General features: G+C 36.9%; 4 protein-coding genes across 6 annotated transcripts; 2 read left to right on the plus strand and 2 right to left on the minus strand.

The window, feature by feature from the left end:
- Nucleotides 1-21,962: 21,962 nt before the first annotated feature.
- On the plus strand, nucleotides 21,963-23,005 carry LOC148564591 (serine/threonine-protein phosphatase 7 long form homolog). Its single transcript, XM_088487059.1, has 4 exons — nucleotides 21,963-22,396; nucleotides 22,548-22,635; nucleotides 22,717-22,913; nucleotides 23,002-23,005. The coding sequence occupies exons 1-4, from the start codon at nucleotides 21,963-21,965 to the stop codon at nucleotides 23,003-23,005; spliced, it is 723 nt and encodes a 240-aa protein (XP_088343185.1).
- A 6,084-nt stretch (nucleotides 23,006-29,089) lies between these two features.
- LOC148564592 (uncharacterized) lies at nucleotides 29,090-29,548 on the minus strand. Its single transcript, XM_088487060.1, has one exon. It carries the CDS (start codon nucleotides 29,546-29,548, stop codon nucleotides 29,090-29,092), a length of 459 nt encoding a protein of 152 aa, XP_088343186.1.
- A 2,858-nt stretch (nucleotides 29,549-32,406) lies between these two features.
- On the plus strand, nucleotides 32,407-41,693 carry LOC148564593 (coiled-coil domain-containing protein SCD2-like). 3 transcript variants are annotated; one of them, XM_088488749.1, is made up of 9 exons: nucleotides 32,407-32,638; nucleotides 33,296-33,606; nucleotides 33,705-33,800; nucleotides 34,231-34,408; nucleotides 35,363-35,470; nucleotides 35,553-35,613; nucleotides 35,874-35,991; nucleotides 39,752-39,894; nucleotides 41,367-41,693. In XM_088488749.1, the coding sequence occupies exons 4-9, from the start codon at nucleotides 34,331-34,333 to the stop codon at nucleotides 41,402-41,404; spliced, it is 546 nt and encodes a 181-aa protein (XP_088344875.1). In that variant the 5' UTR covers nucleotides 32,407-32,638; nucleotides 33,296-33,606; nucleotides 33,705-33,800; nucleotides 34,231-34,330; the 3' UTR covers nucleotides 41,405-41,693. The 3 variants fall into 3 exon arrangements, with proteins under 3 accessions (XP_088344875.1, XP_088344874.1, XP_088344876.1); XM_088488748.1 differs by lacking the exon at nucleotides 32,407-32,638 and adding an exon at nucleotides 32,662-32,912; XM_088488750.1 differs by lacking the exons at nucleotides 32,407-32,638; nucleotides 39,752-39,894; nucleotides 41,367-41,693 and adding exons at nucleotides 32,921-33,182; nucleotides 37,555-37,975.
- Nucleotides 41,694-42,879: 1,186 nt separating this feature from the next.
- On the minus strand, nucleotides 42,880-57,391 carry LOC148564594 (uncharacterized). Its single transcript, XM_088487061.1, has 4 exons — nucleotides 57,233-57,391; nucleotides 43,674-43,835; nucleotides 43,053-43,238; nucleotides 42,880-42,909 (listed from the first exon to the last, which is right to left on the minus strand). Exons 1-4 carry the CDS (start codon nucleotides 57,389-57,391, stop codon nucleotides 42,880-42,882), a joined length of 537 nt encoding a protein of 178 aa, XP_088343187.1.
- Between the last annotated feature and the right edge of the window lie 14,698 nt (nucleotides 57,392-72,089).

Genomic DNA, 72,089 nt, shown 5'->3' on the forward strand with positions numbered 1-72,089 from the left:
GTGAATGTTCAATGTTGCAGAAGTTAGGATGAAAGTTAGTGGTGGTATTTGTTTGATCCAATTGTTAGCTCATAAACTAAATGCTGTATAATGACATGTTCCTTAAAGTGTGAGCTAGTTTGCTGCTATAAAGTCTGCTATAAATGAAAGTCCCTTGAGAATGAATCAAAATAAAAAGAAAAATAAAGAGAAAAGCCAAGAATTGGCAAAGAAACAAACAATAAGTCTAGATACCAATAGCTTGGACCCTAGGACATATGCCTGTGGTGTTTTTGTACTAGGATATGCTTGGATAAGTAGGTTCTGAGGAGTGTTTTGAAACTTGGCCACTTAGATCAACTGATTTGGGATTACCAACCAAAAGTCCACTATCAAGAGCAACCTAGCTACAAAACATTTAGTGATCCAAAGAGATGCTGGGCATCAATGATCCTAGGATGAAAATGTGATCCATGTGTCTGCGGTGAAGAAATATTGAGCAAAATTAAGCCAAAAGGCTGCTGCAACATTTGCCACCAAGCCTTCAATGAGTACTAAGCTCTCTAAGCAAAATAAAGAGGGAAAAGCTAGCAAGGGAGTAAGCAAAAAGTAAAACATTGTAGCAGCAACCTTAGTGAACCTTTGAGGAAACATTTTTTATATAGCAGCAAGTAATAAATGAGCTACCATTGTCTGCATAAAATCCCATGAACCAAGTTCAACTATCTGCTAAATAAGGATATGCGTACTTCTCTATTTCATTTCATTTTCTCTTATGATTAATGCTTGCTTGGGGACAAGCAAGGTTTAAGTTTGGTGTTGTGATGACAAGTCATCTCATGCTAACTTTTCAAGCATTTTTCACTTGTTTCATTAGGTTTTATGTACTTTCTTTCATTGTAAGTAAGTGGTTTGGAGTGGAATTGCATGGTTTTGTTGAATCAATCAACCATCCTTTAATTGACACTAAATCATGAGGTTTAAGCTAAAATTAATTGGTTTTAAATGATTTATAAACCTTGTGAATTTGGTGATACTTTGATTGGTTGTTTTGATTACTTGTAGGTGAAGAAAAAAAGAAAACAAGAAGCGTGGCATAAGAAGCGTGGCCCAAGGAAGAGAAAAGTGTGGCGCAACAAAGGAAAGCAAGCATAGCGCTCTCTCAAAGAGCTCAGTGCTCTCCATGAGAGTGCTACTCAAGACCAAGAAAGCAAAGCATGAATGTTGTGCTCTCCCACTTAACCGAGCACAAAAATGAACCAAGGAAGCAAAGGAAAAGCATAGTGCTCGGTTAATGACACTCACTTTATCGGGCTCCATCCAAAATAATTGCAAGGGGGCAATGTTTGCTAATGAAAGCCCCAAGGATCGAACACATGAGCCAAGGGACTAAGGAAAGCACTCCTTGCAAGGAAAATAAACCAAAATTGGCTAAAATGCAGTCATGAAGGTTCGAACTCAAAGCATTCCACTCAAAGCATGCTCTGCCTTTGTTTATTCCACAAGGAGATTGCCCAAATTTCCTCTACCAAGGCTCGAAGCAGGGACTCCATGCCAAGACAAGGCAATGTAGCGCTCTTGCCACTCACCTAGCGCTACCCTCCTTGATTGCTAGCAACATTGACACGGACCAAGGCTTGGTGCGCGATGCTTGACACGGCCAAGGAAGCTTGGAGCGCCCAAATTGACAAGGCCAAGGCAGCATGGATGCTGCACTCTTGGGAAGGCCAAAGCAAGGCTTGGATGCTATGCTCTTGGTGACAACCGAGCACTCTACTGGGAGTGTCACCCATGGGCCAAAAATCCAACCAAAATTCCATTTAAATTCAATTCTTCACCAAATTAAAAAGCCCACTCCAAATTCTAAAATCCAAAAATAGGAAGTGTATAAATAGAAGCTAGTTTGATTTAGAGAGGACTTTTGACCTTCTTTTAGAATTTTCACTTTTAATTTCTTTTGAACTTTTAGAGCTTTACTTTCATTTTTGGGATCTCTGAGTTTATTTTGGGGAATTGGGAAGGAGAATTGATTTCTTTTCTTCCTTGTTCTTGCTTCAGCACTCTCTACTCTTTGCTTTGAATCTTGGATTGAGAATTGAAGGAATTCTGTTTCATTCTTGATCTGAGATATCTCTTTGTTCTTCTTCTGCATAATTCTGAGAATCAAGGAATTGGATCTAATTTCATTTGCTATTTTCATTTTCTTTTTCTGCAATATTTACTTCTCTGTTTTGGAAATTGGAGAACTGGATTTAACTTTCATTTACTGCTTTCATCTTCTACTTCTTCTGCAACTGTTTTCTACTTCTTTTGCAATTGTTCTTTGTTGGATTAAGGAAGGAATTGAGATCTAGACTTGTTCTCTAGTCTCATTCAACCCCTGAGATCTTTAACTTCCCTTTAGCTATTGCAATTGAGCTCCATTTTACTTTCTGTTTGGTTTCTCAAGTCATTCTTCTTTTCTATTTAGATCTGCTACATCTTAATTCATCTTCTACTTCTCTGTTGATTGTCATTTACTTTTTCTTGCTAAATTTTTGAAATCCCAGCTCCCAAATCCTTTTATGATTCAAGCAATTTACATTTCTTGCACTCTAAGCTTCAGCTATTTACATTTCTTGCAATCTAAGTTTCTTTATTTCCTTTGCCCTTTAATTTTACTGTCCATTGCCCCTTCCCCTTTAAATTTCATGCAATTTAGCTTATGTTGGATGCAAATCACTCAAATCAACACTTGTTCGCTTGACTAAATCAACCGCCTAACTAAAATTGCTCAATCCTTCAATCCCTGTGGGATCGACCTCACTCATGTGAGTTATTATTACTTGATGTGACCCGGTCCACTTGCCGGTGAGTTTAGTGTTGGATCATTTTCCACACATCAGTGCCCACGTGGAAAGGAATTTCGGCCAGCAACTCGTACGGGTGACATGCGCGATCTGCAGAAAATTCAGAAAATGCTGGGGGCGATTTCGGGCCGCATTTTGACCCAGTTTTCGGCCCAAAAACACAGATTAGAGCCAGGGAACATTCAGAGACACATACACATTGACACATACATATTACGCATAGTTTGAATTTGAGATCTGAATCTAGAGAGAAACTACTCCTTCCTCTAAGTTCCTTTACATTCATAGTTTAGAGTTTTCATGTTTTTGCTTTTGGATACCGAGAAGACTCATTACCTCCATGGAAGTTTCATTATTCTAGTTTGTTTTCTTACTCTTTTACTTTTCTTGCCATTAACCCTATTTGGATAAGTATGTTGCATTTTAGAATTTATTAATGCATGAACCTATTTTATTTTTAATTACTTTTTAATTATTGTTTATCATGTCTTCCTTATATTCCCTTTTTAATTCTGTGAAGTTTACAATCATAATAATGGAGTAGTTCCCCAACTTGATTGGGAGTTGATAAAAAGGAGAACCTTGAGTTGGAATACTCAAGTGTTAATCCTCACGCATAGTTGATGACTGACAACTCTAATCCCTAACTTTAATCTTAAGGAGAGGATTAGGACCTGAGCATATAGTTTTTTAGTTAGTTATTTGACTTTCCCTTATTAATTGAGGGATGACCAAGTAGATCAACAATGTTCTAGGATTGCACTTGAGGAAATCCAACAAGGATAAAAATTTCAATTAATCATCTCCCAGTCCAGGCTTTTAATTGAATTAAATAAATTCTCTAGTTAATTTCCACTACTTAATTTTATAATCATTTATTTTCCTACTTCTTATACTAAAAAATTTCTGGGAAACCCTCCAACCAATAAGCTGCACTCTTTTGTCAACTCGTTAGGAGACGACCTGGGATTCATACTCCCAGTATTTTTAATTCTAATAATTGTGACAACCCTTTTAAATTGATAAGCAGATTTTAGCTGGTTAAGAACTGTACTTGCAACGCTACTTTTTACTATTAATTTCTTAATCGGTCAATTTCTACCCGCATCACGTGGCACGCCAGAGCTAGGCGTGGCATGCCAACTATACTTCCTAGAAGAGAATCCATGAAGAGCTATCAGGCGTGGCACGCCAGTTATATTTTTCAGAAGACGGATGGCTAAGCTTACTATGGGCGTGGCACGCCAATGCTGGGCATGGCACGCCAACTACACTTTCCAGAAAGGGGTCTTTGAAGAATTGCGAGGGGCGTGGAACGCCAGTTCTATCCTCCATGATGGGCGTGGCACGCCAGGTTAAAGGCGTGGCATGCCAGTTCAACTGAGTAGAGAACGAGGGAAGAAGCAGTACCAAAGGGCGTGCCACTTGGTACTTTGGGCGTGGCACGCCAAGCTTGTGAGTTCAACCATCATCATGGGCGTGCCACTTGAGCCCTGGCCGTGGCAGGCCAGTTCACTTGACTAGAAAGAGAGAATGAAGCCCCCAACAAGGACATGACACGCCAGGTCGAAGGCGTGGCACACCAATGCAAAGTCCCAGAAAAGAAGGACCAAGACCTCATCGAAGGTGTGCCACTTGAGACTTTGGACGTGGCACGCCAAGCCAAATTGTCAATGGGCGTGCCACTTAGTGCTTTGGGCGTGGCACGCCAACCTTGCTCGCGCCATGGGTGTGGCACGCCAGCTTATTGGACCAGAGAAGAAAGTGTATGTGCCAACAAAGAGCGTAGCACGCCAGACCTATGCGTGGCACGCCAGTTCAACCTTCCAGAGAAGAGATTGAAGACCCTAATGAGGGCGTGGCACGCCAGGACTAAGGCGTGGCATGCCAGTACAAGTGACCAGAGAAGAAGATTGAAGAGCTTAACAAGGGCGTGGCACACCAGTTCAAAATTTCAGAAGAGGAGCTTGAAGATCTCAACATGGGCATGCCACTTTGGACCCTTGGCGTGACACGCCAGTGCAACTTTCATTATGGGTGTGCCACTTGAGAGATGGGCATGGCACGCCAAGCCAGCTTCACTATGGGGCGTGTCACTTGAGTTTGGGGCGTGGCATGCCCAGCCAATTCACATCATGGGCATGCCACTTGGGAGCTAGGCGTGGCACGCCAATCCAAGCCAATGAGCTGGGCATGGCATGCCACTCACACGCCACTCACATGCCTATAATGAAGGGTTTTTCTCTTTAGTTTTTAATTGTAATTTTCTTTTCATTTTGGTAATTTTTCATTTCTAGAACAGGAGTAGTATAAATACCCCTTGAAGAGTACTGAATAGGGGGCTTGGAACTTTGACTTCACTTACTTCATCTCTTCCATCTCTTGTACTTTTCTCTAAGCTATGAGTAGCTAAACTCCTTCTCATTCGAGGAGGGAGCTTGGTGCACGAATTGTGAATCACACTTTTCACAACTCGTACCACTAACCAGCAAGTGCACTGGGTCGTCCAAGTAATACCTTACGTGAGTAAGGGTCGATCCCATGGAGATTGTTGGTTTGAAGCAATCTATGGTTATCTTGTAACTCTTAGTCAGGATATCAATTATATTTATCAGTTTGAATTGCGAAAAATAAGAGAGCATGAAATAGATACTTGTTATGCAGTAATAGAGAATATGTTGGAGTTTTGGAGATGCTTTGTCTTCTGAATCTCTGTTTTCTCCGTGTCTTCTTCTTCACGCACGCAAGGTTCCTCCTATGGCAAGCTGTGTGTTGGTGGATCACCGTTGTCAATGGCTACCATCCGTCCTCTCAGTGAAAAAGGTCCAGGTGCGCTGTCACCGCACGGCTAATCATCTGTCGGTTCCCACTCATGCTGGAATAGGATCCATTGATCCTTTTGCGTCTGTCACTACGCCTAGCCCTTGTGAGTTTGAAGATCATCACAGTCATTCAATCCCTGAATCCTACTAAAAATACCACAGACAAGGTTTAGACTTTCCGGATTCTCAAGAATGCTGCCAATGGATTCTAGCTTATGCCACGAAGATTCTGATTAAGGAATCCAAGAGATATTCATTCAATCGAAGGTAGAACGGAGGTGGTTGTCAAGCACGCGTTCATAGGTTGAGGATGATGATGAGTGTCACGGATCATCACATCCATCATATTGAAGTGCGAATAAACATCTTAGATAGAAACAAGCGTGTTTGAATAGAAAACAGAAATAGTTGCGTTAATTCATCGAAACACAGCAGAGCTCCTCACCCCCAACAATGGATTTTAGAGACTCATGCCGTTAAAGAGTACAGAGTTCAGATCTAAAAATGTCATGAGGTGCAAAATAAATCTCTAAAAGTTGTTTAAATACTAAACTAGTAACCTAGGTTTACAGAAAATGAGTAAACTATGATAGATAGTGTAGAAATCCACTTCTGGGGCCCACTTGGTGTGTGCTGGGGCTGAGACTTAAGCTTCTCACGTGCCTGGGCTGTTTTGGGTGTTCAACGCCAGGTTGTAACCTGTTTCTGGCGTTGAACTCCAACTTGTAACTTGTTTCTGGTGCTGGACGCCAGACTGCAACATGGAACTGGCGTTGAATGCCAGTTTACATCATCTATCCTTAAGAAAAGTATGAACTATTATATATTTCTGGAAAGCCCTGGATGTCTACTTTCCAATGCAATTGGAAGCGCGCCAATTGGACTCCTGTAGCTCCAGAAAATTCATTCCGAGAGCTGAGAGGTCAGAATCCAACAGCATCAGCAGTCCTTTTTCAGCCTGAATCAGATTTTTGCTCAGCTCCCTCAATTTCAGCCAGAAAATACCTAAAATTACAGAAAAATACACAAACTCATAGTAAATTCCAAAAATATGAATTTTGCCTAAAAACTAATTAAAATATACTAAAAACTAACCAAATCATACTAAAAACTATATGAAATTAACCCCAAAAAGCGTATAAAATATCCGCTCATCACAACACCAAACTTAAACTGTTGCTTGTCCTCAAGCAACTAGACAAATAAAATAGAATACAAATAAGTCACGAAGCAGTAATATCTCAGAGTTCTTGAGTGAAGCTCAGATTCTAATTAGATGAGCGGGACTAGTAGCTTTTTGCTTCCGAACAGTTTTGGCATCTCACTTTATCCATTGAAGCTCAGAATGATTAGCATCTATAGGAACTTAAAATTCAGATAATGTTATTGATTCTCCTAGTTTAGTATGTTAATTCTTGAACACAGCTACTTTATGAGTCTTGGTCGTGGCCCTAAGCACTTTGTTTTCCAGTATTACCACTGGATACATAAATGCCACAGACACATAATTGGGTGAACCTTTTCGGATTGTGACTCAGCTTTGCTAAAGTCCCCAATTAGAGGTGTCCAGGGTTCTTAAGCACACTCTTCTTTTTGCTTTGGACTTTGACTTTAACCACTCAATCTCAAGTTTTCACTTGACACCTTCACGCTACAAGCACATGGTTAGGGACAGCTTGGTTTAGCCGCTTAGACCAGGATTTGATTCCCTTAGGCCCTCCTATCCACTGATGCTCAAAGCCTTGGATCCTTTTTATTACCCTTGCCTTTTGGTTTTAAGGGCTATTGACTTTTTTTGCTTGCTTTTTCTCTCTCTTTTTTTTCCTGCAAGCTTTGTATTCACTGCTTTTTCTTGCTTCAAGAATCATTTTTATGATTTTTCAGATTATCAATAACATGTCTCATGTTCATCATTCTTTCAAGAGCCAACATATTTAACATTCAAGAACATCAAATTCCAAAGGCATATGCTCTGTTCAAGCATTCATTCAGAAGGCAGAAAGCATTGCCACCACATGTAAATAATTAGAATTTCTTTTATTAAAAATTCAAAAAATATTGCCTCCTTATTCTAAAGAAAATCTTCTATTTTATTCATGTTTAATGATGATGAGAAAAATAAATTATAGCTTAATTGGAGATAAAATAACTACTAATTACTACTATAACTTCTAAGGTAAAACTCAAATAAGAACAATTATCACAGAGTTGAGACTAAGATTAGAACTCAACAACCTTGAGTTTGGGATGTGGATGTTCCTCTAGTCTATGGGGTGCTTGGTCCTTCAAGAGATAACTTCTGACGCTTCAGTTCCTTTAAGTCACGCCCTTCCTCTTTTTGTTCCCTGAGCAGTTTGCAGAGCATACTGTTTTGATTTTGCTGTTCTTCTTTTATTTGGTCCATAGATTCTTGCAACTTGGTAACAGATGCTTCAAGCTGTTCCCAATATTCAAATTGAGGGACTTCCGGGAGAAATTCTTGCGCCCTCCTCTTGATGGGGTCATCCTGCACTTGTTGTTTTTCCATTGTGGTTTTAGTGATTGGTTGCTGCACTGAGATGTACTCCGTCATTCCCATCCTTACTCCAGCATCTTTGCAGAGCATAGAGATTAGGCTTGGATAAGCCAACCTGGCATCTTTGGAGTTCTTGTTTGCAAGTATGTAAAATTTAGATGGAATCAGTTGATGAACTTCCACTTCTTTTCCCAACATAATGCAATGGATCATCACTGCTCTTTTAACGGTAACTTCAGAACGGTTGCTAGTGGGCAATATAGAACACCCAATGAAGTCCAGCCATCCTCTGGCGACTGGTTTGAGATCTTCTCTCTTGAGTTGATTTTGGACACCCTTGCTACTGGTGGTCCACCTGGCTCCAGGGATGCATATATCCTCTAGAATCTTATCTAGGCCCTTGTTTGTTCTCATCATTCTCCTATTGAAGGAGTCTGGGTCATCTTTCAGCTGAGGTAGCTTAAAGATCTCCCTGATTTTGTCAGGGTGGATTGAACAATCTTTCCTCTGACCACAGTCCGATAGTCATAGAGGGCAGTTCCAGATATTCTCTTCCTGTCTGTTTGCTACAGATTAGCGTAGAACTCCTGAACTATATTCCTTCCCACTTTTGTTTCAGGATTAGCTAGGACTTCCCAGTTCCTGTTTCAAATCTGCTCTTGGATCTCCAGATATTCATCTTCTTTCAGATCAAACTTGACTTCCAGGATCACTGATCTTAGACCCATTATTTTGTAGTAATGGTCTGAATGTTCTTTGGTTAAGAACTTCCCTTGATTCCAAAGTGGTTTTGGAATACTCTCTTTCTTGCCTCTTGGAGTGGGTTATTTTCCTTTAGGAGCCATGATCTTAGTGGGTATAGTTTAGTGATCACGGATAAACACACCAAACTTAGAGGTTTTCTTGTCCTCAAGCAAAAGAAAAGAAAGAAGAGGGATAGGAGGAGAGCTAGTGTCGAATGGTGGATGAGAGGAGGGAGGCCGAATGTGGATTTAAAAGGAAGGGGGGTCGGTTTTCGAAAATTTTAAAAAGATAAGATAGAAGATATGATTTATAAAAAATAAGTATGATATGAAAAGATGTGATTTAAAATTGAAAAGATATAAAAGATATTTGAAAAAGATAAATTTGGATTTTGAAAAAGATAATGTGGAGATTTGAAAAAGGTATTGATGAGTTGAAAAGATTTTAGAAGGAAAAGAGATAGATTTGTTTTGGAAAATTTGAAAAAGAGTTGGATTGGATTGAAAAAGAATTTGTGTTTATGGATTAAGATACATTTGATATTTTTAAAGTAGGGTTTTTAGAAATTAGGGTTTTTAGAAATTAGGGTTTGTAACATGTTTATGCAAGAAATCATGAATTGAAACATGAAAATTAAAATTAAAATAAAAAATGTGAAATAAAAACGAATTTACCTCCTCCCCACCATCCTGGCATTAAACGCCCAAATGCTGCATGTTTTGGGCGTTTAACGCCCAAATGCTGCTTCTCCTGGGCGTTCAACGCCCAGCTGTTGCTTCTTTCTGGCGTTGAACGCCAGGAACTCCTTTGTCACTGGGCGTTCAGCTGTAAATCCGGCGTTAAACGCCCAGAAGGTGCTTCTTTCTGGCGTTCAACGCCCAGAAGATGCTTCTTTCTGGCGTTTAACGCCCAGATGGCTATCCTTACTGGCGTTCAACGCCCAGTGGATGCTTCTTTTGGGCGTTGAACGCCCAATTGTGCCTCTTACTGGCGTTTTCTTGCCAGTGAGCCTTTTTTTTTCTCTGTTTTATGTGCTGAATCCTTCTGTAACCCTGTGAACCTATACAATTGACTCTTTACCTTATTAACATTGAACTTATATGCTTTAAAAATAAATAAATAAAATCAAGAATAGGGCAAAATAACAGAAAAAGTGTTGCCAATGGCTGGGTTGCCTCCCAGCAAGCGCTTCTTTATTGTCTTTAGCTGGACCTTGCTGAGCTTTTAATTTAGCTTCAGCCTTGAGCACTCTTGCTTAACATTGCCTTCAAGATAGTGCTTGATTCTCTGTCCATTAACAATGAACTTCTTATCAGAATCAATGTCTTGAAGCTCCACATAACCATATAGTGATAGACTTGTAATCATATATGGTCCCCTCCACCGGGATTTCAGTTTCCCGGGAAATAGCCTGAGCCTAGAGTTAAACAGCAGAACCTTTTGTCCTGGTTCAAAGATTCTAGATGACAGCTTTCTGTCATGCCACCTTTTTGATTTCTCTTTATAAAGCTTGGCATTTTCGAAAGCAGTGAATCTGAATTCCTCTAGCTCATTCAGCTGGAGCAATCTTTTTTCTCCAGCTAATTTGGCATCAAAGTTTAGGAATCTGGTTTTCCAGTAGGCCTTATGCTCCAGTTCCACGGGCAGGTGACAAGCCTTACCATACACTAGTTGGTACGGAGAGGTCCCTATAGGAGTCTTGAATGCTGCTCTGTAAGCCCATAGAGCATCATCAAAGCTCCGTGTCCAATCCTTTCTACGGGTACTTACAGTCCGTTCCAGAATCCTTTTTAGTTCTCTGTTAAAAACTTCAGCTTGCCCATTTGTCTGTGGATGATATGGAGTCGCCACCTTGTGGCGAATCCCATACCGGACCATGGCAGAGTAAAGCTGTTTGTTGCAGAAGTGAGTGCCCCCATCACTGATTAGTACCCTAGGGACACCAAACCTGCTGAAGATATATTTCTGGAGGAACTTCAGCACTGTTTTAGTATCATTGGTGGGTGTGGCAATGGCCTCTACCCATTTTGATACATAGTCAACTGCCACCAGAATATAAGTGTTTGAGTATGATGGTGGGAAAGGCCCCATGAAATCAATACCCCATACATCAAACAACTCAATCTCCAAGATTCCTTGTTGAGGCATGGCGTAACTATGAGGCAAATTACTAGCTCTCTGGCAACTGTCACAGTTACGTACAAACTCTCGGGAATCTCTGTAGAGTGTAGGCCAGGAGAAGCCACATTGGAGGACCTTGGTGGCTGTTCGCTCACCTCCAAAATGGCCTCCATATTGTGATCCATAGCAATGCCATAAGATCCTCTGTGCTTCTTCTCTAGGCACACACCTACGGATTATTCCGTCTGTACATCTCTTAAAGAGATAGGGTTCATCCCACAAGTAGTACTTTGCATCAGTAATTAATTTTTTCTTTTGTTGCCTGCTGTACTCCTTGGGTATGAACCTTGCAGCTTTATAGTTTGCAATGTCTGTAAACCATGGTGTTTCTTGAATGGCAAACAAATGCTCATCCGGAAAAGTTTCAGAGATCTCAATAGAGGGAGAGGATGCCCCTTCTACTGGCTCTATCCGGGACAGATGGTCAGCCACTTGGTTTTCTGTCCTTTTTCTGTCTCTTATTTCTATGTCAAACTCCTGCAGAAGCAACACCCATCTTATGAGCCTGGGTTTTGAATCCTGCTTTGTGAGTAGATATTTAAGAGCAGCATGGTCAGTGTACACAATCACTTTGGATCCTACTAAGTATGATCTAAACTTGTCAATGGCATAAACCACTGCAAGCAATTCTTTTTCTGTGGTTGTGTAGTTTTTCTGGGCATCATTTAAAACGCGACTAGCATAATAAATGACATGCAGAAGTTTGTCATGCCTCTGTCCCAGTACTGCACCAATGGCATGGTCACTGGCATCACACATTAGTTCAAATGGTAATGTCCAGTCTGGTGCAGAAATAACTGGTGCTGTGACCAGCTTAGCTTTCAGAGTTTCAAACGCCTGCAGACACTCTATGTCAAACACAAATGGCGTGTCAGCAGCTAGCAGATTGCTCAGGGGTTTTGCGATTTTTGAAAAATCCTTTATAAACCTCCTGTAGAATCCTGCATGCCCCAGAAAGCTTCTGATTGCCTTAACACTAGCAGGTGGTGGTAATTTTTCAATTACTTCCACTTTAGCTTGATCCACCTCTATTCTCTTGTTCGAAATTTTATGCCCAAGGACAATTTCTTCAGTCACCATAAAGTGACATTTTTTCCAATTTAAAACCAGGTTGGTCTCTTGGCATCTTTTCAGAACCAGTATCAGGTGATCAAGACAGGAGCTAAATGAGTCTCCATATACTGAGAAGTTATCCATGAAGACTTCCAGAAATTTTTTCACCATATCAGAAAAAATAGAGAGCATGCATCTCTGAAAGGTTGCAGGTGCATTACACAGCCCAAATGGCATCCTTCTGTAAGCAAACACTCCAGATGGACATGTGAATGCTGTTTTCTCTTGATCTTGGGAATCTACTGCAATTTGGTTGTAGCCTGAATAGCCATTCAAAAAGCAGTAATAATCATGACCTGCTAGTCTTTCTAGCATCTGGTCTATGAATGGTAAAGGAAAATGGTCCTTTCTGGTGGCTGTATTGAGCCTTCTATAGTCAATACACATGCGCCACCCTGTAACTGTTCTTGTAGGAACCAATTCATTTTTTTCATTATGAACCACTGTCATGCCTCCCTTTTTGGGGACAACTTGGACAGGGCTCACCCAGGGGCTATCAGAAATAGGATAAATAATCCCAGCCTCTAGTAATTTGGTGACCTCTTTCTGCACCACTTCCTTCATGGCTGGATTAAGCCGCCTCTATGGTTGAACCACTGGCTTAGCATTGTCCTCCAATAAGATCTTGTGCATGCATCTAGCTGGGCTTATGCCCTTAAGGTCACTTATGGACCACCCAAGAGCTGTCTTGTGTGTCCTTAGCACTTGAATTAGTGCTTCCTCTTCCTGTGGATTTAAAGCAGAGCTTATGATTACTGGAAAAGTGTCACCTTCTCCCAGAAATGCATATTTCAGGGATGGTGGTAATGGCTTGAGCTCAGGTTTAGGAGGTGTTTCCTCTTCCTGAGGAAGTTTCAGAAGTTCTTTCAATTCTTCTAAATCCTCCAAATCAGGCTGAACATTCTTAAAGATGTCTTCCAACTCTGATTCGAGACTCTCAGCCATGTTGATCTCCTCTACCAAAGAGTCAATAAGATCAACTTTCATGCAGTCTTTTGGTGTGTTTGGATGCTGCATGGCCTTGACAGCATTCAACTTAAACTCATCCTCATTGACTCTCAGGGTTATTTCCCCCTGTTGGACATCAATGAGAATTCGTCCAGTTGCTAGGAAGGGTCTTCCTAGGATGAGAGTAGCACTCTTGTGCTCCTCCATTTCCAGTACTACAAAGTCAGTGGGAAAGGCGAATGGCCCAACCCTAACAATCATGTCCTCAATCATGCCTGATGGGTATTTAATGGAGCCATCAGCAAGTTGGAGACATATCTGGGTTGGTTTAACTTCTTCAGGTAAACCAAGTTTTCTGATGGTGGATGCAGGTATTAGGTTGATGCTTGCCCCAAGATCACATAAAGCTGTCTTGGTGCAATTACCTTCTAATATGCATGGTATCAGAAAGCTCCCAGGGTCTTTAAGCTTTTTAGGAAAGCTTTTCAGAATGACTGCACTGCATTCTTCAGTGAGGAGAACTCTTTCAGTTTCTCTCCAATCCTTCTTATGACTCAAGATCTCTTTCATGAACTTGGCATAAGAAGGTATTTGCTCAAGTGCCTCTGCAAACAGAATCTTTATTTCAAGAGTCCTGAGATAATCTGCAAAGCGAGCAAATTGCTTATCCTGCTCCTCTTAGCGGAGTTTTTGAGGATAAGGTATCTTGGCTTTATATTCCTCAACCTTAGTTGCTGCAGGTTTATTTCCTACAGAGGTGGTTGGAGAAGCCTTTTTAGAGGGGTTGTTATCAGCACTTGTGTATGTTTGATCCCTCACTGGCATTTGAATGCCAGGGTTAGAAGCTGGAGTGACGTTGGACGCCAACTCCTCACCTGTTCCTGGCGTCTGAACGCCAGAACTGTGCTTTTTTTGGGCATTCAACGCCAATTCCTTGCTTGTTTTTGGCGTTGAACGCCAGGACTAAGCATGGTTTGGGCGTTCAACGCCAGCTTTCCACCCAATTTCTGGCGTTTGATTGCCAGAATTATTCCTCTTCGGGCTCTTACTGTCCTCAGATGGATTTTGGGTAGTTTGCTCATTTCTTGGCTTCCTGCTACCTTGAGGTGGGGCATCTAATGTTTTCCCACTTCTCAATTGAACTGTTTGGCACTCTTCTGTTATTTGTTTTGACAGCTGCTGCTTTGTTTGCTTTAATTGTACTTCCATATTTATATTAACCATTCTTGTCTCTTGTAGTCTCTCCTTGAATTCGGCTAACTGTTTTGTTAAAAAATCCAATTGTTGATTGAATTCAGTAGCTTGTTCTGCAGGACTCAGTTCAGCAGTCACTGTTCTAGCCTCTTCTTTCATGGAAGGTTCACTGCTTAGGTACAGATGCTGATTTCTAGCAACTGTATCAATGAGCTCTTGAGCTTCTTCAATTGTCTTTCTCATGTGGATAGATCCACCAGCTGAGTAATCTAGAGAAATCTGAGCTCTTTCTGCAAGCCCATAATAGAAGATGTCTAACTGAACCCACTCTGAAAATATTTCAAAGGGGCATTTTCTTAGCATCTCTCTGTATCTCTCCCAGGCATCATAAAGAGATTCATTATCTCCTTGTTTAAAGCCTTGGATGTCCAACCTTAGCTGTGTCATCCTTTTTGGAGGGAAATATTGATTCAGGAATTTTTCTGACAGCTGTTTCCATGTCCTTATGCTAGCCTTAGGTTGGTTATTTAACCACCTCTTAGCTTGGTCTTTTACAACAAATAGAAACAGTAATAGTCTGTAGACATCCTGATCTACTTCCTTATCATGGACTGTGTCAGCAATTTGTAAAAACTGTGCCAAAAACTCTGTAGGTTCTTCCTGTGGAAGACCGGAATACTGGCAACTTTGCTGCACCATGATAATGAGCTGAGGATTCAACTCAAAGCTACTGACTCCAATGGAGGGTATAATGATACTACTCCCATATGAAGCAGTAGTGGGGTTAGCATATGACCCCAAAGTCCTTCTGGACTGTTCATTTCCACTTAGATCCATGATGGAGAAAGGGAGATGATGTAGAATAGAGAAAAAAATATTTTTATTTATTTATTTATTTATTTCGAAAATAAAATAAATTAAAATAAAATAAAATAAATAAAAATGGGTGAAGATTTTCGAAAAATGAAGAGAGAGAAAGAAAAAATTTGTTAGAAAGTTTTGAAAAAGATATGATTGGAAAAGATATGATTTGAAAAAGATATGATTTTTAAATTTGATGACTAATTTAATGCTAATTTTTCGAAAATTATGAGTGGAATGAAGAAAAGATATTTTTTTTTGAATTTTATGATGAAAGAGAAAAACACACAAAAGACACACAACTTAAAATTTTTAGATCTAATGCTCCTTGTTTTCGAAAATTTTGGAGGGAAAACACCAAGGAACACCAAACTTAAAAATTTTAAGATCAAAACACAAGGAAGACTCAAGAACACTTTGAAGAATCACAAGAACAACAAGAACATGAAGGTAGAACACCAAACTTAAAATTTTTAGAAAACCAAAATAAAATTTTCAAAAACCAAAGAAAAATCAACAAGAAAACACCAAACTTAAAGTTTGGCACAAGATTTAATGAAAAAAATTATTTTTGAAAAAAGAATTTAAAAAGAAGATACCCAATTACCAAGAACATAGACCAACGCTCTAGCCAATTGGGCAGTAAATGTAACACTTGTTTTGAAGAAGTATTTTTAATAACTAAGAATAATTTTTTTTTAAAACTAATGTTTTGAAAAGGCACACGAAAAACAAGAAAAGAAACAGAACAATAAAAACTAAAGATCAAACAAGAAAAATAAACAAGAACAACTTGAAAATCCAGGAAAAACAAAGAGCACAAATTCAAAAATTTAAAGGAAGATATAAAATATGCAATTGACACCAAAATTAAAATATAAAACTAAACTCAAACAGAAAAATTCAATTATTAGTTTATAAAATTTTTGAAAAATTTAAAAAGAGAAAATAAGGATTTTAAAAGAAAATTTTTTCCTAATCTAAGCAACAAAATAAACCGTCAGTTGTTCAAACTCGAACAATCCCCGGCAACGACGCCAAAAACTTGGTGCACGAATTGTGAATCACACTTTTCACAACTCGTACCACTAACCAGCAAGTGCACTGGGTCGTCCAAGTAATACCTTACGTGAGTAAGGGTCGATCCCACGGAGATTGTTGGTTTGAAGCAATCTATGGTTATCTTGTAACTCTTAGTCAGGATATCAATTATATTTATCAGTTTGAATTGCGAAAAATAAGAGAGCATGAAATAGATACTTGTTATGCAGTAATGGAGAATATGTTGGAGTTTTGGAGATGCTTTGTCTTCTGAATCTCTGCTTTCTCCCTGTCTTCTTCTTCACGCACGCAAGGTTCCTCCTATGGCAAGCTGTGTGTTGGTGGATCACCGTTGTCAATGGCTACCATCCGTCCTCTCAGTAAAAAAGGTCCAGGTGCGCTGTCACCGCACGGCTAATCATCTGTCGGTTCCCACTCATGCTGGAATAGGATCCATTGATCCTTTTGCGTCTGTCACTATGCCCAGCCCTTGTGAGTTTGAAGCTCATTACAGTCATTCAATCCCTGAATCCTACTTAGAATACCACAGACAAGGTTTAGACTTTCCGGATTCTCAAGAATGCTGCCAATGGATTGTAGCTTATGCCACGAAGATTCTGATTAAGGAATCCAAGAGATATTCATTCAATCGAAGGTAGAATGGAGGTGGTTGTCAAGCATGCATTCATAGGTTGAGGATGATGATGAGTGTCACGGATCATCACATCCATCATATTGAAGTGCGAATAAACATCTTAGATAGAAACAAGCGTGTTTGAATAGAAAACAGAAATAGTTGCGTTAATTCATCGAAACACAGCAGAGCTCCTCACCCGCAACAATGGAGTTTAGAGACTCATACTATCAAAGAGTACAAAGTTCAGATCTAAAAATGTCATGAGGTGCAAAATAAATCTCTAAAAGTTGTTTAAATACTAAACTAATAACCTAGGTTTACAGAAAATGAGTAAACTATGATAGATAGTGCAGAAATCCACTTCTGGGGCCCACTTGGTGTTTGCTGGGGCTGAGACTTAAGCTTCTCACGTGCCTGGGCTGTTTTGGGCGTTCAACGCCAGGTTGTAACCTGTTTCTGGTGTTGAACTCCAACTTGTAACTTGTTTCTGGCGCTGGACGCCAGACTGCAACATGGAACTGGCGTTGAACGCCAGTTTACGTCGTCTATCCTTGAGAAAAGTATAGACTATTATATATTGCTGGAAAGCCCTGGATGTCTACTTTCCAACGCAATTAGAAGCGCGCCAATTGGACTCCTGTAGCTCCAAAAAATCCATTCCGAGTGCTGAGAGGTCAGAATCCAACAGCATCAGCAGTCCTTTTTCAGCCTGAATCAGATTTTTGCTCAGCTCCCTCAATTTCAGCCAGAAAATATCTGAAATTACAGAAAAATACACAAACTCATAGTAAAGTCCAAAAATATGAATTTTTCCTAAAAACTAATGAAAATATACTAAAAACTAACTAAATCATACTAAAAACTATATGAAATTAACCCCAAAAAGCGTATAAAATATCCGCTCATCAGAGCTCTGTTGTACTTGATGGATTAAATGATAGTGAATTTTTTCTTCTCTACATCTTTTTTTGATTTGCTAGAAGGAATTTCGTTCTTCATGCTTAGTGTTCAATTATCTTGTAAAAGAGATTGAATGCAATTTGGGTTTCATGGGAACCTTGGAAGAAGAAACATGAAATCATGCTTGAAATTCCTTCTCACATTGAGTAGATCTGGGTTTTGGGATTGGATATGGTGACATGAAATCTACCCAATTACTTGGATCTATCAGAATGTGTGGTAAAATCAGGGACTAAGCTTATCTCTCTTCATGAGCAATTAAACCAAGGAATTGGCTGATTATCAAGATTTGAGAGATTGAATCACCAAGGAATTGGGGCTCAATCACTCATGATTGCCAAGAGGTCAATGAGTTGCATGATTGAAGATGAGATAATCTGAATTTGATCCAAAGAAAGCAACATCTCCCAACTCCAATGAATCTTTCCCATCCTTATCTTTTCTATTCTTTATAGCTTTCTTTAATTGCTGCTATCAACCCATTCTCCATTTACAATTTAGTCATTTACATTCTATAATTTACTTTCATGTTCTTTATATTTCTGTACTTTATTGCTTTCCTTTATCTTTAAGTCATTTACAATTCTGCTATTTAGAATTCTACACTCTACAATTATTCTTGATTAGCTTGACTAAATCACCCATTAACTAAAGTTGTTCAATCAATCAATCTCTGTGGGATTTGACCTCACTCTTGTGAGTTATTACTTGACGATAATTTGGTATACTTGCCAAGAGGGATTCATTGTAGTGATATAGTGAATTTTCAGTCATCATGTACTTTCTAGCAGCAAGCTCATGATTGTGCTCGTCTACAAAATGGGAGAGATACCACTTGTCACTCCCATCTTTTCACTTAATTCTCATCTTAGCAAGGCACCCACAACGAGTGACTACTTCGTGCTCTCTCTTTAGATCAGCAATCTCCAGTCATTTCTTATCACGATTTGCACATGAATGTATATTTAACAATCTCTCTTGAACTGTTTGGTACCTTCTTTCCCTGCCTTGTTCCAAATCCCTTCAATTGGCTATAGTTTTTATAAAAACATACTTCTTCCTCTGGCATATAAAACTCCATTTAAAGGGTATCCTTTGCTACGAGACCTTGGATCCCTTCAACCCATCACAAATCTGATCTTCCTTGCCTTCACACTCACCAAAAATTTCTTTTGCTTTAATTCCAATGTCATACAAAGCTTCCTATAAAAACAAACAACACGAATACAAACCATGAGGACTACATCGGACAGGTAAAATATTAAAAAAATCATGAAACTTTAAAACACTTTGATCCACGTCCCCTATGTGTGGCCGATCCTCAACGCGACATATCAGATGTCACCTAAGACCTTAATTTGGCAAACTAAGTAACCCACCTAAACCTCCTAACTAAAATAAGATTTTAACCTTTCAAGGTTCACATTCATCAAACCTAATTCAAATTTTTGTCTTAATTTCCTAATGCAACAACATGATGTGATCAACAACATTTGTATCCCTTTAACATGATTACCCAAAAACTAATGTTCATTTAAATAAAATCCAATAACAAAACCATACAATGTTCACTCACTTTACAACTAAACACACTATCACATTCACACAAAATATAAAGTACAAAATAATATACAGCCAAACCACTTCAACCTAAGCACCTGCTCTTCCAGAGCCACACCATCGCAGTAAATCCAATTATCCATACTAGTCACATTCTAATCATTTTTTTCCTCTTCTACACGGCTGCAGGATGCTATTTCTCTCTGCATATAATGAAAATATCATAAATTTTAGGTCACTGTCATCTGTCTAAGTTCACGCATTTATTCAGTAATCTCTAAGACCAACAGAAAAGTAAACACTACTTTATGTTAACATGAATTTGGTATCCAAACTTACCTTCTGTTGTTATGTGCGTCACAATAGGTTCCAAAAAGATGGATGATCCTGCACTGCATCTCACTCGAATGCCACTACATCAACTAGTTGTCCCTCCTTAGTTAGTTCCTAAACAGCGATTGACCCACTGCCTTTTCCAACACAAAACCATAAACCCCAATTAAACCTACCAATTTATCCACTATCACTTCATACTTGTTTTGTTCCCTTACATTCAAAAATTTTGCCCACCAATGACAATTCTCCCAAATTCTCGCCCTTCATCAGCTAAAACAAACTACAATTGACCACCATCCCCCTTCATAAGCATTTCTTCTTTTATATAGCTCTCTATGTATCTTCCAATTTTATTGTTTCTCTTTTTAATATTTTTAATTGTTAATTTTAATTCAAATTATTATAGTTTAGGTATTAATCTAATTTTTCATTCTATTCATGGCTTTATATATTTTATTTTATTCTCAATTTATTCATCTGTATTACTTTTTTTTATCTTTTACTCTATTATATGCACTTGAATATAAATTTTTAAATAAATTGATTAATTTACGAATTTAGAATATTTTTTTAGTTTTAGAAATGTAATGAAAAAATATTTTAATTACAATACATAATTAAACAAATGCATGAAATCTTTCATCTGACATTATATCAAAATTAAATTAAAAATATATAACAAATTTAATTATTTTAAAAATAAAAAAATGTAAATTAAGTTTTTATTATTTATATAAACATAATTTTCATATATAGATTTAATTTTTTTATATTTATATATAATTATAGTTTCAAATTATAAACACTAGTATATCATTATGCGTTAACGTGCTAATTGATTTAGTCTATATTATTAAATGTGTATAAAAGTAAATAAAAATAAAATTAGTTAGAATAACAAGTTATTTATAATTTAATTAAAATATTTAAATCCAAATTTTAGAAATAAATTTTTTTTATATAATTATATATAATAAATATTATTTTAAAAATAAAAATATTCACTAATTCTTTTTAATTTTTATATCTTTATATAATTAATAATTATTTTAGTACACGTATTTTTGTCTCTATTTTTTAAATTTTCTAGTCCTCACTTGCAGAAATTAATTTATTAATAGAAGTTAAAATGGTGGTGTGCAAGTATATTGTGGCTCGTTGTGTAATCCACAAATGTGGACCTGATGAAGTCAGTAACTTGCAAAATGCAGGTTACGTTTTAACTGAGACAAAAAAGTAAAACATCTACAAAACGCAACTTGCGTTTGGCAGGGGAGGGGAACGAAATCTCGAAACGTGTCCTTGCTCCTTGCACGCCGGCATGTCTCCCAACTTTGACCGTTATTATTATTACTGTTATTATTGTCATTAGTAACCTTATTATAATAATAATAATAATAATAATTATTATTATTATTATTATTATTATTATTATTATTATTATTATTTTCTAATAATTTGTATTATTTTTAATAAGTTTTGATTATTTTTAATAATTTATTATTAATTTTTATGATATTAACCGTACTGTGTAATAAATTATAAAAATAAAACTGTTTAAAAGGTTTTTATTATTTTTAATAATTTATTATTAATTTTTATGTGATTTGTGTAATAATAAATTAAAAAAAAGAATATTGTTTAATAATTTTTTATTAATTCTTAATAATTTATTGTTTACTGTTATGTTATGATAATAACAATAGAATAGAATACTGTAGAGTTAATTAAATAATTATTTTATTATTATTATTATTATTATTATTATTATTATTATTATTATTATTATTATTATTATTATTATTATTATTATTATTATTATTATTATTATTATTTGTATTGTTGTTATTATTTTTATTATATCATTATTATATTGTTAATATTATTGTTATTATTAGTAACCTTGTTATAATAATTACTATCATGAGTAATGTTGTTGTGATTATTATGATTATTATATTTTTTAAGTACAGGCTATCAGAAATTTATTGCCTAAAAAACTAGATCTGACAGAGACCTTTAACGAGGTAGTTACAGCGGCACTGGCATTGATTGGGTTTCAACACGTTTCACGAGTAGGCGAAATGAGAGGTCATTCTGCACTATTGAGTGCCTTGGTGGAATGCTAAAGGCCGGAAACTCACACATTTTATCTTCCGGTCGGTGAAGTGACGGTGACACTGGAAGATATGAGCTATATTAGGGTTTAGGGTTTAGGGTTTATGGAGAACTGCATTGCATATTTTGGTCGGAAGCCCGGTCCGCAAGATCACGTGTTGGGGAAGGTTAATCTTGCATGGGTCCGGCGGGACAGAGACACCGAGCCGTGTGACACTCAAGAGTCTATTGAGCGGTACGTCCGAGCGCACATTTTCTGCGTGCTCGGAACAGTTGTGTTTCCGGATAAGTTGACCACTTCATTGAACTCGAAGTTTCTACCGCTACTTGTGAATTTTCACCGGATTTCAGCATACAGTTGGGGGGCAGCCAGTTTGGCACATCTATACAGATCGTTGTGTCGTGCATCACAATACAACTATAAAGAGATGGATAGCCTACTGATACTGCTTTTTGTTTGGGCATGGGAGCGTATACCGCTCCTGGCACCTATACCCCGCGATCAGCTCGGCGATGTTGGTATTCCACTTGCGCAACGGTATTGTTTATTATTATTATTATTATTATTATTATTATTATTATTATTATTATTATTATTATTATTATTATTATTATTATTATTATTATTTTTATTATTATTATTATTATTAATTTGTTATTCTTATTATTATTATTCTGTTTTTTGTTAGGTGGACTCATTGGCGCCGACATACAAGATATATACGGAGGCCTACTGCGCATTTTAGGCGAGGACTCGACGACATGGTAGTTGACGATGTAAGTTGTAACCATTAATGTCCAATGTTTTTATTCAGAAGAATAATTTTTCTAATCGGCCTCTTGGAAACTAATGTGCAGTTTATATGGCGGCCGTATATGGGAGTGGGGGTTCCGGATGACCTCGCTGCCAATTTGTTTATGTGCTCCACCCAGTCGCCACTAGTGTCATTTGAGTGCATAGAATGGCACCCGACAGACCGAGTTAGACGACCGTTCGGGATGCAACAGCTTCCACCAGGTCCGGCGTTCGACCTTGGTCATGATCATTGCAAGCGGTTGATAGGAGTACAGAACCATGACTGGGGAGAGATTTACAGTCAATGGGTTAATAGGTGGAGATCTGACCGCTATAACACATTGCAGTTAGGCAAGGAGATTATTGACTTTCATCCTCTCCCAGTGTATTACGAGTAGTACACACAGCAGTACGGGATTCACCATAACCCTTGCATTTTGCATAGAATGTCTGTGGTTCAGACTCATACACAGTGTAATCAACTCCTCTAGAGATAGTGTAGCTTTTGATTGCAGATATCACCGACTCCTTGGAACCAAATTCCATTCCGACCCTAAACTCGCCATCTTCCGCCGCAACATTGCCTCCACCTACGATGAAGGAACCACTGTTAGTACAAGGCAAATAAAATTAATGGTAGTGGTAACTTTAGTTAATAACCATAAGATAACATACCGATATCCTCATACTCAGAAAATTCTGGGGCATGCATGGCTTCGAGATTCAAAGTCCGCATAAAAGATGGAATGCCAAAGGGGTGCTGGCTTACAATCGCATCCGCCTTATTCTGTACCGCCAGACTGCATGCCAAGTCTCTGTCATCATTTTCGTCATCGACTTAATAGTTGGCTTCAAACTCCTTTTCAGTGTCATTGTTATCTTCTTCCCAGTCTAAATCCCCGAGTCCATCAGCGTTGACATCGTCACCAACCGTATCCATCCCCGCATGCTGTTCAAACTCAACGTACAGCTCTATCATCAGCACGTGAAATCAGGTTTGTTGATAAATATAGAACATCCGCTACATGCATGCGTCGTTAGTGGTGGACATTTGTTGAAACTGTATCATTCCACCAAATACTTGTACATGATTTCTGTACAAAATATTGCTCACCCTTTTCGAAATGTGACTTTGTATGTTCTCACAAAGACCATTTTGCAACTCTACAAAACTCATGGTACATGGAATATCAAATGAAAACGGACATTCACATACGAAAGTCACTCCGTCGTGTGTGTTTGGTATAATCTCACCTTTAAAATACACTCGCATATTTGCAATACCTTCCATGACTTCAACCTCACCTAATCTGACTTTTTTGACACTATTAAATGCCAAAAAAACACACTACGTATCATTCAAATATGGAAGAAAGAGAAATAGGAATAGAAGTGAAGTGATGACACTAGCATGAGTCTCGCTTCGTATTTACAGGCAAGGCTTTTGTTAAAAATAATTTTTTTAATTCAAATTGCAGGCTACGTTTTGTAGCTTCCAAAAAAATTTTCTGACCAAAGTAAAACGCAACCTACTGTTTTGGGGTTTCCCAAAAAAAAAAAACAAAAAACCCATTCCTAGACGCAACCTACGTTTTGGGCTAACAAAAAAAATATCCGTTGCCTGCATTTAGTAAATTTCAGAAATAATAAAAAAATTTAAAAATCTAAAACACAGATTACGATTTTCTCTAACACCATAGCAGTAAATATTTTTGCCATGCCTCCATTTTACGGTGTTACACCATATTTTTTTCCATTTACAAAAAAATGTGCCCCTCACTCGGAAGTGCCCTTAGTCGTCATTATGCTATCCTTTCATGCACATTTTTGCCATTATTGCACTTCCCGCAACACGACAACATTCATACTCGTCACCAAATCCGTACATGGTTCACCAAGATATCATTAAAGTGGCTGGTATACGTGAAAAGTTTTCCATAATATAATATTCTCAAATCCACTTTGTAGGTGAAATAAGATCGAAACCCTAAAAATATAATACAGTTCACTTACGAGCAATAACAAACATGTATGATAAATAGCTTTCAAATTAGCGTGTAATTCTACATAATTTACATGCATGCATGAATGAATATTTTTATATTCTATATATATGAACACATATGCTGGTTTATATTGCTACATAATCATTGAAAAGACAATGTACAAATAGCAATTGTCAATTCAACATTGACAACTGAAATCTTATGAGGCATATATCTCGAGCCTAAAAAAATTTTCTTTTACAATAAATAAAATACAAATACTAAAAAAAAATCAGAAATTATTTTATATATAAAAAGAGATGGATGATTTTTTTTAATAGTAGTTTTTGAGGTATTTTGCAAAAATGTAGAATGTTAGACAACACAATTTTAAAACGCATTAAACGTGTTAATTTTTCAAAAAACATCAGCTTTTGCAAATATTCAAAGCAGAGATGCGCAGAGATTTGCCACTTGTCGAGCCTCCATGCACCACGCAACCTGCGTATTGACTGTGCAGTGATTCCTTGCTTGTTTCCCATGTCCCCATCGCAGAGATTCCAAGCCACGTTTCGAGCATGCATGCAACACGAAACCCACATGTTGTAGTAGCACGGAATCTGAAACCATGCGTCGCAGCCACGTGTCACTTCCCTAGCACCACACACCCTATGTATTGCCCACTTGGCAGGGTGGTCTCCATGCACGCGACCATCATATTCCTGGAAAGCCAAAGAATGGGTTCGTTAAAGGCTTTAAAAGGAGGTGGGGTGTTCATTCGCTGCATGAAAGGAAGATTTGGTGAGAGGGTTGAGAGAGTTATGGACGGAGGATTTTGATAGTTACTGAGAGGGAAGAGATGATATTTTTTGAGAGTGAGAGTGAGATTAATTAGTGTGTTAATTGAAAAAATGGTACGTAATTATATGTCTCCAGAAGATCATGTTGTTAATTATTTGGGACAGCCTAATTATATAAGTTTAGTATTTTTGTTAATTTAAAATTTTGTATTTAAGTTGTATTATTATTAGTGTAATTATTTGGATTAATATTGTTATCAGCAGTTTTATTATGATATTACTATCAATCGAAAATAATACAACTAATCGAAAATAATATAAAATTTTGTATTTAAATTGTATTTTATTAGTGTAATTATTTGAATTAATATTATTATTAACAGTTGTAGTAATTTAATAAATTTAGAAATTTTTTTATTGAAGTTATTTAATAAGATAAATTTGTTAATTTCTTTTACTGGATATTCTATTATGATGTTATTATTAATCGGAAATAATTTAGTACTTGCATTTAAATTGTATTATTATTAGTATAATTATTTGAATAAATATTATTATGAGAAGTTGTAGTGAATTGATAGGGTATTTTCGAAATCAATGTTAAGCTATTTTTTTTTCGAAATTAATGTTAGGCTTTTTTTTTCTTTTTTTTTGTGTTGTTAGTATGTTGTTATTATTTTATTATTTATTTAATTAATGTTATTTTTACTTTATGTTATGTTTCAATTAATAAAATGACTTTATTAATGAAATTAATAAAAAAGATGAATGTGAATATAATAAATTTAAATTTTTGTAATTATTATTTTATTTTTTGTTATTAATTTATTTTTTTTTTGCTATTTATTAAATTAATTTTTTTTGTGGTTGGACTTTACCAAGCTAATAGGAATCTTCTGCCCCATAAGCTTGACCAACCGGAGACGTGCCATCCGGATGTTAAACAAGCCTTATGAACCACTGGATTCTACCAACTTCCGAGAGTTGGAGTGATCAGAGAGCATTCCGCGATGCTAGCTACTCTTGTTGAATGGTGGCGGCGGGAGACACATACGTTTGTAATGCCAGTGGGTGAGGTTACAGTGACACTTGAGGACGTGTTATACATATTCAGCGTACCGATTGACGGAGAGGTTGTGACTAGTTGGACCGATAGTAGTCACGACTTCTTGGTCACCCACAGCCTCGCAATATTCGGCAATGAATCCCAATTGAGCAGTTCCTCCAATAGCTACATAAATCTTTCATGGGTTTGTCATATTAGAGACACACAGCCTTTGGACACCAGGGAGTCTGTTATGCGCTATGTTAGGTGTCACATCTTTTGTCTGCTGGGTACCACCCTCTTTGCGGATAAGTCGACGGCATATGCCTCCGCGAAATATCTACCACTGCTCCAAAATTTTGATCAGATCAGCAGTTACAGTTGGGGGTCAGCTTGTCTCGCGCACCTTTACAGGTCACTGTGTCGTGTATCACGGTATGATTGTAAGGAGATGGATGACCCACTTTAATTGTTGTTTGATTGGGCGTGGGAGCGTATGCCTTGGATGGTACCCATTCCCCGACACCAGCTTGAGCCGGCTGAGATACCGATGGCACGCAGGTAACCGTTATCATATTATTGGAATTTTACTTGTATGCTATTTATGGTTTACAATTAAGATGTAATTCAAACTATGTGAATAATGTTCTATGTTGTAGATGGAGTCATCATCTACGGACCCGAAAATGGATGGCTATGACTCAAGAGTCTATTAGATACGCAATCAACTTTATAGAAGAGGTGAGTATGGGTTTTGAGGTTTTCTGTTATAATTTACGATATTGTTAATAATCTAATGCCCCTCGGAATATTTTGCAATTTGTATAGAGGTCGTATGTCGGCATCATCATTCTTGCCGAACTACATACACACCTTGATGTCTATGACACGGTGAGGCCATTGGTGTCATTCAAGTGTATCGAATGGATTCCTGTGGATTGAGTGATTTTCCAGTACAAATATGCATAGTTCCCCCTCTGGCATCACAAGCCATACCAGTTGACACATATTTCTATACACTTCGGGGAGTTCAGCACCATGACTGGCGCGTGATTCATGACGAATGGATACAAAAATGGGTAATCGCCGCAACAGTTGTCTGCGAGATCGGGGTCTGCAACCAATTGTTAACATCACTTCGTCTGTCGATTACCGGAGTTGGTACATTGGAGCATACGATATGTACCTTAGGCTGTCGGATGTCATTCCTCAGCAGCCACCGCAGCAGTCACCCCAGTATCCACCATAGCAGCCATACCAGTATCCACCGCAGCAGCCACCATAGTATCCACCCCAGCAGCCAGCACAGCCTTATGCAGTGTTTCAGCTGTTTCTTTATCATCGTCCACATCTTCCTCAGCACAACATCTCGAATCATGGGCAGTCAACCCACCACAGCTCACATCATAGCCATCAATCTCATCGCAGATCACGTCACAACCAACACAGCAATCTTGGATTCGAGCTCGTAGACATTCCCCCATTCTCACCACAGGTAAATACACCGGGGGACTACGATATCATCTGTCAATTCTTTGAGAGTAGTGGTCTTGTTCTTCATGATGCTTACATCCCAGCCATCCCACCACAGTAGTATTCGCAATCCCACCGAGCATCGGTCGACGGTTCGGCTCATCGACACCATCCACCGGCCATACTTGATAGTTGAGCCAGTGTATGCATTGAGTCACATATAGGGATTGACCGGTCTCGTATGAATGCATCAAGACAAGCTTCGATCGGTCTGGACTTGAATGAGCCGACACAGGAGATTGCTGGCAAGTATATCCTTAGTCCTTCCACCCTGACAGTTGGGTCAGGTCCAGTAGAAGGACAGGCAGAGGCAGGTGGGTCTACTCTGACAGAGGGACAGGTAGTTGGTCGGGGCCATCAGTACAACCTACATACAGATGTCCGTCCACCAACCAGGTTTACACTGTCAAGTGTTAAAGGGATAGCGAACATGGCGATGAACATTTTCAAGAAGAAGGGATAGTCGAACTTTGTATTTGTTGTATTAGTTTTCCGTTTAGTCAAACTTTGTTTACTCCATCATTGTATTTCTCGTTTTAGTTTCCAAAATCCTCGTAGTTTGTTTACTTCATCGTTGTATTTCTTGTTTACTTCATCGTTCTTTCATCGTTTTATTTGTTGTATTAAATTATAGTTTGAATCAAACTTAGAATTGAATGCTTAACTGAAAATTGAACAACACTGAAAATTACATAGATATCAAAATCCAAAATTGAACTACATTAACTGAAAATAACGACACTGAAACTCAGAATTGAAATACATTGACTCAAATTATATAGATATTAAAAATACTACGACTATGACCCTACAAACCACCACTAGAAACAAAACCCTACGAGCCACCACTGCCACCAACCCCACTTGGTCCAGCACGTTGAGGACATCTACTGCGAGTCTGCGACTATGATCCTGATTCCTGCAAAGACGGCAAACTTGGGGACAACGCATTTTCCGTGAATCCATTTCATTCAGATAGCGAGTCAATTTGGGACGACCTTTTGACTTTCGTCTCAATGCCGGATTCGCAACCATAGTCGGTCCCAGATAATTAGGCCATGTCTCCGTGTTGCTAAACGGGACAAAAAACTTTGTAGACCTTCCAAATCTCTGACATCTTGTATACATCGCTGACATACACCTGCCAATCCAGTTGCTGGTTAGCACAGCACGCAATAACATGTCGACATGGAAGTCGCTCCACCTGAAAATGCCCACACTCACACCTCCGTCGCGCAAGATCAACAACTAACACTTTTTCGCTAGGTATTTCGCGAACCTCAAACACCAAGTTTCTTCTATCAAACCAGTGCACGACGATGTTACCTGCACGGTGCATGTTTGCCTCTATCCGCTGAGTGGCAAACTCAAAGAAAGTAAATCCAGCACGCTTGTGCTGGTAAGCCTCAATACTCTTCCGCATAAACAACTCATTCAACCGATAATATGTTGCTCGGACTAGCGCCAATATAGGAAGATTTCGAGCACCCTTCAACACCAAATTAATGCATTCGACAAGGTTCTTCGTCATGTGACCCCATCGATGTCCCTCGTCAAATGCCAACACCCACTAGGGACGTTCGATGTTGTCACACCAACGAACATATGCCTCGCCTCATTCTTGCAACCTCCTGTAGTTGACTTTGTACTCCTCCACTGTCCTTGAATACCTAATGTTGACCACAAGCTTTTGCAAGTATGGACCTTGAATTCCCTTAAGAAGTTGCTACCAGTGTATCGAATACAAAACATCCACCATGCTCGCGGAGGTTTCCAATCACCTCCGCTATGATTTACTGCGGCCCGGATTGACTCATGACGATCGGAGATTATACCCATGTCATCCTTTCTTACAATATGTGTTCGTAAATTACTGAGAAAAAAAGTGCCACGCATCAGCAGTCTCACCCTCTAAAATGGCAAAAGCAATCAGTACAATATTTTGATTCCCATCTTTCACAACTATAACCAAAAGAAAACCTTTATATTTTTCGTATAGGTAGGTCCCTTCAACCTGAACCAGCGGCTTACAATATTTGAAAGCTCTTATGGATGGATTGAAACTTCAGAATACCCTATGAAGTATCCTAACACCGTCCACCTCTTGATTCCTGTTATACAGGGGTCGTATTTCTATTTGGACTTGTGAACTGGGAATCTTCTGAACCATTGCCAAGAACCACAACGGCAAAGCTTGGTAAGATTCTTTCCATCCGCTGAAAACCTTGGCTATCGACTTCTGCTTTTCCATCCAAGCCTTCCGGTAACTAATAGTGTAGTTGAATCTTGCCTGAACCTCCGCAATTACAGATTTGACCTTTATGGATGGGTCGAATTCATCCAATGGCTTCATAGCCTCAGCAATCAAATTCAAGTCTAACTTGGAGTGATCCTATCAGATTGTTCCCATGGAACAGGTGTGCCTCCCGTTGTACCTCCGAATCTCCCAACATGCTTTCTTATGTATCAAGCTGGCTCATATAAACCAGTCGCACCCACGTTCATAAGTCCTTGCACTTTGCATAGAACGTCTGTGGCTCGAATAATCGACACCTCTGGAGATAGTATAACTCCGAATTGCCGCAACGACTGATTTTCTTGAAGCGTACTCCACTTTGATTCTAAACTCTCCATTCTCAGAATCAGCAACACCAACAAGAAAACAAATTTGTCGCTCATCGATCCGCTAAAAGAAAATCAAGTAAACATACTACCAACTGCTCACGTACCTATGTTTGCATATTCGAAAAATTCCGATGCATGCATGGCATCAAGATCCAAGCTACGCATAAAAGGTGGAACGTCTATCAGTGACTAACAAACGTCTATCAGTGACTAACTGCGGCTGGAGCCGCTAAAGTTTTTGGCACTGCCTCACCTCCCCCATCGTCGTCCTCGTCCTCATCATCGACTTCGTAAGTAGCTTCAAACTCCTCATCGCTATCATTGTTCATTCCCAAGTACGCCCCAACTCTGTCATCTTGCACATTTGTGTCATGTTAAACCTCATCTGCAGCTATATGCTCAAACTCAGCAAATAACTCAATCCTCAGGCGTTACACCTGAGTTTGCTGCTGAATATGAAACATCTGCTGAATACTTATTTCGTCGACGATTGGCATAACCTCAAACTATATCAGGTCGCCAAATACGACAACTGGACTCCTGTAAAGAATGTTGGTCACCCTCTTTAAAGTATCAGCCTCTATGCTTTGATAGAGCCCGTATTGTAGTTCCGCGAACGTTATAATGCACGGAACCACAAAAGAAAACATATTCTTGCACGCAAATCTCACCCCCTCATACGTACGTATTTCGTACGACCTCACTGTTGTGATAAACAATTATATTTGTAGTGCCCTCCATCGTACTGACCTTAGAGGAAAATACTTCTCTCACAATGAAGCAAAATGGTTGCAAGCTCTTATTTTTATAGGCAGAAGACACACCTTGCAGGTCATGTGTTGCAATGCCATCCAACTAGCGTCTGCCATGTGTACAGTACGTAGGTTGCATGTTACATGCCATTGGTGACACGTATGAATCACGCATTATGCGTGTTGAAGGAATTGTCAACACGTGGCAACACGCACTATCCGTGTTGCATGAGATTTGGACATGTGTCCAACTCGTTGCCTGCGTGCTGAATTAGCACGTTAGCTGCATGTTGTGGCTGCACCCCTACAACGTCCACCCACCTGTATATACACTAAAAATTTTTATTTTTAGATAAAGCTCACCTCTAAATTTCATATTAAAATTATTTAGCCAAAAAAAGTATCACAGTCATTCTTTATTAAAAAAATATATACAGTGCAAAAAAATAAATTTAAATAATTTGGTTTTGATTAGAGAAAATATGAAATTTTAAAAATCGATCACAATGTCAAAATTAGTTTAGATTGAAATATGAATTTTTTAAAAGATTAGTTACATGGTCAAAAGATAATGATGGATAATTCAATATTTCAACTTGTATTGCTTATACCACATTAAATTGATAAACATATATACTATTAGAAAGTTTATTAGTCGCAAAATTTGACTAACTCAAATGTCAAAAGTTAATTATTTTGTCAAAAATTTTAATTTGAGATAGCTTCAACCAACTTTTAAATTTAAATGCACTTATTACATAGTAGAAATGATGACCATTAACACTACTACGTTTTAGATTTTTAGTAACATTTATATGTTAACATTTGTTAAAATGTTAGTAGTTATCATAAAATTAAATTTTAAGTAACATTTATACTCAAATGTTAGCAAATATATTTATTTTTTTAAAAAGTTACAAAAAGTGTTACCTATTCAGCTATTCTATTCTCAGTTAGTTTTCAAAATCAAAACCACATCTGACTCTCACTCTCAGTGCTTTGAAAGGTGAAATCTCGTCTCCATCCTCCTCAATTTCTTACTCTGCCTCTTCGATCTCTCCTCAAGATAGAAACCACAATCACGTGTTCTGCTCTGAAGTTTTGAATCCGCCTTTTAATCCTCTTCAATCTCTTGCTCTGACTCTTCGATCTCTCTTCCGCCACTGTCATCGAAGCCTTCATCGTGCCATCGTCACCGTCAACGTGAGTTCTCTACTCTAGGATCTGAATTGGAAACTCTTAAGGTACGTAGCACATAATCTATTATTTTATGCTTGTGTTCTTATGTCTAAAGTTAATCTCGTTGAATTGAATCCATGTCTTCTGAAAATTGTGCCTTTTGTTAATCTCATGCTTCACTACTCATTTCAATCATTTTGGAAATGAAAAGATTGATTTGATAGGTTCACAAGTCTTTCATGCTAGTTCTCTTACCTGATTGTGCCTTAAGCGATTCATCAATATCATGCAATGGAGTTTCTTATTGCAGATCGAAAAAGAGAAACTTCAACAACACAAGTAACTTCTCTTAGTTTTTGCTGAATTTGTTTATTCATTTGGCTTTCCAATTATAGCTAAAAAATTATAGTTAATGAATTTTCATTGTTATGCCAAGGAATGCATATGTTGTGTTTGATGAATGATGATGAATCCAATTTTTTTTAGTACGAGTTTTTTTAATGGAAGTTCTTTATTCTTTTGGAAGTGCATTTAAGGTGTTTGAAGAAATGCCTCACAGAACTTTATGTCACTATATATCTTATTAAAATGATGAGATCGAACCAGAAGGTATGGTTGTTTGAATGATAAGTGAAATGTTCTCATTATTAAGTGTATGTTACTCTTGCCTTCTTTCCCTTTATTGCGGAAGTCTTGAATAAAGCTTTATATGCTACATACAGGTTGCTGTTGATGGTATCTGGAAAGTGTGTCCTCGGGCTGGTGGACCCATTCAGTTTCCTGGCTTTAATAGAGAATATTACCATTCTGTTTGCTTACACATTGATGTTAGATTCCCATTGCATTGAAAACTTATCATCCTTCATTGTATTCTCCCATAGGTGAATTAATCTGCCCTGCATACCATGAGCTCTGTAACACAGCCCCAGTGGCTGTGTCTGGGCAATGTCCCAATGCGTGTAACTTCAATGGAGATTTTGTTGAAGGACGCTACAATTACTTCTTGGATTTCATGGTCATGATTGTAGTAAACGTGAGCTCTTATGTTATGTTGTATTTCCACATACTTATTATTAGTTAATGATTGTTGTTTTACTCTTCCCTCTGTTAACAATTGTTGACTTATTCCAGATTCCTTCCCCAGCCACTACAATGACAATGGCATCTATCTCTCAAATGGAGTTTGTGAATGTAAAGCTGGCTACACTGACATTGACTGTTCCATCGGTAATCTGTTAATATTAAGATTCCAAGTTTTACACTAGACTATATATCCTTCTTGTTAGTTTCACTGGTTTATTAGTTTCTTAACTTTGTAATATAAGAATATGCTTAGTATTTCTTGCTTATAATGTAATTTTAAATATCAGCAATATCATACTTGATTATGGAAAGTACTGCAACTGCGAGAAATATTGGATTACTTTTCTACGTGCTATATTATAGTTCCTTTAGGATAGTTAACCTCTGTTTCATCTGATTAATTTAAGTTCATGATTTTATTTCCCTAATTTTGTAAACACAACTACTAGTTAATTAAAAATTTAAACAGTCGGATCAGTCTTGTTCAACAATAAAAGTAGGCATATATGTAATTGGTGAAACTACTATTTATTGACCCGTTCCCAATAATTCATGCCTCAATGCTCCTCTCCAGCCTTTCAGTTTGTAAAGAAGTGCTGGGAAAGGGTATTTCTGGGCAGCATTGTGCACCTAGTGAACCTAGTATCCTACAGCAGCTAGAAGAAGTGGTTGTCATGCCCAACTACCACCGACCATTTCCTGGTGGCGCAAGGAAATTATTTAATATATTTGGGAGTTCCTACTGTGATGAGGTGACTAAATGACTTGCGTGCTGGGTAAATTCTATCTTTGCTGAAGTTATCTCTATGATTATTTTCCTTTATTTATTTATCTATTTTTTTTAATAATGGTTTTATTATTACTCTTTGAAAACTTCATTTTTTTCTCTATATATTTTTTTCGTGGAGTTCGCATTACTGTCAAATTTAAAGGTTATTATCTAATTTTCTTAGAAGTGATTCTTCAATTTGATTATGCAAATATGCGAAGTGAGTTTTCAATCATGTAACTTAATTAGAGAAATTCTATTATAACCATTATTAGTAATTACAAGTTTGTTAGTTAGTTATTTTACATTTTCAATTGCAAGATAGTAGAGACTAAAGTGTACCTATCGTAGTGTTTCTTGTTCTTGTACATGTTAATTGATTTTGTTGCCTGAGAGAACATGGATTAACGAGAAAAATTAGCAAAGGCAATTATTATTAACCCAAGTTTGATTCAGAGAGAAATTGGAGATGCGGCTTTTCATACCTAATGGTGTTTCCCTAGATTGAATTAGTATAATATTGCTTAACCCTTCTTAAAATAAATCATCATTTTTCTTCCTCTTACTAAACTAACTATAAATCTTCTCAAAACTTCATGTAACTTTAATTTAGTCGTTGAAAGATTTTTAACATTAATTTTCTTGAAAGAAATGCATTTTATCTCTTTCTTATACCAGTTTAGTTCTACCAGAAGGATAAATATGATATAATTTTGGTCCTTGAAAGAGTAAATTAATAAGTTTATGGAAAATGAATTATTAAATACATACTAAATGCAATTTTTATGAACAAAATTACATCATGTATTTGTCCGGTCATAAACTTATTAATAATGTCAAAAATTCTACAATAGTTAAATTGATGTCATGTGTATCTTTCAAATTAAACTGCTGTAAAAAATCTTGTTATATGTTGAAATGATTTCTTCTCCAACAGAATGCAAAAGTTGAAGTGGCAGCTGCTGCGAGCCAGCTAAATAGAGCTGAATCTGAAGTGAAAGCTCTTCGGGCAATGACACAGAATGATATTAACTCAGAAAAAATGGTATGTAATTCCCCTGTTGTAGAATTCCGTTGGAATATGCTAGTTATTTAGGAAACTTACTGATAAATTGCTGTCTTTTTAGGAGGAAGTTGTTCTTAAGAAGTGCTGGCTTGCTCGGTATTGGGGTTTAGTTGCAAAATATGGTAAGCTGTTGTTTGGTTTAGCTTTATTTTTAATTATTTTCTTCTGGGGATGTGGGATTATGGCATCCATTCCTGACATGACATAGAAGCCATTTTAATATCAATTGTTCAATATATTAATCTTTGGTCATAGTATATGTGTTAGCATACACAATGTTTTGGGTGTTTATCTATTATTCTAGCATAAATATGAATTAGTTGATTTTAATAAGTCATTATTGCTAAATTTTATCTTGTGTAACATTTTCTATGAATTATAGACATCTGTGCAGATGTTGCAATTTCAAAGTATGAACTTTGGTCATCATTAGCCCCTCTTCCTTTTGAGTTTGTTCTTTCTGCAGGACAAAAAGTTAAGGAGAAATGCTGGAAAAAAAGGTATGAAATAAAGACTTCTTATTCTTCATTTCATACTAATTTGATAGCGTTATAGGACAAATCTGTGCTCATGTTATTTCTTCTTTAGTAATACTGTTCTGTTTCATGATATTTTTCATAGAGTTTAAGTGTTATAAGTATTTTTTTCTCATTTTATTTGCATCACGAAGCAAACTTGTACAATAATTATTGATTAATAAAAAAGTCTATAAAAATTTTATTTTGTGAATTTGTGAATTTAATGAAATATTTTATGTTGTAGTAATTAATTTTAGTATATTTATATTGTGTATAATATAAAATAAAAAATAGTATAATATAACTAAAAAAAATTACTAAAGATCTTTTGTAACATTTTTTAAGTGTTACAAAAAATATCTACGGTAACATTTTTCTAAGTATTATAAAAAATATCTATGGTAATATTTTCTAAATGTTACATAAAATATCTATTGTAATATTTTTTAAGTGTTACAAAAAATATCTATGGTAACATTTTTTTAAGTGTTACAAAAACCATCTATTGTAACATTTTTCTAAGTGTTACCAAGAAATATCTATGGTAACATTTCTCAAAATATTACTATAGAATATCTTTTGTAATATTTTTACTAAATGTAATTAAATCTTTAGAAAAATGTTAGTAAAACTCTTTAGTAACATAGGATATATTTAATATTTGTTAAAATGTTATTAATATATATAAGTAACATTTTAATATAATTTGGTAATATTTTTTAAATATTAGCAAAAGTCAATCATATAGTAGTGTAAACCAAGTCTTAAAAAAAAAAAGAGGTTTCTATCTGTTGTGCCGTTAAGTAATAACAATTAATAAGAAAGGAATACCTAGAGCGAGCATGGTTTAGAACTAATTAATCTATATTAGCATGCGATCATATTCATTCATATATGGGAATTGTTTTTCATGATGTATTTGAGGGAGAAATTAAATATCAAACAAAAGGTTTTGTAGTCTGACCTATGCACCAAATAAACAATTTTCAATTTTGTTAGGTAAACCAATTAGAATATCAACTAATTTAGTCACTTTTTTAAATTTTAAAAAAAATTAAATTTTAAAAAACGTGCATCGTCTTCTTCCAAAAAAAAAATTCCAAAATATAAAAAAAAATATTTAATAACTCACATAAAAAGCCATCTATTTACTAAAAACACATTTGATACCATGTAAAAAAAATTAAACATCCATTTAATTGAAAAAAAAATAAAAAACTAATACAAAAAACATGAACGCACCCTAAAAATATCGAAATCTAAAAAAGAAACGGAAAAGAGGAATGCATCCTGAAAAAAAATCAGAAAATTCAGAAAAACAGTTACAAAAATCATTAAAAAACAAGGAATGCATCCTGAAAAAAAAAATAATCACAAAACCTAAAAAAGAAGCGTCCAATAACTCACATAAAAAAATATGAAAAAAACATATGTAAAATTCTACAAAAGAAACATCCATTTACTTAGAAAGAAACATTAAAAAAACAGTTAAAAATTTAAAAAAGAAAAAAACACATTAATACAGGGCGTTGCGGTGGTCAGCAGTCGTGTGAATCGCGAGGGAAAGGAGGGTGATGAGGTGGTATGCGTCGTGCGAATCGCGAGGAAAAGGAAGTGCGTCGGTAGAAAATTGGCGGGGATGCGCGACGCGAGGAGAGAGCTGCGGTGGTTGGCTAAGCGGAACGGCGCAAGGGAGGGAGCTGCAGTGGGCAGAGGCGCCACACGTTGGGACAGAAGGAGTTGTGGCGTTCGGTGCGGCTGCGCAACGCAAGGAGGGGAGCCACGGTAGCTGGAAGCACTGCACGTCGCGACAACGGAGAGGACCCGACCACTGTGAATAATTAAACGGAAAATCAACCGTTAGATTCTTTTATCAGAAGTTCTGATATCAGGTCCTAAAAAATAGTTAAACTATAGATATATAAGCGTATAGATCGTTATATATCTTGGAGCTTTGATGATTGAATATGCATACTTGTAAGCTTGATTAATATACTCGTCAAGTTTAATTTATTTGGAATATATTTCTATCCCATGCATTCTCTAATCTGAAAAATAATATTCTCTGTAGTCTGTGTGAATTTACCAAATAAAATATCATGTGATAATAGGTGATGACTGATAAAGTTCTTCGAACCTTGTGATATAGAGTAGTTTTCTATGAATTAGTTTAAATGAATTAAGATTAAAAAAAAATTTGTGATGCCTTCTAAATTCTTGTCGAATCTATTTAAGCATGACCAATTTTTAGTAATAAAAAAGAAATGATAAATAAATCTTATTTTTTTTTATGTTTGTGTTAAACAACTTAATTGTAGGAACCGTAATAATAACCTAAAATTAAATAGAAAAATAAGAACCGAAATGTCTACCCTAATAATTCGTTGTTTTCAATAAACACATAAGTCCAAGACTTTGTGACTCTCTGTAGTTGCTATCTCCAGGTGGTGTGATTGTAACAGTCCATGTGCGCTAAGACCCCCCTAATGATATGCTCTTACAAACAAACTTATAGCACGCCCAACACTTCATTCATGCTCCTCCTGCTGCCACCCTATACCATAGCCATCACTTGCACCACCATTTAGAAACTATTTCAGTATCCAAAAATAGTGAGTGAGGTGTTTATATATTCTGTTTGTGTCTATATATCATTATATTGGCATTTCTCTTAAAATTAGAAATCTAACTAGTATTATTCAAAGGTGAAAAAAAGTTGAACATAGAAATAAGAGTACATGGACGAAAATTCAGAGGTGATACAATAATATAGAAAATGATAAATAGCTTCTTGAGCTTTTTGATCCGTAGATATTTAAGTCTTCGAGAATTTGAAAATACATATAACTCCTTGACCTTTTTAAAATATGGACATATTGATCCTTTTTGTTCATTTGGGTTTATCAAATTCAACGGAAAAATCAAACGTAACTCCCATTGTACTGACCTAGTTGATATAGATGCACACGTAAGAGAGTTTTTAAAATTAGAAAAATTAGACTTAGGGGTTGATATGTCCAAATTTTGATAAAGTCAGGAACTTAAATATTTTTTAAATCCTCAAGGACTTAAATGTCCGCCGACCAAAAAGTGAGTCATTGATTTGTCCTTTTCACTATCAAATTATATTCCATATATACAAAAAATCAGCTATTAAATTAAGAGTAAAGCGATAAATAAATCTTTGAGAATTTATATTTCAGACAGATTAATCCTTAAAGAAAAAAGTACCAATAAAGTTTTTAAGATAACAAACATGGGTAAGTTACTTCAAATTAAGACGTTCATAGAGACTAATTTAAAAGTAGTGTGTTCACATCTGCTCACTAAAAAAGAAAAACGTTGAATATTATTGGATTTAGCATCGCTGAGTAGCAGCGTCTTTCCGATGGATTTACCTACGGTTTAGGCGTGGAATTCGTAGTGTCAAAATATTATCAGTATATTCTCATTTCTGATAGTAAATTCACCGGTAATAATTAGAGGAAAAACGGGAGAAATTGGTGCGAAGTTTAGGGACGAATTTACCGTCGAAAAATTCCGACGATAAATCTACTTAGTGGAACACTGCGTTTTGATATCCCGCAACATGTTACCGTCAAATTTATGCGCCGGTAAATTCGACGGTAATTGTGTCCTAAATTCGAATCATGAACCCTCTTTCTCCTCATTTGAATTTCTCTCTCTCTCTTTAAGCCTCTCACCTCCCACTCTCTCTCTACCCCTCTCATCTCTCTGACAGCCTCCTCCGACACCGGCTAGCAGCCTCCTCTTCGTCGGTACTATTCATCACGGTTACTGCTGTCAGATTCTGCTGCTGTCGAATTCTGCCGTTGCTGTTGCCGCCGCTTCTGCTGCCCTATTCTTTTTGGCGTTGGTGCTCAGGTAATGCTTCTAAACTTTCCTTTTGTGTTTGTTATTTTGGTTCTAATTTGTTATTATAATTGTGTTTGTTATTTGATTCTGATTTGTTATTATAAGTTTGAATCTGATTTATTATTATAATTTTGTGTTCGTTATTTGATTCTGATTTGTTATTATAGTTCTAATTTGTTATTATACTTTTGTGTTTGTTATTTTGGTTCTGATTTACAATTATAATTGTGTTCGTTATTTGATTCTGATTTTGTTTTGATAAATTTGATTTTGATTTGTTATCATAATTTTGTGTTCATTACTTGATCTTGATTTGTTATTATAAGTTATTATAATTTTGGTTCTGATTTATTATTATAGTTTTATGTTCGTTATTTTGATTCTGATTTGTTATTATAATTGTGTTCTTTTATTTGATTCTGATTTGTTATTATAAGTTTGGTTTTGATTTGTTATCATAATTTTGTGTTCGTTATTTGATTTTGATTTTTGTTTTTATTCTAATTAAAACATGTTTTGAGGTGTTGTTGATTAGGTTATTGGTTTGATTATGAACAAATTAACACACTTAATTAGTTAGAAACTCAACTAATTAGTTAATTGATTAGGTTATTTTGGATATATTATAGTAGATTGTAAGTTTTAATTCATGATTAAAGTTTGTTGGATTTGTGTGAACCGTAAAGGTGGATATATATATATATATATATATATATATATATATATATATAGAGGAATGCTAAAGGTCAGTAAATTTTGTGATTTGTAGCCATCAATTAGTCATCATTAATATTTTTAATGGTGTGAGATTTCATCTAATGATATGGGATTACTCACTTTTCTTTTATTGATTAAGTACTGACAAGATTTTAATAAAAATGCTAGTTTCCTAAACTTTTTCATATATATATATATATATATAATTTTATGAGAAGTTATGCCAAATTTTTTTATAAATTAATGTTCAAAAATTTGTGTTGTATTACTGAAAAAAAATGCATCAATAAAATTTTTAAGATAATTCTATTTTATAAAATTTTATCGGTATACTTTTTTTAAGAACTAATATATCTTAAGTATAAATTTTTAAGAGTTCATATATATATTTCAAAACGTACATACAAATATTATAACCGTTGAAATTCAAGAAACATCTTCCTGAAAATTCGGATCATAAGCATTGGGGCTTGGGCCATATCATGGAGACAAGTGGTATTTATGGAGTTTTGCAGGTGAGAGGAACCAATCAAAAAGATAGAGTACTGATTAATGGATTTCACGTTAGATATAAATAAATAAAATAAATAAAAACCAAATTACAAAATAATGAAAAGAGGAGTCAGATTTTTTTATTTGTTTATAAAAAGGTAGTACGGACCAATTTAAAAAAATATGTAATGGGTTTATATATTTTTGTAGCCTGAAATTTTGTTATGAAGAAATTACAGGACATTTTGATAGACAGAGAATTTACTGTGCAGGTGATGTCACGTGTCCTTGTTATAATTTGCAAGGGTGAAAGGGTCATACAGGGATGGATGCATGGAAAAGTTTCATGAAAATGCTTTATGAGAAAAGACAGATGAAGACAATGATCATGAAGAATGCATGCTGAGACAATTTGAGGCGCTCAGAACCTCAGACACTCACTCACACTCCTTCGAAATTTGATGACATTGACCGCAATTCATTAGGATTTTAGTACTCTCAGAAAGTCCCCTACGCAGCTCCGTGCAACATCTGGATATGGATATATATGCTCATTATTGTCTCTTAAACCCTCCCACCTACCTTTCTCTTGTATCATTAGTTGATGGTTACCATCTGTTAGTCGAAAATAATTATTTTTGATGAAGGAAGTAAATCGAAGACTTTAAGTTTTGAAGATTATATTTTAGACGTTACACTATAAAGCAAAAGAGGCGAAAATAGTTATATATTTTTTTACAATAAATTTAAATTGAGGCAACCCTTTAAAAATATTGTCTATAATAAAAAAAAATGTTGTCTTTGATTAAAAGCAACGTTTTTCGACAAAACACGCTTTTTAGGGGATTGGCTATACGGTCGTTATCTTTGGTCTAAGACAACGTTTTTATGTATCAAAGGGAACCCTTTTTATGGCAACTTTCAAAAAATGTTGCCTTTTCTACAAAAAAAGCAACTCTACGAAAAGGTTGCCTTAGAGCACCAAACTCAACGCTTAAGATGAAACTTTATAACAACACTTTATACGAGTTGTATTTTCTAATATATAAAGAAACACTTGTCTAGATTTTTTTTAGTTACCTTTTCATATACCTAAAGCAACACTTGTATAAGTTTTTTTCTGGTTGTTTCTTCATATACCTAAAGCAACACTTATCCAAATTTTGTTAAGTTGCCTTTTTCATAGACCTAAAATAACACTTATCTAAGTTTATTTGCAGTTGTCTTTTTCTAATACCTAAAGCAACACCTCATTGAGTTTTTCCTAGGTTCTCTTTTTTTATATCTAAAGCAATATATTTTTTATCTTTGTTATATTTATATGACATTTAAAGAATATATAGCACACACTAACAATATTTAAATATTTAAACTCAATTAATCAATATAGGGAGAATAAGCTAATAATATATATTGCATATATATAAAAAGGTCTTCCAAGTGTCAATTAACATACTTGTTAAGTTATCAAGTCACATAAGTAAACAAAATACATATTTTTCTCATGATAAAATTGAACAAAAAAGAAACTAGTTTTTCCATTTGAAACCAAGAAAACTTTGTGCTTTACCATTGTGCCAAGAGTCGCCTTTATCTCTTCAGAAAACTTCATCCAACCCTATATAGGAAGACAAAAAATAGGAAAAGATAAGGTCAGATGACTGAAATTGAAACAAAATCCTCCCATACATATAAAACCCGAATGAGAATGTATATAAGCAATTGAGTATTTACAAATGGAACAGAAGCTATTATGTGGTGTAACAAAATCAAAATGATTTCACACTAGCCTGCTGATGCATATAAGCCTACTTTCTACAATATTAGAAAATACAAGCTCACAAACTACAAATAGGGCAAAAGCATCAATAAATCAATAAATATAATATGCGGCTAGCACAATGCATGAATTTCATTTATAAAAAAATTGAGAGAAAAAAAGGGGCTGAACAAAGCACCTGCAACTGGAGTACCTCTGATCTGGAACTAATGTGCTTCCTGGAAGGACGAGCACTGCCAAAATCCATGAGTATGGCAAGAGGCAGTTGTCCTTTTCTATGTGTTATAAGAACATTACCAGGTTTGACATCATTATGAGCATATGGAGTACCTAAACCATGCATATGCTTGAGTCCTGAACAAAGCTGTTGAGTTGATTTGTGAGGGCTAAAAGGATTTCAGAAGAAATTAAACTTTTGTAAGATTAGAGTACTAAAGAACTCTAGAATATAAAGAAGTGTATATTGAATCAAACTAATATTTTTATTTTTTATATTTTGAAAAAGAAAGGTTGCTTCTTAGATTCTAAATGTAAAAGTAGTGTAAAAGTAGTATAGGCCAGAGATGTCCATATTTATCCTTCAATTTGATTCTTAATAGAGAAAATAACCTATTCCAAAGAATTACGAGGTAAATACATATACGAAATTCATGACAATCAGAAAAGGATACAATAGATGCCAAACAAGTAACATATGTTTTTATCCAAAAAAAAAAAGTATCGTGTGCTGAAAATCTTGAATTGCAACTATGATGCTTGAGATACCTGATCTCTGGTTATAATAAGCCAATTACATGACAGAAGAAAGTTCTTTTAGCTGTTGAAAGATTTGAAGAATATCGGAGGTAGGAAAGGATTCCTTCTTGGCTTTCATTGTCTTGGTATTATCTAGCAGTGTTCCATCCAAATGAAGTGGAAATAACAAGTATGTCTTGTGGTTCCAAGATTTTTGTGGAGTAGGCTGCCAACAAAAGGGCCATGTTCAACATAAATATAAAAGCACAACAACTGTAACAATGGAAGGAACAATTAAGTTGCAATTCACACATTATTTTCATTTTCATGTAGTGAAATTATCACTTATCAACTTAGAACAATTAAGAAACTACACTAGCAATGCCACATCATACCACACAATTGGATAGAGGTCCTTGTAAAATAGCACCATTAGTAGTGATATTATGTTTTCAAAGACATCATACCATAAGCAAGAAGCAATTCTTATCGAAATAATCCAATTTTAAAAGGTTGAATAATAGACTAGAATCAACTTTGCCATGATATGCAGGATCTCACTTAGTACAAATCACTATCCCATTACATTGACAAGCTTTGAGAGTCTCATTCTAATCCCTTCGCAATCACATATCTCAAAAGAATTTTTGTTGAGCATCCACAAGAAAAACCAGATACCCATCCTTTTTCCATTCAAAGTGCACATAGGAAAGATGAATTACTTTCAGTTTAAACCGGTTAAAATAAAACACCAAATACTAACTGTTGAATGCTTTTTTGTCAAGGCATAGTTAAAGTGCCCGTAGAAGGTATCCCATAGAAGGCATTGGATTCAACAGCTGGTACGGAATTTATAACCACAAACTAACCGACAAGTGCACCGGGTCGTACCAAGTAATACCTCAGGTGAGTGAGGGTCGATCCCACGAGGATTGATGGATCAAGCAACAATGGTTGAGTGATTGGCTTAGTCAGACAAACAAAAAAGAGTGTTTTGGTATTCAAAAGCATTAAACAGTAATTCAGAAATTAAAACAGCAAGTAGTAAATTGATGAGAATAATGTGGAGAAACAGTTAAGGCTTCAGAGATATCTATTTTCCAGATTGACTTTTCTTACTAACTATTTTAATCATGCAAGATTCAATTCATGGAAAACTATATATGACTAAGCCCTAATTCCTTAGACCTTCTTAGTCTACTCTAACTTTTATCAACCGCCAATTCCTTGGTCACTTAATTCCAATTAGAGGATGAAATTCAATTCTAGTTTATGTGCCACAGAAACTCTAATTACCCAAATATAAAAGGATTGTATGTCACGTATCCCGTTAAGTCCAGATAATTAGAAGTTTAGGAGAAGTTGTTTTCAAGCTGTTGTTCAAGTAAAGAGCTTTTCCAAGTTATACAAGAACTCAATTAGAACAAGGGTCATACTTCCGTTCCACCCAAATTCATAAGATAAAGAACGAAAACAATTCTTGAATTAAAAATCAATACATGAATTAAAATAGAAAAATAATAGTATCAATCCATACAATAGACAGAGCTCCTAACCTTAACAGTGGAGGTTTAGTTGCTCATGGTTCAGAGAGAAAACTAGGATTCTGAAAAACTGTAAATTGCGTAATGAGATAGAAGAAAAGAGAAAGCCCGAAGGGCTGATTCTTTTCCCTTTTATATCTAGTCCTAATTAATGTAAAATATATTTTCTAAAACTAAAATAATATCTTTTCCTAATTGTAAATAAAATAAAAGTTGAATCAAAATTAATTTGATTGATCCGTGCAAGGTTGAGGAGTGTGGGGACCATTAGATTCATTAAGCTCCATGCTGAACTTGGCTTTTTCCAAGTTCAACGTGGAGAAGGTAGCAAGTGCTTCAGCGTGTTCCTTTGAATCCACCCAAGTTCAGCGTGGAGAAGGCAGCAAGTTCTTCCCTGGAAGTTCTCCAATCCACGCTGAACTTGGTGGGAACCAAGTTCAACGTGGAGGATGCAGAGGTTGCTGGTGAAGAAATGTGCACTATTATATATTGTCGAAAAGTCCTAGAAGTTAACTTTTTAATGCCACTGGAATCACATCAATTGGACCTCTGTAGATCAAGTTATTCCAGTTTGAGTGCAAGGAGGTTAGGATTGACAGCATCATTCGCTTTCTCCCTTTTCTGCTACAAAACTCCGTCAAATCCCTCCGAATGCTATCTGAAATAAATAGAATTGTGCACAACTAAAAGTAGCATCCATAGTGGCTAAAATATATTTAAATTTTGATTTAACTTAGCAATTCAAGTGCAAATTCACAAGGAAAAGATAGATAAGATGCTCACGCATCACAACACCAAACTTGAATTGTTGCTTGTCCTCAAGCAACCAAAATGAGTGCATGATTAAGATGTGAATTTGCATGAGAGGTGAGAGTTTAGTCATTCTCAAGTCTATTCTAAAAATGGGATTTATTCATTGTAACTCTGAACAGTTTTGGCATCTCACTCTCCTTTGAATCAGAGGAATGCAGTGTCATTCGGAATTAGAATCCGGATCATATTATGAATTCTCTGATCTTTATACTCAGTTTAATCCTTGAACACACCAAAATTTACTTTAATTCTCTTTTCTTTGGTGCTTTACACCTTGAGCCTAGCCGTGACTTTAAATATTTTGTCTCAAGTTTTACTTGACACAGAAACACCACAAGCACTTGACTGGGAAACTCTTTCTAAGTTCTGATTCCTTTTTCAGTTTCTCCCAAGCAGTGGTGCTCAAAGCCTTTGGCATACTCTGCTGAATGCATTTGGTCACGACTCTAAATATTATGTCTCAAAGGTTACTTGAAACAAGAACACCACAAGCATATAACTAGGAAAATAACTCTGAGCTTTTGATTATTTCAGACTCCCTAGTCATTGATGCTCAGAGCCTTGGACTTTGCTTTTATGCTTATTTTGCTTCAAGGATTAAATTTTATTTATTTCAGAGAAGTCATAATAATTATTTAAATCCCTGTTCCTCATAAATCAACATCCCTTAATTCAACTTCAAATATGCTCTGTTCATGTCATTCATTCAGAGTTACAAATAACACCACCACAATTAAATAAATATGACTAATCTTAGATATAAAACTCACTCTTTTCATGCATTACATCATTTTTTTTCTTTTCTTTTGATTTTCAAGCTCAGTGAACAATACATGAGACACCTTTTTTTTTTCATAAAACTCAAATAACAAGATGAACAGTAAATAAAACTAGACCCTAAGAGTTGAAATAGTAATTGATCATGCAATAACAAAATAAACAGTCAACAGGAACCTAATCACAAAAATAATAGTAAAATGATAATGAGGATGAAAAGGAACTAGGCCACCTCAATTTCCCTGATGGGGGTCTCTCTCCTCGGGCTGAGCTCTGTAAGGTCCTCTCAGACGGCTGTAATCCTACCTCAGCTGCTGAATCTCCTGCCGCTGAGAGTGCTGATCCGCTCTAATCTCATCAAGGGATGTATAGAGATGCTCCCATCGGCTATTCTGTATGGCTCTCATCTCATCAACAGATGCCATGTATTGCTCCCAATGACTGTCATTGGTGACCCTCATCTGCTCCATGGAGGCTGCAAGCTGTTGCAAATAATCTTGTGGTGGAAAGTGTTGTTCCTGTGGCAGTGGTTGCTCCTCCTCAGCTCCTTCTTCAGCTCCTTCTTTAGCTTGTTCTCTGGGGAGCCTCCGATGTTCCCTCGTCTGTTCCAGCTGCTTCTTTGTGATGGGCTTCTTGCTTGGGATAGGAAAGTCATTCTCTATCTTCACTCTAGCAGCATCACAGAGGCGGAAGATGAGATGTGGGAAGCCCAATCTGGCATTGTCCTTGGTGTTGGTGATGATGTGGTAAAATTGATCAGCAATAACGTCTGCCACCTCTACTGGGTCTCCCAATAGAATACAGTGGATCATAATTGCTCAGTCCGCAGTACACTCAGACCGGTTGCTCGTGGGCATGATGGACCGGTGAATGAAATGGTGCCATCCTCTAGCCAAAGGCTTCAAGTCACCTACTTTGATATGGTCGGGTTCCTCTCGCGCCCCCATTATCTACTGTACACCTGGAATGCAAATGTCGGCGATTACTTGTTACAACCGCTGATCTCTGTACATCCTCTCACTGTAGGAACTAAGTGATTGTTCGGTCTCTGGCATCTGGAGGGCCTATCTGATGATCTCTGGGCTGAAGTCAATGGTTCTTCCCCTTACAAAAGTTTTGTGGTTCCTTTCATTTATGCCAGACACATTCTTGTAGGTAATCCACATGTTCCCATAGAATTCTTGCACCATCAACTGTCCCGCATGTGGCTGTGGATTACACAGAACTTCCCATCCTATTCTCCGAATCTCATGTGTAATTTTCGGAAGTTCATCCGGTTGGAGCTTAAACTACACTTCTGGTAAAACCGGCCTCTTGCCAGTGATATCAAAAAAATGTTCTTCATGTAACTTAGATTTGAAGCACCTTGAGTCATGAGAACCGGTTGCTAGTTCCTTTCCCTTTCTCTTTTTGGATCGTTGGATGATCTTAGGTGCCATAAAGATAAATCAAATAAAACAGCGGAGCGGCAACACCAAACTTAAAACTATTGCTCGTCCCCGAGCAAATTAAAGAAATACAAAGGGGAAGAAGTAAGAGATACAGAAATTTAAATAGCAGAAAATAACATATAATGCTAAAAATATTTTTCAGGTTCTTGTTTTTTTTTTGAACGAAAAAAAAGGAAGGCACACAGAACAGAAAAATAAAATAAAAAAAGAAGAGGGAAATAGAGGGGGGACACGGGACATATGGGGGCTTTATATAGTAGTGGAGGGTTGGGGAGGGGATCACGGACGCTGGTCTAGGACACAGGGTGGAAGGGTGTTGTGGTCAAAGGTTATGTTTTGGGGAAGGGTGGTTGGGTGGGGGTAATGGAGTGAGAATGAGGTGCTGGGCCTAGTTACAGTAAGAGAGGGGGGATGGGGAATTGAATGGGGCAGGGGTTGGGATGAGGGAGGTTGTTACGGGCTGAAGCCTTGGGAGAGTGAGTAAAGTGGGGGTTGAAGGTTTGTTGTGTACGGGATGAGGCGTGAAGCTGGGATTAAATAGGAAGGTTTAGGGGAGAGGGAGTTTCGGGTGGATGGCTTTGGAGGGAGAGAGGCTAGTCTTTGGTGCGTTGGGAAGGGAGGAGGCTATGGCCAAAGGGGTAGGGGAATATATGGCAAAGGGAAAGGCTTGTTAAAGGAAGGATGGGAAAGGGGCTGTAGTTGCATAATACAGGGGATCACGTGAAAGAGAGGGAATCAGGGAGTGTTGGTAATTGATCTGATGGATTTTGGTGGGATTTGAGGTTGATTTGGCGAGGATTTGGGGGCAAAGGGTGAGCTGGCGCTGAACTTGAGGGAAAAGAAGTTCAGCATCGCATATAGTGCATGTGTTATGCAACTCCCACGCTGAACTTGGTAAAAACCAAGTTCAGCGCCAATGTTCCCGAATGTGTCTCCACTCTCCACGCTGAACTTGGTGCAGCCCAAGTTCAGCGTGGGCCTTGCTCTTTTTTTTATATAATATATTTTTTGAAATTTTTTTTAAATTTTTTTTTGAATATTCCCACGCTGAACTTGGAGAAGGCCAAGTTCAACGTGGGAATGGCAGTGGCAACTCTCACTTGATACGTGTTTTCCACACTGAACTTGGAATTTTCCAAGTTCAGCGTGGACTTGGCAGTAGGAACTCCCTCTTTGCACGTTTCTAACCACGCTGAACTTGGAAAATTCCAAGTTCAGCATGGAATTGGCAGGATCAACCTCCTCCAGAGTGTTCAAAAATTTTTCTAAGTGTCCGGTTCCTGTTTTAAAATTTCTACATGATCAAAACACAAGTAAAACAACAGAAAATAGTAAAAACTCAAGAAAAATCAAACAAATAATATAATCAACTCAACGGAAAAATAACTAAAGATACGAAATCATCAGGTTGCCTCCCGATAAGCGCTTCTTTAACGTCACAAGCTTGACGGTCAGTTCTGCTAATTCAGCAGATGTGCGGACCTCTGGCGATCAATCTCGCCTCCAGGATAGTGTTTCAATCTCTGGCCATTCACTGTAAATTTTCTGTCAGAATTCTCTTCCTGTATCTCCACATGGCCATATGGTGAAACTCTGGTAACCACAAACGGTCTTGACCACCGGGATTTCAGCTTCCCGGAAAAGAGTTTAAGCCTTGAATTATACAGAAGCACTCTCTGTCCTGGCTCAAATATTCTGATGGCAATCTTCTTGTCATGCAATAACTTGGTTTTCTCCTTATAGAACTTGGCATTCTCATAGGCTGAATATCTGAATTCATCAAGCTCATTCAACTGAAGCATTCACTTAATTCCTGCAGCTTCTGAATCAAGATTCAGATACCTGATTGCCCAGTAAGCTTTATGCTCTAGCTCAACTAGCAAGTGACAGGCTTTGCCATAGACCAAATGATAAGGGGACATGCCAATAGGAGTCTTGTAAGCTGTCCGGTATGCCCAGAGAGCATCATCAAGCTTCCTAGACCAGTCCTTTCTTGAAACACTGATGGTCTTTTCTAGAATCCGCTTGAGTTCCCTGTTGGAGACTTCAACCTGTCCACTTGTCTGAGGGTTATAGGGGGTTGCCACTTTATGATGGACTCCATATCTCTGCAGAAGTGAGTCCAGCTGTCTATTACAGAAGTGGCTTCCACCATCACAAATGAGTGTCCTTGGGACACCAAACCGGCTAAAGATATATCTCTGAAGAAAGCTCATCACCACCTTGGCATCATTGGTGGGTAGAGCCACAGCTTCCACCCACTTGGACACTTAATCAACTGCCACTAGGATATAGTTGTTTGAATGTGAGGGTGGAAAAGGTCCCATGAAATCAATACCCCATACATCAAACAACTCAACCTCAAGAATCCCCTGCTGTGGCATCTCATGGTTGGCAGGAAGATTCGTGGCTTTTTCACATCTGTCACAGTGCTTCACAAATTCTCTTGAGTCCCTGAAGAGAGTCGGCCAGTAGAACCCGCTCTGAAGGACTTTTGTAGCTGTCCTTTCACCACCAAAGTGGCCTCCATAATCAGACCTATGACAGTGCCAAAGAATTTGCTACTTTTCCTCATCCGGGACACATCTCCGGATTATACCATCTGAGCACCTTTTAAAAAGGTACAGTTCCTCCCAAATCTAGTACTTTGCATCAGTCAATAGCTTCTTTACTTGTTGCCTACTGTACTCCTTTGGAAAAAAATTCATAGCTTTGTAATTGGCAATGTCTGCAAACCATGGAGCCTGTTGAATAAGGAACAATTGCTTATCAGGAAATGTTTCAGTCACAGCTATGGGTGGTTGTACTCATGCATCAGGCTCAATTCTGGAGAGATGGTCAGCTACTTGATTTTCTGACCCTTTCCTGTCCTTTATTTCAATGTCAAACTCCTGGAGGAGCAACACCCATCAGATTAATCTTTGTTTAAAGTCCTGTTTGGTTAGAAGGTACTTCAAAGCAGCATGATCAGTATAAACAATAACCTTAAAACCAATTAGATAGGACCTAAACTTATCAATAGCATACACAATAGCTAATAGTTCTTTCTCTGTAGTTGTGTAATTCTTTTGAGCATCATTTAACACACGGCTAGCATAGTAAATGACATGTACAAGCTTGCCATGCCTCTGTCCTAAAACAGCTCCTATACCAAAATCACTAGCATCACACATCAATTCAAGTGGTAAATCCCAGTCAGGGGGAGCTATAATGGAAGCAGAAGTAAGGTTTGCTTTCAGAGTTTTAAAAACATGCAGGCATTCAGCATCAAACACAAAAGGAACATCAACAACCAATAGGTTGCTTAGTGGCTTAGCAATTTTTGAAAAATCCTTTATAAATCTTCTATAGAATCTTGCATGACCCAAGAAACTCCTGACTGCCTTAACATTGGCTGGTGGTGGTAAATTTTTAATTACCTCCACCTTTGCTCTATCAACCTCAATCCCCTTACCTGAAATTCGGTGTCCAAGAACAATACGTTCTGTAACCATAAAATGATATTTTTCCCAATTTAAAACAAGGTTTGATTCTTGACACCGTTTCAAGACCAAAGATAAATGATTAAGGCATGATTCAAAAGAATTACCAAAAACAGAAAAGTCATCCATAAATACCTCAATAAACCTTTCAACCATATCTAAAAAAATTGAAAGCATACACCTTTGAAAAGTTGCTGGAGCATTACAAAGTCCAAATGGTATTCTTCTGTAAGCAAATACTCCAAAAGGGCATGTGAATGCTGTCTTTTCCTGATCTTGAGGGTCCACTGCAATTTGATTATATCCAGAATATCCATCTAGAAAACAATAAAAAACATGACCAGCTAACCTCTCAAGCATCTGATCAATGAAAGGCAGGGGAAGTGATCCTTCCTTGTAGCAGTGTTGAGCCTCCTGTAGTCTATGCACATTCTCCATCCTGTGACTGTTCTTGTAGGAATAAGCTCATTCTTTTCATTCTTGACCACTGTCATCCCTCCCTTCTTGGGAACTACCTGCACAGGACTTATCCAAGAACTATCAGAAATAGGGTAAATAATACCTGCTTCCCATAATTTTATTACCTCTTTTTGGACAACCTCTTTCATGGTTAGATTGAGTCTCCTTTGTCGTTGCACAACTGGTTTAACATCATCTTCAAGAAGGATCTTGTGCATGCACTTGGTTGGACTAATCCCCTTTAAATCACTAATGGTCCACCCAAGAGCTGTTATATGGCTCCTAGGTACTAAAATAAGCGCCTCTTCCTCTTCAGGCTTCAGGGAAGAGCTAATAATCACTGGATATGAATTATTTTCACCCAAGAACACATATTTTAGAGAAGGGGGCAAAGGTTTGAGCTCAAGCTTGGGGACTTCCTCCTCCTTTATTGGCGTGTTCATCAGCTCCTTTTGGGGTGGTGAATCATCAACTTCAACTAATTCATACTTAGAAATAGGATCTAGAACATCATCAAGTATCTCAGCTTCCAGTACTTCTTGAACAAGTGGTTCAACAACATCGATTCTCATACACCCTTCAGAGTCATTAGGGTGCTTGAGAGCTTCAAAAACATTAAGGACCACCTGTTCTTCATTGACCCTCAGGGTTAATTCACCCTTTTGTACATCAATTAGAGCTCTACCTGTAGCTAAGAAGGGTCTACCAAGAATAATAGAAGATTTTACATCCCCTTCCATGTCTAAAATAACAAAATCAGCAGGAATAATAAATGGTCCTACTTTCACAAGTAAATCCTCAACAACACCCACAGGTAATTTAATAGAAAGATCAACAAGTTGAAGAGAAATACGAGTGGGTTTTACCTCCTCAATTTGAAGTTTTTTCATCACTGAAAGTGGCATGAGATTGATGCTAGCTCCAAGGTCACATAAAGCTCTCTGAATGGTGACATCTCCAATGGTGCAAGGAATCACAAAGCTCCCTGGATCCTGCATTTTCTCAGGAAGGTTATGTTGAATAATAGCACTGCATTCCTTGGTTAATACCACTTTTTCTTGTTCCTTCCAATTCCTCTTGTTATTTAACAATTCTTTCATGAATTTAGCATAAAGAGGCATTTGCTCAAGAGCCTCTGTAAAAGGAATATTGATTTGCAGCTTCTTGAAGACTTCTAAAAATTTAGAAAATTGCTTGTCTTTGGAAGCCTTCTGAAGCCTCTGAGGATATGACATTTTTGGTTTGTATTCAGGAGCCTTTGGCAGTGTAGGATATGTGTCAAGAAAATCTGGAAATGGGTTGTCTGCACGTTTTGGAGGGGCGTGCTCTACTTTTTTCTTCTTCTCCTCTGGAGCTTCCTTTACAACTAGCTCTTCATTGACCTTGGTCTCAGAACCAGCTACTTTACCACTTCTCAATTGAATAGCCTTGCAATCTTCTCTTGGGTTCACCACTGTATCACCAGGAAATGTATTTGAAGACCTCTCAGGTAATTGCTTGCTCAGTTGGCCCATTTGCACCTCCAAGTTTCTAATAGAAGCTCTGGTTTCCTGCATAAAACTCCTCATCATCTCCCAATTAGAATCTTCTTAGGATTTAGAATTTGTCTGCTGAGGTGGTTGTTGTTGATGAGACTGAAATTGGCGATTATTGTGATTGTTCTGTTGTAAACTGCCCTGAGAATTATTGTTGAAATTCTGAGATCTCTGAGGTTAGTCTCTCCACCCAAAATTTGGGTGATTTCTCCATCCTTGATTATACGTCTTAGAGTACGGATCATTGTTGGGATTTCTAGGACCACTTTTCATGTAATTGACCTGTTCAGAAGAGGGTTGAGCATAATCATAATTATCATTTTACACAAAATTACCTGTCATGTCATAAGGGACCTCTTGAGGTGCAGTCTGAGTATTGACAGCTGAAACTTGCATTCCACTAATCTGTTGAGTAAGTAGACTTATTTGCTGAGACATAAGCTTGTTCTGAGCAAGAAGAGCATTAACAGCTTCCATTTCTAACACGCCTCTCTTCTGAGAGGTCTCAGAGTGCTAAGGATTTCTGTTGGAGGAATATAAGTATTGGTTGTTAGCAACCAACTCAATAAGCTCAATAGTCTCCTCTGGTGTCTTCTTCATGTGCAAAGAACCACCCGCAGAATTATCCAAGCGCATCTTGGACATTTCACATAAGCCCTCATAAAAGATATCCAGCTGAGTCCATCTAGAGAACATGTCCGAAGGGCATTGCCTAGTAAGTAGCTTAAATCTCTCCCAAGCTTCATAAAGGGTCTCACCCTCTTTTTGTCTGAAAGTCTGAACCTCCCCCTTAGCTTAGTAAGTTTTTGAGGTGGGAAAAATTTAGTCAGAAATCCAGTGACAACCTTGTCCCAAGTTTCCTGACTCTCCTTGGGTTGAGAATCTAACCACATTTTTGCTCTATCCTTCATAGCAAACGAAAAGAGCATGAGTCTGTATACCTCAGGATTTACTCCATTGGTCTTCACAGTATCATAAATCTACAGAAAATCAGAAATAAATTGATTCAGATCTTCCTGAGGAAGTCTATGATACTGGCAATTTTGTTGCATAAGAGTGATAAGCTGAGGCTTCAACTCAAAGTTGTTTGCAGCTATAGGAGGCACCACAATGCTTTTTCCATAAAGATCTGCAGTAGGAGCAGTGTAAGAGCCAAGCACTCATCTAGGTTGCTCATTCTCAACTGGATTTGCCACATTGGCATTAACAACATTATTATTATGATCCATAGTGGATTCTGCAGCCTTGTAAAGTCTTACTTGTTGCAAACGCCGCCTCAAAGTCCTTTCAGGTTCAGGATCAAAATCTAACAGAGGTTCCTTGTCCTTGTTCCTGCTCATAAACAGACAGAGGACAAGAAAAAGATGGAACTCTCTACGTCAGAGTGTAGAGAATTCCTAGCGAAGTAACCTGTGTAAAATAATAAATTAAAAATACTTACTACTCAATAAATAAAAAAATTCTAAGATTTAAAGAAAAAATTAAATAGAGAAATTAAAACAAAATTAACTAGGTAACACCAAACTTAATTTCAGAAACTAAAAACAAAATTTATTAGTACTAATGTAAACATATATATATATATATATATATATATATATATATATATATATATATATATATATATATATATTTTCCTTATTTTTTCGTTAGCACCTCCTCCCCTGTTTCGTTTTCTTTCTTTTTTCTTTTATTGTTTAATAAATATAAAACAATATATATATTGAAAATAATAAAGCAACAATTATGTAAAATTAAAACTAAAGTGCCTAATCTAAGCAATCAAACAATTAGTAGTTGTTAATCACTATCAATCCCCGGCAACGACGCCAAAAACTTGGTGCAAAATTTATAACCACAAACTAACCGGCAAGTGCACCGGGTCGTACCAAGTAATACCTCAGGTGAGTGAGGGTCGATCCCACAAGGATTGATGGATCAAGCAACAATGGTTGAGTGATTGGCTTAGTCAGACAAACAAAAAAGAGTGTTTTGGTATTCAAAAGCATTAAACAGTAATTCAGAAATTAAAACAGCAAGCAGTAAATTGATGAGAATAATATGTGGAGAAACAGTTAAGGCTTCAGAGATATCTATTTTCCGGATTGACTTTTCTTACTAACTATTTTAATCATGCAAGATTCAATTCATGCCAAACTATATATGACTAATCCCTAATTCCTTAGACCTTCTTAGTCTACTCTAACTTTCATCAACCGCCAATTCCTTGGTCACTTAATTCCAATTAGAGGATGAAGTTCAATTCTAGTTTATGTGCCACAGAAACTCTAATTACCCAAATATAAAAGGATTATATGTCACGTATCCCGTTAAGTCTAGATAATTAGAAGTTTAGGAGAAATTGTTTTCAAGCTGTTGTTCAGGTAAAGAGCTTTTCCAAGTTATACAAGAACTCAATTAGAACAAGGGTCATACTTCCGTTCCACCCAAATTCATAAGATAAAGAACGAAAACAATTCTTGAATTAAAAATCAATACATGAATTAAAATAGAAAAATAATAGTTTCAATCCATACAATAGACAGAGCTCCTAACCTTAACTGTGGAAGTTTAGTTGCTCATGGTTCAGAGAGAAAACTAGGATTATGAAAAATTGTAAATTGCGGAATGAGATAGAAGAGAAGAGAAAGCCCGAAGGGCTGATCCTTTACCCTTTTATATCTAGTCCTAATTAATGTAAAATATATTTTCTAGAACTAAAATAATATCTTTTCCTAATTGTAAATAAAATAAAAGTTGAATCAAAATTAATTTGATTGATCCGTGCAGGGTTGAGGAGTGTGGGGACCACTGGATTCATTAAGCTCCACGCTGAACTTGGCTTTTTCCAAGTTCAACGTAGAGAAGGCAGCAAGTGCTTCAGCGTGTTCCTTTGAATCCACGCTGAACTTGGCTTTTCCCAAGTTCAGCGTGGAGAAGGCAGCAAGTTCTTCCCTGGAAGTTCTCCAATCCATGCTGAACTTGGCGGGAACCAAGTTCAACGTAGAGGATGCAGAGGTTGCTGGTGGAGAAATGTGAACTATTATATATCGTTGGAAAGCCCTAGAAGTCAACTTTCTAATGCCGCTAGAATCACATCAATTAGACCTCTGTAGCTCAAGTTATTCCAGTTTGAGTTCAAGGAGGTCAGGATTGACAGCATCATTCGCTTTCTCCCTTTTCTGCTACAAAACTCCGTCAAATCCCTCCGGATGCTACCTGAAATTAATAGAATTGTGCAGAACTTAAAGTAGCATCCATAGTGGCTAAAAGATATTTAAATTTTGATTTAACTTAGCAATTCAAGTGCAAATTCACAAGGAAAAGATAGATAAGATGCTCACGCATCAACAGCCTTCATACGTAGTATCTGAAAACTGCTGAATTCCAAACCCAGCAGATAGCATGTTTAAAACTTCAGGACATAAATCCAATTACATAGCCAAAGCTAATGAACAAATATGGAGGTTGAATAAACTGACCATTTTCTTGTTTTGATGAATTCATATTTTTGATATGATTCAGAGAGGAGCGGGTGTTGACTATTGCTGTAACTACTTACCTTGACAGAAATGATTGCATGATCGAGAAGCGAGAGCAGATTTGGGTGGTTGAACAGTGATGAAACATGAATCTCCTCCCTAACCAACTCCAACTGCTCATTGCTCTTGATGAGGACCTTTTTCATAGCATATGTTCCATCCTCTACATAAAAACACATTAGCAATTTATCAATTTCACTCTGCTGAATCAAATTATGTGTGCCACCTATTCAGAATCTTCTAAAAAGACAAGTATTACAACAATGAAAGCAAACACACTAGAAATGATGGTTTTATATTCAGAGGCATTAAGCAATGAAAGAAATCACGTCGAACGTATGCTTATAAAAAATGACGCAAAATCATAATCAAAATGCAAACTAAAAAAGAAAACCCTAAGAAGCAACAATCAGAATCATAAAAAATTCAGAAAAATTGAAATAAAACCCTCAAAATCAGAACTATCAAAGAACCCAAAAAATTTAGATTCAATGCATTCAGAAATTCCATTCCCATAGTAAAATTCAGAATCAATGCATTCAGAAATTCTATTTTCATACTAAAATTCAGAACATTCCCATTCTTCATTCAGAATCAATGCATTCAAAAATTCCATTCCATAGTAAAATTTAGAAGCTTCTTACCAATATGCAGAGGAGGAGGAGAGGGTTACAGCTGCGTGTAGTGTTGTCAGAGCTTGCGAAGAGGAGGAGGCGAGACAGAAGAAGAAGAGGAAGAAGGAGAAGGAGAGGGGTTTCTCGAAGATGACCACGTACGTGGAGCCGAGACAGGAGGAGGAGGAGCTGTGGAGCAGCGTGCGTGGAGAAGATGACCACGCCGGCGCCCGTGGAGAAGAGCACCGCGCCTACGCTCGTAGAGGAGAGCAACGCGCCGGTGCCCGTGGAAGGGAGCACCACACCATCGCGATCGTGGAGGGTGTGTTGCCATTGGGGTTGGTTTCAAATGTTAGGGCTTACGGTAGTGATGAACTGAAGCAAGTGATGAGCTGAAGCAAACATATCTTTTCTTTCTTTTTTTTCTAAGTTATTTAATTGGGAAATAATTGGTAGGAATATGATGGAAAATTTTTCTCTAAAATTTTTAACTACAAATCATTTTAGGCAACTTTTTATAAATGTTATTTTTTCAATTTTTTATAACACTTATAAAAGGTTATATTTTTATTTAAAAATATTGTCTTAAATAAATTATATTGTAATATTTTTTAAGTGTTGTTTTAGATGTCAAAGATAACACTTTTTGTGGGTGACCAAAAATTTTGTTATCTTTGCCTTACTCAAAGACAACTCATAAAAAATGTTGTCTTTTTCTATCTAAGGCAACTTTTGTTAAATGTTACTTTGAATAAGGGTTACCTTAGGCCAAAAATGTTGTAGTGATATGTGGGGGTTATACTTTGATTCGATTGGTTAGGAAATGGCTATAAATAAAAAAAAGTTCAAAGATACAAGGATTGGAACTTTACTTCAAAATTTATTCACGCACACTTATATTCCAGAGACTTTCTGAGTCTGTCTCGAGTTAATTTTCTGTAAGATTCTTTCCACTTGTTTTAACTTTTCATTTACATTCTCTGTAAACTTTACGTTTCTTGCAAATTTATCTTTCAAGCAATATTTAATTTCTTTGTTCAAATTTATATTTCTGTTTTGTTATTTTCAAAATTTAAAGTCCTTTGATCTAATCGAAGGCATTTTATTGCTTTATTTAAATTCAATGCAAACTATTTCAAATTCAGTCAAATTTATTCTTCAAAGTCTTTATTTTATTTTCAGATTTCTTTATATCTTGTCTAATTAAAGGGTCTTTGATGCACTTTTAGAAAACTGGTACTCGCAAAGAGGAGTAAGTTTTGCTTCTAAATCATTAGATATTGAACCACCATTGATTTGCTAAAAATTGACAAAACAAATTGGCACGCCTGGTGGGATAGTTTGAAGTTAAGTGTGTCGAATGATTTTATGTGACCATATTGTATGCAATTAAGAAATGGAAGGATTGTATACATGGCAGATGAAGTTTCGAATGTGAATGGTGGTTCATCCACAAATGACAATGCACTAGTAGTGGTACAACCTTCGGACGTTGCTTCATGTTCGGAAGGTGTTATTGTAAGTGAAAGTGTAGCGGTTACTAGTGTGCAGGCTAGAAATAATTGGCGTAATATTCGCCCACTTGGTAGTGCAATACCAATTCAGCCCCAAGTAACTACTGGTTGGCCTCCTTATGGCCTTCCTCCAGGCTATACGCCACCAGTAAGTAGTTTTGGCCCTTCAATCTGATTTGGAAGTGCAAGTGGAATAAACAATGTTCAAATTCCATAACTACATTCTAAGTATTCTCGAGATTTTAATATGGGTTCTACATCGAATGCTGCTAATTCAACAGCAGCAATTTGACAATAGTAAGAAGAAAGTAATCATGATTTGGTCAATTTATTGACTCAACAGATGACCACAATTCTGAATCCTATGATGGATGATAACGAAATGAAGTTCGATCGTCTTGCAAGGCAAGTCGAGCGAATTGCTCGACTTGTTGATTATGATGAAGGGGAAAGGCAGGAAGCAAGAGGAAATAATGAGGGATTTGAAAATTTATTTCAAAATGAAAATGATGTTTTTAGAGGTAGAAAAAACCCTTAGTTAATTCCTTGTGGTCAAAATGCCGATGATGTTTTGGCTCGATTACATGCTAATCCAGTCAGTGAATGTTATCAGGTTACAAGGATTGTGGAAGATGTTCTTAATAGGGTTGCATTCAACATAGGATTCATGAATCGACTCCATTTCGTCTCAGTTTTTCTCATAATGTTCAAATGGCTGAAGTGGCAAGAGGAGTAAAAAACCCCAAAATAATTACAAAGTTTGCAGGAGAAGTTGGGGAATCGACTACTGAATATGTTGCTCGATATTTGGTCGAGATTGGAAATCTAGCCAATGATGAAAATTTGAAAAAGAAGTTTTTTCCATCTTCGTTAATGAAGAATGCATTTACTTGGTTTTCAAATCTTAGACCAAATTCGATAACAATATGGGCTCAGTTAGAAATTAATTTTCATGCCCAATTCTACCAGGGAGAAATGAATGTGGCCGTTACTGATCTAGTTGCTTTGAAATGTGAAGATGGTGAAACATTAATGATTATATGATTCATTTTAAAACGATAGGAGTAGATGTTATGTGTCTCTCCCTGAAAGTGAAGTGGTAAAAATAGCGGTTACGAGATTAGAATTTTATATACGTTGAAAATTGCTTAATGTTTATATACCCGACTTGGCTCATTTGCTAAAAGAGTTCAGCAGGTTGAGATTCTGAGGAAAGAAAAAGAGAAATATAAGAATGATGAAAGGAGGTTGAAGAATAAACTTTTCCTTGAAAAGAGAAATTTTCTTATGTAGCAATGGAGTCCTCTGATGAGGAGTTCAATTTAAAGGCAGAAGTTGATTTGGCCAAACTTAAAAAAGGCCCGCGTTATGCTTGTTCTTTACTTAAGAAAATCCCTAACAGTGAGAAGTCGAATGATTCAAAATAGAAAAGTGAAAAGAGATATAGTTTTGATATGTCGAAATCTGATCAGATTTTGTATGTGTTGCTTAAAGATAAACAGTTGATTTTACCTAAAGGCAGAACTTTGCTTTCAGTAAAAGATTTAAAAGGGAGACATTATTGTAGGTTCCATCAAGCAACTAGTCATTTGACTAATAATTGTGTCTGTTTCAGGGACTTGATACAAGAGGCTATCATGGAAGGGCGATTGAAGTTCGCTGATGGGAAAAAGGTGATGAAGGTTGATTCTGATCCATTTAATAGTGAGGCCAGTTTTACTTAGCCATATTTTGGCGTAAATATGGTGGGGATGTCTTATGACTTCGATATGGCCTTGGACAACGTTGAATCGGATGTCCAATCTGTTCATCCTGGGGCAGGAGATGGGTTGTTGAATTTCTTAGTTCAGCAAAAATTGAAGGATCGGGACGTATCTTTATGTCCTCGATGCAACACAGTTTTTGATGCTGAGGCTGTAGCAATTTTTGAGAAGGAAAGGATGAAGAAGGAATTGGCTCACAGAGAAGAGCAAGCTCGTCAGAAACAGTCTGTTCGACGAATAGAGGGACAAAGCTCTAGTGGTCCTCAGAGGAATGTTGTTGCGCCCATAAACCGTTCTCAAGCCATGGGTGTACAATGGATTCGAAACTATCAAGAGTTTTAGAACAGGGATGCTTACTATAAGCGTAATCCACAGTGGGGACACAGAGGTCCTCCTCGAGGTCGATATCCTTACTTTTGTAGCCGAGTCAGGGGATACTACAGGAGCAGAAGAAGGAGAGGACATCCGATGTCCAAAGTGTCTCAGGACAATAAAGCTAAAGGGACAACTCCTTCTGTGCATTCTCGGGTAGTGTTCCCAGTTGATGGAAAAACTCATCCAAAGGGTATTCCTTCTCCAGGAAAGTTGGATAAGGGTAAAGCTGTGGTTGTTGCTTTTGAAGGTGATAAATATAATATTGTTGATTTAGATGAGAAGTATTTCGAGGAAGGAGAAGACGAGATGGTTAGTACCATATCGATTATCCCAACTAAGTATTTGGGAGAATATGAAGGTAATCCAACGGAGGATTACGACGTTGATGATGAAGAGGATTTTTTGTTTATTCGATATGAAGATGAACCCATTTACTTTCAAAGGCCTTCTGAAATGCAGAAGTCTCATATGCGTCCACTACACATTATAGCAACCATGAGTGGGATCAAAATAAATAGTCTTCATTGATGAATGTGGAGAGAATGTTGATGAAGGTGGAGAAACACCCTGATGATCTAATTCCTACCAACATCTCGGTGACAGATTACAGTGGTGTTTCGACCCCTGCTAAGGGATTGGTTACTCTCGGGGTAAAGGTTGGATCCTCTGATCGAAACAATGTCTTTGTGGTAGTATTTTCGAAGTCTAGTTATAATGCCTTACTGGGACGAGATTAGATCCACAGAATTGGGGTTGTACCGTCCACTGTGCATCAAAGTGTCCTTCTTTGGATAGATGATGGAAAACCTAAAATACTCAAGGCTGATTCAAATTTGTACGTTGAATAGTTACATATTGATTTCAGGGTGTATAGTCCTAAGCTAAAGCCTTTGAATGTTGATAAGGCACTCAATTCTTTCAATTGTGAAGGTTGCTATTTGACTTCAGAAGGTTTGAACATGAAGCTTCGTTATCTGCAACTTGGTTTTCCTCCGACTGGGTGGGATTGTTTGGAGTAAGTGGTAGGTTGAAGATGATTCTTCCATGGGAAATGAACAAGGAGTCTTGAATTACCTGGTAACTTTAAATGAGTATTTAAGTAGTTTCTCTTCAGTTGAAAATAAAAGTGATTCTTCTGATAAAGTCGAATCCTTTAGGAATGTAGCATCATCTTCCTCTATTTATAGTATAGATTCGATTCCGTCAATCAAATTTAGTCATGGTTTAAACTCTTTTTGTTTTCGTGGTTTTAATGATGTTGTCAATCAAACTGTTGCTGATATAGCAGAAGTACATCATATTGAAAATCATATCAGTATTAGGTTGATAGATAATCAAGTGTGTTTCAATCCCAATGAATCTGTTAATTTGTCTTTTGATTGTATCTATGATTTGGAACCCTTGGGTTTTGAAAAATATTCAGTAAAGGATGAGGAATATACAAAGGGTTTTGAGTCACAGGATCCCTTAGAAGAGATTAACTTGGGATCTGTTGATGATGCTCGAATTACTTACATATGTAAGGGCCTTGAAGCCTCATTTCGACCAGAATTATTCAATCTTTTGCATGAATTTAAAGATTGTTTTGCTTCAGACTATCATGAGATGCCTGGTCTCGATCGTTCTATTGTGGAACATCGAATAGCATTAAAACCAAATGCTCAACCTATGAAGCAAACGCCTCGGCAATTTGCTCCTGAAATTAATCAAAAGATTAAAGAGGAGATTGAACGTTTGATTAAAGCCAAATTTATTCGAACCGTACTACGTTATGTAGAATGGGTTTCGAATATTGTTATTGTAATAAAGAAAAATGGAAAATTAAGAGTATGCATTGATTTTTGAGATTTGAATAATGCTACTCCAAAAGATGAATATTTTATTCCCATAGCAGATATGTTAATCGATTCTGCGGTAGGTAATGAGATTTTAAGTTTTATGGACGGTTATTTGGCATATAACTAGATCTTCATTGTGGAAGATGACGTGTGATGAGTCCAAAGTTTACGATGTATTTTGGATTGATTTGAGTATATTTCATCACATAAATCCACATTTATCCATCTAAATAGCATGCTTTTGTGATTTCTTCCTAAATTGTGCTTAAATGTGAAAACATGCTCTTTTGCACTTAATTTAGTCAATTTTAATTCACTTTAATCCCATTTGGTGCCTTGATATATTTGTTAAGTGATTTCATGGTTCCAAGGCAAGTGTGGGTTGAAGGAGTGAGGAAAAGACCATGCAAAAGGGAAGAAACCATGAAGAAATGAAGTTTGGAAGTTTCAGCACGCGTGCGTACACACAAGTGCTCGTGCGTACGCACAAGGAGGATTTGCGAGCGACGCGTACGCGTGGATGGATTTTTGCGCAGGGACGCGTACGCATGACCCACGTGTACGTGTGACCTGAATTACGTCAGCTCATTAATGTAAATCGCTGGGGGTGATTTTTGGGCCTCCAAAACCCAATCCAACTCATTTCGGAAGCTATATGATGCCAAAGTGAAGCTGAATGAAGGGGGGCAATTAGGTTTAGCTTTTACATGCTTTTCTCTTAGTTTCTAGAGAGAGAAGCTCCCCCTCTCTCTAGAATTAGGTTAAGTTTATTTTAAATTCCTTTAATTTTAGCACTTTAATTCTTGTTTTAGTGTAGTTTCATTTATGTTTTCATGCTTCTCTTGTCTTTATCTTCATCTCTTTTGTTAATTCCTCTTTTATGTCATTTTCCATTTTATGAACACTCTTGTATTTCTTTGATTTCAATTAATGCAATTTATGTTTTATGTTCATTTATGGCTTTCTTTAGTTGTTATTGCTACTTTCTTGCTTTGGTAGTTTTAGAATTTATTTTATTACAATTTAATATTATTTTATTCTCATGCACACCAAGTGTTTGATAAAATGCTTGGCTTAGTTTTCACTTAGTTTTTCTACACTCTTTGCTTGGAATTGTTGACTTTGGTGTCCCTTGAGTCATTGATGTCCATTCTTGTTTGATATATTAGAGTAGTTAGTTAATTTGGTTTCTCTTGACTTTATGTGACCCCTAGTGTTGACATAGGACTTAGGGATTGAAATTAACTATGCCTATTTGACTTATCTTCGATGTAAGGTTGACTAAGTAGGATTAACTCTTCGTAATCATCATATGTTGACTAGGATAGGTAGCCTTAGTTCTCAATTACTTGCCAAGAGGTTTCTTGCATTTTAATCTTCCTTGCTTTGACATTTAAGTGCTTTGACTTTTATTGCTTTGATGTTCAATTTCTTGTATGTTTAGTTTTCACACTCTTGGTTGAGAAATTGGATGTTTGGGTGGAATTGAGTTGTGGATGTCCATTCCGCATTGTGTGAGAATAGTTAATTGGTTTGATTTCCATTGACGCTAGTCTTTCACTAAGTAATTAGTGAGTTGACTAGGACTTATGGATTGAGATCAATTACACTCTTTGACTAATTCTCAAGGAGGATTGATTGATTTGGATTGATTCCACACAATTGCCATGTTTATGGTCCATAACTAGGATAGGAAACCTAGATTACCCACTTCTTGCCAAGAGTCCTTTTTAGCACTTAATTTCCATTTCCATTGCCTTTACTTGCTTTCATTTAATTTTTTGCATGCTAAGTTACTTCCTTGATATTTACATTCCCTTGCTCTCTTGCATTCACAACCCCCAATTCCCTCATAGCCAATAAATGTACACTTAATTGCAACTCCTAGGGAAGACGACCCAAGGTTTAATTAATCTCGGTTATTTTGTATTGGATTTAATATTTGATCTTGAGAATTTATTGTTGGACGATAGAATTCTATTTTGTGAAAATCTAGACTAACAATAGTTCTCATTGTCAAATTTGGCGCCGTTGCCAGGAATTTGCAATGGTGTATGTTTTTGGCTATTGTAAATATGTTAATATGTAAATAGCTTACTTTATGATTGTCTTTGTTGATGGTTAGGATTGGGATCCCGGAGGACATTGAACATTCTAGCATTGGTGGGGGAAATCAAGCACAAGCCACCGTAGCAAGGGCTCTCCCAATTGTCTAACTTAAAGACATTAAATAAAAGTGCTTGGTAACATTGTTCTAACTCTTCTCTTTGTATATATTTTGGCTTAATTACATGTTTGCTTATTTTGGTTAGCTTAGGATTAGTTAATTTTGAGTGTAGATATGTTAATTTTAGTTTGGATCATGAATTTATAGGTTCTTGCATGTTTTGGTGTTGGGTTTTGATTGAGCTAAGGCTTGGTGCCTTAGAATTTTTAAGAAATTTTTTGGGAAAAACAGGGCATGTGCGTGCGAATAGCCTTGTGCGCACGCACACAACAACAAATTTTCACTTCCTGTGCATACGCACCCAACTGTGCGTACGCACACAAGCCTTTATACCCCCTGTTCGCAGCGCCAGCACGCCTTGTGCGCGCGTGTTCCCCTATTTTCTGTGACCTGTGCGTGCGCACCTTCTCGTGTGTACGCACGCATGCCTTTTCGCGCTTCTTGTGTGGCCGCATAGACGTGTGCATCCGCACGCCAAATTGCAACCACTCTGGTGGGAGCGTTCAAACAGCCTGTTGATGCCAGGGCATCTTGGCTAGTTTTACTAGCCATTTTTCTATGCTTTAAGTTGGTTTCATGCATTTTCTTAGGAAATAAGAAAGTATTTGGTTGAAATTGCATTCATACCATGATTCAAGCAAACATTGTGAATTTTGAATGATTTCATGAGAATTATGCATAAATTGAATGATAAAATAGATGATGCATGATCTCATGGTTAAGAGCAAGACTTTGATGCACTTTGTTTGATTGATTTTAGGTAACAAGAAGCAGAGAAGAGCCACGTTAGTGGCTACGTTAGTACCACTAACGTGGCCATTAACGTGGAAGGAAGGAAAGTTTGGAACGTTAGTGGTAAAAGTAAACACCACTAACGTTAGCGAAGGGCAAGAAGACCCACGTTAGTTTCCACTTTAGTTACATTAACGTGGAAACTAACGTGGAAGGAAAGGGAAACTCCAACGTTAGTGGAAAAAGTGAACGCCACTAACGTTTGCGAAGCCAAGAACACCCACGTTAGTGCCACTAACGTAGGCATTAACGTGGAAGAAAGGAGGCAGTTGTGAAAGTTAATGGAAAAAGTAAACGCCACTAATGTTTGCGAAGCAAAGAAGGCCTACGTTAGTGGCCACGTTAGTGCCACTAACGTGGGCAAAATCTCACCCGGCAACCTGACCATGCCTTCTTCAAACAAGAATAACTTGAACCACAAAGCTCCAAATGAGGTGATTCCAGTGGCATTGAAAAGTAGGCTTCCAGAGCTTTCCAAGCATATATAGCACTACATGGTGGACACTAAATTTGAGGGAGAAAACCTGCCCCGAAACTGCAAAGATGAACATGGTATCAACCTGTAGTAAGGCCAGCTGACCTCTTCACCTTCCAAGAAATGTAACTCGAGTTGTAGAGCTCCAAATGATGCGCTTCAAGAGGCGTTGGAAAGTAGACATCCAGGGCTTTCCAAAAATATATAATAGTATGGGGTGGAAATTAAGTTTGAGCTCCAGAACCTGGCAATATTAATCCCCTGAACGCTAACGTTATTGGCACTCACTTTTGCCAATAACGCCAGCGACTACACCAGCGACCCTGTCCCCTTCAAGGGAGCATAATTTGAGTTACAGAAGTCCAATCGAGGTGATTCTAGGTGCGTTAGAAAGCTGACATTTAGATCTTTCCAACAATATATAATAGTCTACAGTGGGCATGAAATTGGAGTACAAACAAGAGGCATCTTTTAAGCCCCAAAAACAATAACTGGGTAGCAAGTGTGATGTTAGCCACACTAACTTCAGCACTCACGCCACGCTTGTAGCGTTAGTGTGGCTAACGGTAGCACTAACGATTAGCACCTAGACCTCAACTTGATTCACTTCTCTTTCAAGGACCACCCAACCACAAGGAAGCAAGCCCACAAGTGTCAACCAATCAAGGTCACAAGAAGCATCGAGAATAGAAATTTTTATTTAATTGTAATTTACTTTTAGTTTCATTTCATTTTTTAATTTAGGAGAGCCTATATAAAGGCCTTAGTTTTTACATTCAATGAAATTTGGGATTGGAGGGGGGATTCTGTATTGGGGTCTTCGGACTCCCTCCCCTCACACACTTTTCTTTCTTTTTCTTTCCTTAGTAGTAGTTCATTTTATAGTTTGTAATTTTCCAATTATGAATGTTGAAGTCTCAATTTCAGTTTTAATCTTCATCTTTATTTTTCTGTACTTCTTTTCTTCTCTGTTGAATAGAGCAATGAACAACTAACTCTTTTCATTGGGTTAGAGAGCTCTGTTGTAATTTGATGGATCAATTATAGTTTTCATTCTTCTTCTTCTTTCTTTTCTCTTGATTTACTAGAAAGCTTTCGATCTTAATTCAATTGGTTAGTTGTCTTGGAAAAGAAACTCTCCATAATTGGATCTCCTCTGAGCCTTGGAAAAGGGATGAGGAGATCATGCTAGAATTGCTTTCTCATGTTGGACCAAATTGGGGTTTGGATGGATATAGTGACATATAATCCTACCAAAACTTTGATTTGGAAATACATGTGGTATAATCAGTGACCAAACTTCATCTCTTCCTATGAGCAATTAAATCAAGGAATTGGAAAATTGTTCAAGCTTAGAGAGATTGGGTTGCCAAGGAATTGGGATCCAATCACTTAAGATTGCCAAGGAGATCAATGAATGCATTGATTGAGGAAGAGATGAGAATGAACTTGATCTGGAGGATTGCAATATCTCTTGATCCCAATGTTCATTTTATTTTTAGTTCTTACATTTACTTTTCTTGCCATTTTACTTTTCTGCACTTTATAGTTTTTCCTTTACATTCATGCAATTTACATTTCCTTGTTGCTTATCACTTCAATCTGATGCGTCTAACTAGGATAATTAATTAATCATTGATTGTTTAATCCGTTAATCCCTGTAGATTCGATCTCACTCTATTGTGAGTTTTTACTTGACGACAATTCGGTATACTTGCCGAGGAAAATTTTGTTGAGAGACAAGTTTCCGTGCATCAAGTTTATGGTGCTGTTGTCGGGGATTAATTGTGATTAACAAACTACCGGTTGATTGATTTAGTAGATTAGACACTTTTCTTTTGTCTTTATTTTCTTTTGTTTCTTTATTTTCTTTTGCTAACTAACTGTTTGTGATATTGCCTCACTAAGAATCCCTCATTTATTAAAATGGAGATTCTAATTTCTTTTTGTGATTATTGTTTGAGACAGAGCTTTTTGCAAGAAAGAAAGGAGCATCCATCATATTTTAGTCAATCAAATTTCATGGAAAACTCTCCACCACCACAGAATGATTCACTTTACTATGCTCATGATGGGTGGGAGTATCAAGAACATGAAATGGGGTACTTTCCAGAGCCACAAAATGGTCCATATTTTAGTGAAATTGATCACTACTCAAGTTGTGGCTGGAAAGATCAAAATCAAAGATATTTCACTCATTCATACCCCATTCATCAAGAGCCATCACCTCTCAATTATCCAACCTCACCTCTAAGTTTTACATGCCTAAATTCTTCATCACTTGAGTATACCTCAGCACAAAATTCTGTCCCAAATCCATACAATTCATTTCACCATCCACAAAACTCAATCCACTACCCACAAGAGTCATACCACTTTCAGAACACACAACCACAAAACAACAAATTCCATTCACAAGCCAACCCTGACCAACCATTACAACCTACCCAACCTCCTTTAGATAGACTTGCTAGGATGGAACTCATCATTGAAGAACTAAAAAAAAGTAGAGAAGAAGAGAGACTCGCTAGGATAGAACTCCTCCTTGAAGAAATGATAAAGACAAACAAAGAGGAGAAAATAGCAAAAAGAGACCATGAAGAAAAATTGAGACAGAATGTACAACTCTATTCTGAAGAATAATTCATTGAAGAGCTGAGATCACAAAGAGAGACCACTTCACTCTCTCTAGAAATAGAGGAGTTCATTCAAAGGTCAAGAACAAGGGAGGAATCAAAAGAATAAGAAAAAGAGGCAGCCATACCAAGTGAGATTCATATGAAGAAGGAGGAGGTTGTGAGAGTATATAAGCCCAAAGCTCCATATCCACAGAGGCTACTAAGGGTGACAAAGGAACATGCAAACTCACTCCCAAAAGGCTCAATACAACATCATGCAGAAGAAAGGGAGGAAGTCAATCAAGGGAGTCCACATTACTCCAATAAAACAGAGAGTTGCATAAAGGATAAGTTCATTGAACCACCAATTCAAGAAGCTCTTGATGAAGAGGATGCTCCAACCATCATACAACACCCAAGTACTGAAATCAAGGTGGTGAAGGCAATCAACATGAGCACTAAAAAGAGGATGGTGACCAAGAAAAGAAGGACAATATCCATGAAGAAGAAAAGTTCAACCAAAAGCTATCTCATCCCTACCCCAACAAGCAAGTTCACTCAAGCTAACAACAAAAGAAAGCTTGCTGGGGAGAGGCACTCAAAACAAGGGGCATTAACTGGCTCCTCTTTCCTCTTGAGGTCATTCCTCTTAACAAACTGGAAGAAGAGGAAGAAAGTCATGAACAACATGTCAAGCTAATGACATTAAAAGAGCGCTTGTTGGGAGGCAACCCAACCATAGGTAACATTTTGTTTCCTTGCTTAGTTTACTTTCAATAATTTGGCATATGATTGCATTCTAAGTTTGGTGTTGCCATGCAAAAACATGATTTTCAATCTTCACTGGGTATTTGCATCATTCTAAAATGAAAGTGTCACACTAAGTTTGGTGTTGCCACTTAACTTTTATGCAAAGTACCATGCCAACACCACTTATTAATGCCATCACAATGTTTTTGTTTTTAGTTCTTGTGCCTTTATTGTGATCCTTAATCTTGCTTGCTGAAACACATGCATACTCACACTTTATTCTAAGACATTCATGATCCATCATAAACCCCATCACCACTGTTTTACTTGTTGCTTGAGGATAAGCAATCATTCTAAGTTTGGTATGGGAAGGGGAAGAATAGGAGGAAAAGGACAACAACAATGAAGATGAACTACAAGGTGGTAAAGTTCCTTTTTTCTCTTACTTATTTCCAGCACTTTAATTGCATGATTGTCTTCTATTTTCTTTATATGCATGTGTGATTACTCCTTGTGAAATAAGCATAGTTGATATTTAATTTGTAACATGTTGCTCTGATATCATGATTATCATCTTGAACTTTACTTGCACCCAATATCTCTAAGAATGCAACAAAGAAATCATTCTTTTGAAAGGAAAATGTTGAAGAATTCTATAAATCTTGGGGCAAGCAAAAGATTAAGAAGAGTGGAGGTTCTGATTGTATGATTGTGTATTGAGGTTGCATGTTTGTGAAAACTTGCATGGGAGCTCATAGACAAGAATTGAAGTTTAAAGAAGTATTATGGAATTTCTCAAACATCTATTGATCCAAGAAGCAGCAACAAAAGAAAACAAAAGAAAAAGAAAAACAAAGAACAAGCCCAAGGCTCTGAGTATCAATTACTAGGAAGAAAAAGAAAGAAACAAGAACTCAAAGAGTTATTGTCCTAGTTAAATGCTTGTGGTGGATTTGTGTCAAAGAGAGAGGCTTGAGCAAGTATATCCTAAGGGGTGCTTCAACACCTAATACCTTAGACTAACTGGTTTGGGAGTATTGATTGAAAGCTTATCTTAAAAAGCAGCTTTGAGACATGATACCAAGAGTCGAGGTGAAGATACAAAAAGAAAAGAAAAATGCTAGAAAATAAGTGCTGCTTCAAAGGTGACAATCTATAAAGAGGATTCCATAATATCATTTGAATGAAAGTCCTAAGATCTAAGACTTCCAAAATGTAAGGACTAATGAGCACTGGAATCCTTGCATAAGCATACAAATTAGAGTTCACCCCACTGTCACTTATTCACTTCACCCACTAAGGCATCATAAGCAATTCTTCAATACATTCCAATTAAGAGAATTCTTTGTGCATAGTTCTTTTCTTGCTTGGGGACAAGCAAGATTTAAATTTGGTGTTGTGATGCCAGGGCATCTTGGCTAGTTTTACTAGCCATTTTTTTGTATGCTTTAGGTTGGTTTTATGCATTTTCTTAGGAAATAAGAAAGTATTTGGTTGAAATTGCATTCATACCATGATTTAAGCAAACATTGTGAATTTTGAATGATTTCATGAGAATTATGCATGAATTGAATGATAAAATGGATGATGCATGATCTCATGATTAAGAGCAAGACTTTGATGCACTTTGTTTGATTGATTTCAGGTAACAAGAAGCAGAGAAGAGCCACGTTAGTGGCTACGTTAGTACCACTAATGTGGCCATTAACGTAGAAGGAAGGAAAGTTTGGAACGTTAGTGGTAAAAGTAAACACCACTAACGTTAGCGAAGGGCAAGAAGACCTACGTTAGTTTCCACGTTAGTTACATTAACATGGAAACTAACGTGGAAGGAAAGGGAAACTCCAACGTTAGTGGAAAAAGTGAACGCCACTAAATTTGCGAAGCCAAGAACACCCACGTTAGTGCCAC

The sequence above is a fragment of the Arachis ipaensis genome, chromosome B5, assembly GCF_059453495.1.
Source record: "Arachis ipaensis isolate K30076 ecotype BB chromosome B5, ASM5945349v1, whole genome shotgun sequence".
Lineage (NCBI taxonomy): Eukaryota > Viridiplantae > Streptophyta > Magnoliopsida > Fabales > Fabaceae > Arachis > Arachis ipaensis.

Coding starts and splice junctions, on each gene's coding strand:
- LOC148564591 (XM_088487059.1), top strand. CDS start 21,963: ATGGAGAACTGCATTGCATATTTTGGTCGGAAGCCCGGTCCGCAAGAT. Junction 22,397..22,547: donor GGTATTCCACTTGCGCAACG/GTATTGTTTATT, acceptor GTTTTTTGTTAG/GTGGACTCATTGGCGCCGAC. Junction 22,636..22,716: donor ACGACATGGTAGTTGACGAT/GTAAGTTGTAAC, acceptor ACTAATGTGCAG/TTTATATGGCGGCCGTATAT.
- LOC148564592 (XM_088487060.1), bottom strand. CDS start 29,548: ATGACGAAGAACCTTGTCGAATGCATTAATTTGGTGTTGAAGGGTGCT.
- LOC148564593 (XM_088488750.1), top strand. CDS start 34,331: ATGCCCAACTACCACCGACCATTTCCTGGTGGCGCAAGGAAATTATTT. Junction 34,409..35,362: donor GGAGTTCCTACTGTGATGAG/GTGACTAAATGA, acceptor CTTCTCCAACAG/AATGCAAAAGTTGAAGTGGC. Junction 35,614..35,873: donor GGGTTTAGTTGCAAAATATG/GTAAGCTGTTGT, acceptor TATGAATTATAG/ACATCTGTGCAGATGTTGCA.
- LOC148564594 (XM_088487061.1), bottom strand. CDS start 57,391: ATGTGTTTTTATGTAGAGGATGGAACATATGCTATGAAAAAGGTCCTC. Junction 43,836..57,232: donor ATGCAATCATTTCTGTCAAG/GTAAGTAGTTAC, acceptor TTTTGTTGGCAG/CCTACTCCACAAAAATCTTG. Junction 43,239..43,673: donor AGCTAAAAGAACTTTCTTCT/GTCATGTAATTG, acceptor TCAACTCAACAG/CTTTGTTCAGGACTCAAGCA.